Below are 60,948 nucleotides of genomic sequence, written 5' to 3' on the forward strand. Positions count from 1 at the left end.
ATACTGCACCAGAACCAAGCACAGTGCATAACTACTGCACCAGAACCAAGCACAGTACATGAATACTAAACTAGAACCAAGCACAGTACATAAATACTGCACCAGAACCAAGCACAGTACATAAATACTAAACTAGAACCAAGCACAGTACATAAATACTGCACCAGAACCAAGCACAGCACATAAATACTGCACCAGAACCAAGCATAGTACATAAATACTGCACCAGATCCATGCACAGTACATAAATACTGCACCAGAACCAAGCACAGCGCAAAAATACTGCACCAGAACCAAGCACAGCGCAAAAATACTGCACCAGAACCAAGCACAGTACATAAATACTGCATCAGAACCAAGCACAGTACATAAATACTGCACCAGAACCAAGCACAGTACATAAATATTGCACCAGAACCAAGCACAGAACATGAATACTAAACTAGAACCAAGCACAGTACATAAATACTGCACCAGAACCAAGCACAGTGCATAAATACTGCACCATACCAAGCACAGTACATAAATACTAAATTAGAACCAAGCATCGTACATAAATACTGCACCAGAACCAAGCACAGTACATAAATACTGCACCAGAACCAAGCACAGTACATAAATACTGCACCAGAACCAAGCATAGTACATAAATACTAAATTAGAACCAAGCATCGTACATAAATACTGCACCAGAACCAAGCACAGCGCATAAATACTGCACCAGAACCAAGCACAGTGCATAACTACTGCACCAGAACCAAGCACAGTACATGAATACTAAACTAGAACCAAGCACAGTACATAAATACTGCACCAGAACCAAGCACAGTACATAAATACTAAACTAGAACCAAGCACAGTACATAAATACTGCACCAGAACCAAGCACAGCACATAAATACTGCACCAGAACCAAGCATAGTACATAAATACTGCACCAGATCCATGCACAGTACATAAATACTGCACCAGAACCAAGCACAGCGCATAAATACTGCACCAGAACCAAGCACAGTACATAAATACTGCACCAGAACCAAGCACAGCGCATAAATACTGCACCAGAACCAAGCACAGTACATAAATATTGCACCAGAACCAAGCACAGAACATGAATACTGCACCAGAACCAAGCACAGTACATAAATACTGCACCAGAACCAAGCACAGTGCATAAATACTGCACCATACCAAGCACAGTACATAAATACTAAATTAGAACCAAGCATCGTACATAAATACTGCACCAGAACCAAGCACAGTACATAAATACTGCACCAGAACCAAGCACAGTACATAAATACTGCACCAGAACCAAGCATAGTACATAAATACTAAATTAGAACCAAGCATCGTACATAAATACTGCACCAGAACCAAGCACAGTACATAAATACTGCACCAGAACCAAGCATAGTACATAAATACTAAATTAGAACCAAGCACAGTACATAAATACTGCACCAGAACCAAGCACAGTACATAAACACTAAATTAGAACCAAGCATCGTACATAAATACTGCACCAGAACCAAGCACAGTGCATAAATACTGCACCAGAACCAAGCACAGTACATAAATACTGCACCAGAACCAAGCACAGAACATAAATACTGCACCAGTACCAAGCACAGTGCATAAATACTGCACCAGAACCAAGCACAGTACATAAATACTGTACCAGAACCAAGCACAGTACATAAATACTGCACCAGAACCAAGCACAGTGCATAAATACTAAATTAGAACTAAGCATTAGAGATGTTGCAAACATAAAATTTTCGCAAATGTTCGAGAACTGGCGATCCGCCATAGACTTCAATAGGCAGGCGAATTTTAAAACCCACAGGGACTCTTTCTGGCCACAATAGTGATGGAAAAGTTGTTTCAAGGGGACTAACACCTGGACTGTGGCATGCCGGAGGGAGATCCGTGGCAAAACTCACATGGAAAATTACGTAGTTGACGCAGAGTCGGGTTTTAATTCATAAAGGGCATAAATCACCTAACATTCCTAAATTGTTTGGAATAACGTGCTTTAAAACATCAGGTATGATGTTGTATCGATCAGGTAGTGTAAGGGTTACGCCCGCTTTACAGTGACAGACCAAACTCTGACAGACCAAACTCCCCGTTTAACGCACCACAAACAACCGCAAACAGTCCATTTTCACAACCGCAAACTCCCCATTTGCACAAGGTTGGATACCAAGCTAGCCATGTCCCGTTCCTTGTCCTCAGTGACGTCATCGAAGGTCTCTTCCTCCACCCAGCCACGTACAACACCAAGGGTCCCCGAAAGGTGACAACAAGCCCCCTGGGACGCCTGCTGTGGTTGGTCTGCCACCTCCTCAAAGCCACCTTCCTCCTCTGACTCCTCTTCTTCAGACTCCTCTCTCTGCGTTGCCGCAGGTCCAGCAATCGACGACGACAAGGCTGCTTCTGGTGGTGATGGTGACCACAACTCTTCCTCTTCATGCTCATCTACGGCCTGATCCAGCACTCTTCGCAGGGCACACTCCAGAAAAAACGCATATGGGATGAGGTCGATGATGTTGCCTTGGGTTTGACTGACCAGGTTTGTCACCTCCGCAAAAGAACGCATGAGCCTACAGCCATTGTGCATGAGCAGTAACGCGGCCAAAAAACGCGTGCATGAGCAGTAACGCGGCCAAAAAATACCCAGCTCCGCAAAGGCTGTCCTCTTTTTTTTAAATAAAAAAAAATCTGTTCTTAACAGTTCAATCTCTGTTTTGTCCCCTATCAGGGGCCGGTGTATGGAATAGATTTTAGGAACTGGGAGATGGAAAAAGATGCTTGGTTGGTCCTCTTACTTCCAATTTGGGGCACTGCGCGTGCGCCATGTAATGTACTGTGCAATCCCAATATGAGTGGTGTGTTTAAGTAGTACTATTCCTATCAGTTCAATCCCTGTTACGTCCCCTATCAGGGGACGTGTATGGAATCGATTTTAGGAATCGGGAGATGGAAAAAGATGCTTGGTTGGGGCTCCTAGTTCCAATTCGGGCCACGGCGCGTGCGCCGTGCAATGTACTGTGCCACCAGATATGAGTGGTGTGTTAAGTAGTACTATTCCTATCAGTTTAATCCCTGTTACGTCCCCTATCAGGGGACGTGTATGGAATAGAGTTTAGACAACCGCAAAGAGTTGTCAATAGTTGACACACTCATGACATAAATTTTATTCCTCTATGCGTCAATCTTGGTGTAGTTATGACTGTGCTCGTGCGCACGTTTGGGAGATTGCAGGCGATGGGGGTTTTTCAAAGCCTATGGTCGTGCTGAGGTAGTTCAGTGACAGTTAAGTGACCCAGAAAACAATGATTCTGCAGTGTGGGCCCATTGTTGGCCTAGTAGGCTTTAATGATCACAAAGAAAATTTATGTTTTTTCTATGCAAAATTATCCAGCCGATCGCTTTTGGTCTGTTCACAATGAAGCAACGACCTTATCATCTGGGGTGTGCCAACATTGCCATTGCCAACACACTCATAGAGGTGGTCGCTTCATTGTGATACGCAAGCCCCTTCACCACAACAAGGTAACGATCACGAAGGGGAATTGACACATGTATGTGCCTTTTTTTTGTTTTGTTTTTTTGCAGTCACAGTGCAGCACCAGAGGCGAGAAAAATTAGGCATCTACACATGCATGAAAATATAGGTATTGTTGCAGCCACTGCTGTAGCAGCGGCAAGAAGAATTGATATTTTCCACGCAGAAAGTACACTAAAATATTGCGGCTTGAACCCTAGTTGGTGGCGGATAAGTCACGCAAGTCATCTGGCATTCAGAGATAAAATACAGCAGCGTGTTAGCCCAAGGCAGCTCATCTCATCAGGCCTTTTGTTAGTCATATGTATCACCCATTGTCAGTCCCTTCGGGATCCATCCCTCATTCATCTTAATAAAGGTGAGGTAATCTAGACTTTTTTGACCTAGGCGACTTCTCTTCTCAGTGACAATACCTCCTGCTGCGCTGAAGGTCCTTTCTGACAGGACACTTGAAGCGGGGCAGGCCAGAAGTTCTATCGCAAATTGGGATAGCTCAGGCCACAGGTCAAGCCTGCACACCCAGTAGTCAAGGGGTTCATCGCTCCTCAGAGTGTTGATATCTGCAGTTAAGGCGAGGTAGTCTGCTACCTGTCGGTCGAGTAGTTCTCTGAGGGTGGACCCCGAAGGGCTGTGGCGATGCGTAGGACTTAAAAAGCTCTGCATGTCCTCCATCAACAACACGTCTGTAAAGCGTCCTGTCCTTGCCGGCGTGGTCGTGGTAGGAGGAGGATTACTTTCACCTCTTCCCCTGTTAGATTCCCGTTGTGCTGTGACATCACCCTTATACGCTGTGTGAAGCATACTTTTTAATTTTTTTTGGAACTGCTGCATCCTTTCCGACTTCTGGTAATTTGGTAACATTTCAGGCACTTTCTGCTTATACCGGGGGTCTAGTGGCGTGGCCACCCAGTACAGGTCGTTCTCCTTCAGCCTTTTTATACGAGAGTCCCTCAACAGGCACGACAGCATGAAAGACCCCATTTGCACAAGATTGGATGCCGAGTAGAGTTGAGCGAACACCTGGATGTTCGGGTTCGAGAAGTTCGGCCGAACTTCCCGGAAATGTTCGGGATCCGAACTCGACCCGAACCCGAACCCCATTGAAGTCAATGGGGACCCAAACTTTTCGGCACTAAAAAGGCTGTAAAACAGCCCAGGAAAGGGCTAGAGTGCTGCAAAAGGCAGCAAAATGTAGGTAAATCCCCTGCAAACAAATGTGGATAGGGAAATGAATTAAAATAAAATAAATAAAAATTAACCAATATCAATTGGAGAGAGGTCCCATAGTAGAGAATCAGGCTTCACGTCACCCACCACTGGAACAGGCCACTGTCAGATATTTAGGCCCCGGCACCCAGACAGAGGAGAGAGGTCCCATAGCAGAGAATCAGGCTTCATGTCACCCACCACTGGAACAGGCCACTGGCCACTAAATAACTTTACCAGCCACAGCAGTAACCTCGGATATAGCTGAATATAAATTGTAGGCCTATTATTTAGGTGCTGGATGACAGGTATCCCTTTACGGACAGAATTACACTTGGAGATGCATGGTAGCGTTTGAAGTTATTGAGGATGACCCTATCAGCACCTTCAATGTAATATACCCTTTTATGGATAGATTTAAACTTGGCCTGCTACAGCAGAAACCACTGATTTAGGAAATTGCTAATTTGGGAATTGTATTTCAACCCAGAAAAAAAAATATCCTTTGCCAGACAGCAGACAGTATTACAATTGGCTGGCCACAGCTGAAACACCAGATTTAGGGTACTGCTATTTTGGCAATTGTATTTCACCCCTCAATAAAATAGCAAGCACAGCCAAGCCCCTGATGTAGGATATAGCAAAAAAAAAAAAAAAAAACACACTATTGATGGTTAAATGCACTTGGTGGAAGCTTGTGCTGGCGCACCACAAGACACGAAATGGCCGCCGATCACCCCAGAAAAAAGTGACTGAAAAACGCTCTGGGCAGCCTTAAAACAGTGAGCAATTAACTAGCAGAGGTTGAATGATCCACAGCTGTAGATCGATCACTTCAGTAAGTGTTTTTTATGAGTAAATCCCTGCCTAATCTCGCCCTAACAGCAGCAGCTGCAGCCTCTCCCTACACTGATCAGAGCAGAGTGACGTGCGGCGCTACGTGACTCCAGCTTATATAGAGGCTGGGTCACATGCTGCACTGGCCAATCACAGCCATGCCAATAGTAGGCATGGCTGTGATGGCCTCTTGGGGCAAGTAGTATGACGCTTGTTGATTGGCTGCTTTGCAGCCTTTCAAAAAGCGCCAAGAAAGCGCCGAACACCGAACCCGAACCCGGACTTTTACGAAAATTTTGTTTTATACAGTTCGGGTTCGCTCATCCCTAATGCCGAGCTACTCATGTCCCATTCCTCGTCCTCAGTGATCTCACTGAAGGTATGTTCTTCCCCCCAGCCACGTACAACACCACGGGTACCAGATAGGTGACAACGAGCACCCTGGGATGCCTGCTGTGGTTGGTCTTCCTCCTCCTCCTCAAAGCCACATTCCTCCTCTGACTCCTCTTCCAGCGTTGCCACAGGTCCAGCAAGCGATGCTGATAAGGCTGTTTCTGGTGGTGATGGTGACCACAACTCTTCCTCTTCACGCTCATCTACAGCCTGATCCAGCACTCTTCGCAGGGCACGCTCCAGGAAGAAAACAAATGGGATGATGTCGCTGATGGTGCCTTCAGTGCGACTGACTAGGTTTGTCACCTCCTCAAAAGGACGCATGAGCCTACAGGCATTGCGCATGAGCGTCCAGTAACGTGGCAAAAAATTCCCAGCTCCGCAGAGGCTGTCCTAGCACCCCGGTCATACAAATACTCGTTGACGGCTTTTTCTTGTTGGAGCAGGCGGTCGAACATTAGGAGTGTTGAATTCCAACGTGTCGGGCTGTCGCAAATCAAGCGCCTCGCTGGCATGTTGTTTCGCCGCTGAATATCGGAAAAGTGCGCCATGGCCGTGTAGGAATGCCTGAAATGGCCACACACCTTCCTGGCCTGCTTGAGGACGTCCTGTAAGGCTGGGTACTTATGCACAAAGCGTTGTACGATCAGATTACACACATGTGTCAACTTGCCATAATTCAATGCCGCCAACAAATTACTTCCGTTGTCACAGACCACTTTGCCGATCTCCAGTTGGTGCGGAGTCAGCCACTGATCCACCTGTGCGTTCAGGGCGGACAGGAGTGCTGGTCCGGTGTGACTCTCTGCTTTCAGGCAAGTCAACCCCAAGACGGCGTGACACTGTCGTATCCGGGATGTGGAATAGCCCCTGGGGAGCTGGGGGGGGGGGGGTGCCGTTGATGTGGAGCAAGACGCAGCAGCAGAAGAGGACTCAGCCGAGGAGGTTATGGAAGAGGATGGAGTAGGAGGAGTAGAGGAGGTGGCAGCAGGCCTGCCTGCAAGTCGTGGCGGTGTCACCAACTTCTCTGCAGAGCCACGCATTCCATGCTTGGCAGCCGTCAGCAGGTTTACCCAATGCGCAGTGTAGGTGATATACCTGCCCTGACCGTGCTTTGCAGACCAGATATCAGTGGTCAGATGGACCCTTGTCCCAACACTGTGTGCCAGACATGCCATGACTTCCTTTTGCACAATCGAGTACAGGTTGGGGATTGCCTTTTGTGCAAAGAAATTTCGGCCGGGTACCTTCCACTGCGGTGTCCCAATAGCTACAAATTTTTTGAAGGCCTCAAAGCTGGCGGGCTAAGAGTTCCGACAAGCCAGCTGTCAGACGCCGGGCAAGGGGGTGACTTTATGACATTGGCTTCTTACGCTCAAACATGTCCTTGACAGACACCTGACCAGTGTTCCCTCTAAGCCTTCGCAGCTGCTGAGCGGGGTCGGCTCAGAGCTGGGCACAGCGCCATCAAAGGTGGGCGATAGGAAAACCTAAGATAATTGTCACTTCAAAGAGCATACAAACCTCTGCCCCATCCCGTACAATACAGTATAACCCCTGCACCATCCCGTACAATATACAGTATAGTCCTCTCTGTGGTCACTGGACATTGCTCTCCATATATAAACCATACAGGGAAAAAAAAAATCTTTGATCCAGAGAACTTACATAGAAAAACTAATAACCAAAAGGCTAAACAAAACCCAGTTTCTGACCCTTATGTTAAAACATAACTTTCATTTGATTGCTTTAATACCTAAAGGAAAAAAATAATTTAAAAAAGCCGCTGTTTCTCTAGATGACCTTATGTTGATAGTAGTGGTAATAGAGTCTCAAGGGTCTATAAAAGCAGCTACACTATTTTTACAAACCATTGAAACTCTATTAACACTACTATTAACATAAGGTCATCTAGAGAAACCGTAGGTTTTTATTTATTTTTTCTTTCTCTTTAGCTGTTAAAACATAACTTTAATTAGATTGCTCTAACACTTAAATGGGAAAAATAAGAATTTTAAAAACCTGCTTTTTCTCTAGATGACCTTATGTTAATAGTTAATAGTAATGTTAATAGAGTCTCAAAGGTCTGTAAAAATAGTGTAGCTGCTTTTATAGACCCTTGAGACTCTATTACCACTACCATAAACATAAGGTCATCTAGAGAAACAGCAGGTTTTTAAAATAATTTTTTTCCTTTGGGTATTGTTATGGGGATCTGTGGATGACACATTTTTATGGGGGATCTGTGGATGACACATTGTTATGGGGGATCTGTGGATGACACATTGTTATGGGGGATCTGTGGATGACACATTGTTATGGTGGATCTGTGGATGACACATTGTTATGGGGGATCTGTGGATAACACATTGTTATGGGGGATCTGTGGATGACACATTGTTATGGGAGATCTGTGGATGACACATTGTTATGGGAGATCTGTGGATGACACATTGTTATGGGGGATCTGTGGATGACACATTGTTATGGGGGATCTGTGGATGACACATTGTTATGGGGGATATGTGGAAGACACATTGTTATGGGGGATATGTGGAAGACACACTGTTATGGGGGACCTGTGGAGGACACACTGTTATGGGGGACCTGTGGAGGACACACTGTTATGGGGGACCTGTGGAGGACACACTGTTATGGGGGACCTGTGGAGGACACACTGTTATGGGGGACCTGTGGAGGACACACTGTTATGGGGGACCTGTGGAGGACACACTGTTATGGGGGATCTGTGGAAGACACACTGTTATGGGGGATCTGTGGAGGACACACTGTTATGGGGGACCTGTGGAGGACACACTGTTATGGGGGACCTGTGGAGGACACACTGTTATGGGGGACCTGTGGAGGACACACTGTTATGGGGGACCTGTGGAGGACACACTGTTATGGGGGACCTGTGGAGGACACACTGTTATGGGGGACCTGGGGAGGACACACTGTTATGGGGGACCTGGGGAGGACACACTGTTATGGGGGACATTATACAGGGGTAATATAACTGAGGGGTATCAGGTAAATTATACAGGGGGTAATATAACTAAGGGGTATCAGGGTACACTATACAGGGGTAATATAAGTTATATTACCTCTGTATAATGTCCCCTGATAGCCCTCCTAAGTTATATTACCCCTGTATAATAATGTACACTGATACCCCTTAGTTATATTACCCCGCCCTATATAATTTAACCTGATACCCCTCAGTTATATTATATAACTGAGGGGTATCAGGGTACATTATACAGGGGGTAATATAACTAAGGGGTATCTATCAGCGTACATTATACAGGGGTAATATAAGTGAGGAGGGCTATCATGGACATTATACAGGGGTGAGGGGTAAGATAAGTTATATTACCCCTGTATAATGTCTGATAGTAGCCTAGCCCTCCTCAGTTATATTACCCCTCATGTACCCTGATACCCCTAGTTATATTACCCCCTGTATAATTTACCCTGATACCCCTCAGATATATTATATAACTGAGGGGTATCAGGGTAATACAGGGGACAACAGAGGATTCGTAGCACTGTGGGACAGGGGGGGTACATACTTCTTTTTTTATATGCCCTCACCTCACCAGCTAGCAGACGGCCAGGCGCGCAGGGTACTCAGATGCAGCGTGACGTGACGTCAACTCAGCCTGCGCCGCACAGCACGCACTCCCTCTCTGCCTCCACCGGGTCCGGGACTCCGCCCCCCTATTTGAATACTAGCCACCGCCCACCGGCAGCCCACAGCCAGGTATTGTAAATTAACTGACCGTGCGGCGGGCGGCGTCAGCCTGCAAAACAGACAGGGGAATCAGCTGGGGGCCGGCACAGCTGAGTGAGCGGGCATTATAAAATTGTGAGCGGGGCCACAATAATTGCTGCGCGGCCGCCCACCCGCGCAGCTTAGAGGGAACACTGCACCTGACTGTGGGCAGATGAGCAGGAACTGCTCAAGGTGAGAGATGGAGTGGCGGATGGTTGAGAGGGGGCAAGGAGGACAGCAGTGGTTGACGTGGCTGAAGATGCTGGACCAGGAGGAGGATGGTGGCTTTGAGTTTGTGTGCTGCTTGTACTCATCATGTGTTGATCCCATAGGCGTTTGTGATGTGAGATCATGTGCCTTCGCAAAGCAGTTGTACCGAGGTGGGTGTTGGACTTCCCACGACTCAGTTTCTTTTGGCACAGGTTGCAAATGGCATCGCTGTTGTCAGAGGCAGACACACAAAAAAATGCCACACTGCTGAGCTTTGCAATGACGGCATTCTGGTGGTGGTAACAGCATGCGTTGATTGGCGTGCTGTCTGGCTGACCCCGGGTGCCGATACATGCTGTCTGACTGTGCCACTAGCTCCTTGCGACGACCTCCCCCTGCTTCCAACTCGTCTCCTCCTCCTCTCTGTCTCCCCATCTGAACTTTCCCCCTTTTCTTCTCTTCGAGCGGGCACCTATGTGACATTCACGGACACATCGTCATCATCAACCGCTTCACTTGTATCTGACAACTCAGCAAAGGAAGCAGCAGCGGGTACAACATCATCATCATCACACCGTACGTCCATGTGTGTAATGCTGCCTGACTGAGACATATCCCTGTTATCTACATCCTCTGGCAATAATGGTTTCGCATCACTCATTTCTTCCAACTGATGTGTAAATAACTCCTCTGAGGGATCAAGTGAAGCGGCTGTGGTGCTAGTGTTGGTGGTGGCGGCGGGCGGGCGAGTGGTAACTTGAGAGGTGCCCAAAGCTGAGCTGGAGGAGGATGGTGCGTCAAGGTTCCGAGCGGAAGCTGTAGAAGATTGGGTGTCCTGTGTAAGCCAGTCAACTATGTCCTCCAAACTTTTCGAGTTCAGGGTACGTGGCCTCTGAACACTGGGCATTATTCTAGGGCCAAAGGGAATCACAGCACCACGACCACGATGGACCCTGCGGGGTAGCCTGCCTCTGCCTGTCATTTTTTTTAGATTAGTTTAGTTGTACTATGTGTGCAAGGTACTGTGACACTAGATATGAGTAGCGCTAGTGACACTATGCACTTGCAGCAGGGCCTTAAACATACAAACACGTGCAGGTAACTGACTGCTATTTATTCACAGTCAAAATTGTTGTTTTTCTTTAAATGTAATCTAATGTGACACCAGATAGGAGTTGCGCTGGTGACACTATGCACTTGCAGGGCCTTAAACACACAAACACGTGCAGGCAGCTGACTGCTATATATTCACAGTCAAAATTTTTGTTTTTAAAAAAATGTAATCTACTGTGACACCAGATATGAGTTGCGCTGGTGACACTATGCGCTTGCAGGGCATGAAACACACACGCGTGTGCAGGCAACTGACTGCTATTTATTCACAGTCAAAATTTTTGTTTTTCTTTAACCGCCTCACGTCCGCCCATAGGATATAAACGTCCTATGGGTGGACGTCTATTTCTGACAGCACGTTTTAAAACGTCCTGTCAGAAATAGCAGCTGCACGCTAATCGTGCAGCTGCTGATCGGGTTGCCGGCTGTCAGTGACAGCAGGGCAACCCTAAGACAAGGCAGGGACAGTTCCCAGGTGAGACCTCGATCAGCCCTGCTGTGAGGCTGTACAGCGCTGGATTGCTGCTGTACAGCCTCTCTAGGGGTGCATTTGTCCTGTAACTGGGGCTACTATGTCAGCCCCAGTTACAGGAGAAATCAACAGTGTAAAAAAAAATAAAAAGTGAAGTAAATGTCCCCCAGAGGTCTTGTATGACCTTATGGGGGACGAAAAGTGTAAAATAAAATAAAAATAAAATAAAGGGTTAAAAAAATAAAATAAAAAAAAGTTTCACATGTAAAAAAAAAAAAAAATCCCAAGTAAGGAATAAAAAAAAAAATTAAAAATAGAAAAAATAAAATAAAATAGACATATTTTGTATTGCCGCGTCCGTAAAAACCAGCTCTATAAAAATATCACATGACCTAACCCCTCGGGTGAACACCGTAAAAAATAAATAAAAAAAAACTGTGTCAAAACAAGCAATTTTTGTCACCTTACATCACAAAAGGTGCAACACCAAGTGATCAAAAACGCGTATGTCCCACAAAATGGTACCAATAAAACCGTCACCTCATCCCGCAAAAAATGAGCCCCTACATAAGAAAATCTCTCAAAAAATAAAAAAACTATAGCTCTCAGAACATGGACACATTAAAACATAATTTTTTGGTTTCAAAAATGCTATTATTGTGTAAAACTTTAATAAATGAGAAAAAGTATACATATTAGGTATCGCCACGTCTGTAACAATCTGCTCTATAAAAATGTCACTTGACTGAACCCCTCAGGTGAACGCTGTAAAAATAAATAAATAGAAACTGTGCTAAAACAACCAATTTTTTGGTCACCTTGCCCCATAAAGTGTTATAATGAATGATCAAAAAATCATATGTACCCAAAAATAGTACTAATAAAACTGGCACCTTATCCCCTAGTTTCCAAAATGGGGTCACTTCTTGGGAGTTTCTACTGTAAGGGTGCATCAGGGGGCTTCAAATGGGACATGGCATCTAAAAACCATGTGGAGTTCCTTTCCTTCTGCGCCCTGCCGTGTGCCCATACAGCAGTTTACGACCACATGTGGGGTGTTTCTGTAAACCGCAGAATCTGGGTAATAAATATTGAGTTTTGTTTGGCTGTTAACCATCGATGTGTTAAAGAAAAAAATTGATTCAAATGGAAAATCTGCCAAAAAAGTGAAATTTTAAAATTTGATCTCCATTTTCCTTTAATTCTTGTGGAACGCCTAAAGGGTTAACAAAGTTTGTAAAATCGGGTTTGAATACCTTGAGGGGTGTAGTTTCTACAATGGGGTCATTTATGGGGGTATCCACTATGTAGGCCCCACAAAGTGACTTCAGACCTGAACTGGTCCTTATAAAGTGGGTTTTGGCAATTTTCTTAAAAATTTGAAGAATTGCTTCTAAACTTCTAAGCCTTATAACGTCCTAAAAAAATAAAATGACATTTCCAAAATGATGCCAACATAAAGTAGACATATGGGGAATGTTAAATAATAAATATTTTATGAGGTATCACTTTCTGTTTTAAAAGCAGAGAAATTGAAATTTAGAAAATTGCGAATTTTTCAAATTTTTGGGTAAATTTGGGATTTTTTCATAAATAAAGGTGAAATATTTTGACTCAAATTTATGACTATCATGAAGTACAATGTGTCACGAGAAAACAATCTCTGAATGACTTGGATAAATAAAGGCGTTCCAAAGCTATTACCACTTAAAGTGAGATATGTCAGTTTTGCAAAATTTGGCCTGGTCAGGAAGGGGGCAAAGGGCCCAGATGGGAAGTGGTTAAATGTAATCTACTGTGACACCAGATATGAGTTGCGCTGGTGACACTATGCGCTTGCAGGGCATGAAACACACGCGTGTGCAGGCAACTGACTGCTATTATATTACAGTCAAAAAATGTATTTTATTTTTTTAATGCAAGCTACTGTGACACCAGATATGAGTGGTGGCACTGGGCAAGTGGGCACAGTATACGCTGTGAGCCTGACACACACGCTGGCAGGAAACTGCAATTAGATTACACAGAAAAAAAAAAGCAGACTGATGTTCTAGCCCTAAAAAGGGCTTTTTGGGGTGCTGTCCTTACAGCAGAGATCAGATGAGTCTTTCAGGACTTGACTGGGTTATTGGTTATACGCCAGGGCCTACTGCCCCCTATAAGAAGATACCCTGTACCCCAACCCCTTCTTACCCAAAATGAACACTCACAGACTGGGTTGGATTAAATCGGCCACAGCAGCCGTTTATTAATAAAATAATTAAATACATAACATATATATAAATATATATATAACAATGACATTGCCATACCCCCTGACGAGGGAGGTCATAGAAGCCCCAAATTCCTAAACACATATGTATAAACACGCCAACCCGGCACTTCCATCTTGCCTCCAGCCGCAAAACTCCAGCTCAGAGACCCCAACTGATGGACGCCTCTCTGAACGAACCAAATGCCCCAACTATGAGAGTCCAGCCCCCATCCTGGAGGCCCTCACATTTTCCACACCATCCAAGACCACCAGCTTCTATGACCTTCCCCCGCCAACAACGCGCAGCTTGACTTCTACACCTCAAGCCTGCGCGTTCCTCCACATACCTAGCACCCTCTCAATACCACCCTGCAGGCCCAAGGACCACAAATCAATCCCCACCGCGTTCAAATGAACACCATCGGCCCTCCAAAATCCTCCGGTACCCGCTTCCAAATCCACATGCCGAACCACTACCACCCCATTCCTGGCCACAAACTTACCGACCGCTCTATTCACTTTTATCCGCGCCTTATTCAACCTCTCCACCGACCTGGCCTCCCGCCACGACTGCCGATACACCATGTCCGACCAAACAGTTATCATACCGGGGAACAACGACCATAACCGCAAAAGATCAAATTTTATGTCCTTGATTAATTCCCCACATGACCGCGCACCCAAATCATTGCCCCCTACATGCAGTACAAGGATATCCGGGGACCTATCCAGCCGCGCATGCCGATGTACCTCCCCCATCACGCTTCCCCACAACATCCCTCTACGCCCAATCCATCTCACCACCGCCTCCTCCCTACCAATCCCTAACTGTTGCCCATTCGGCCTTACGTCTGCCCGCAGAGCCCCCCAAAAAACAAATGAATGCCCCAGACTAACGCAGCCTCACCACCTGCAACATAAAGGAGAGACAAAATAAAACATGGTACAAAAAACGGCATCAATAACACAACCCTCACAAACCCCCCAAACGCACATACGACTTGAAACAAACCGATTCCCACCACCCAATCTTCTTAATCACTTCGTCCCCCAAACCCATCTTCGCAGCCTCAGTCGCCGCCCCAATCCGGAAGGAATGACCCGTGAAACCTTTTGAGCCCATTCCCAATGCTGCCAGACATTTCTTGAACACTGCCACAAACTGAAATCTGGACAAAAACGAACCATCCTCATGACGCAACAAAGGCCCCTCGCCCGCCCAGCAAGCCCCTGCCCTATACTCCCTCAAGCAATTGACCGGGCATACCAAACAACCCGCAACCGCATACAACGATATGCTGAAACCCTTGCCTTCCCTATCAGTCTTAGACACCCTAAGTCGCACCACTACCCTATCCCCATACAAATCCATATCCTCCCCCCCAAACCCCCTGGACTAACTACACTCCTGCTCACCAACTCACCCAAACGGAACGCCCCAAAAAAGGCCAACGAAAAGGCCAATCTAAACAGACGCACCTCACTAGCCGATCTACACACCGAATCGACACAAACCCCCATCCGCAACAGCAAATCAAAAGAGACCGGCCTCCTACTGTCGGCCGCTCGACCACCCCGTCTAAAACCTTTTAAAACCTGTTTCACCAAAAACGTCTTTGTAACGTCCGGAAGGCCCCATAATTTAAAGCCAAAACTAATCCAGCCAAGCATCGATTAACCCTTGCCACCGACCAACCCTCCTCAACAATATGCCCCAAAAACAATACCAACGGGGCCTCCCCACCATCCACCCACACTCCCAAACCAGCACACCATAGCTCCCAACAATGCCAAGCCAAGCCTTACCATAATCCAACCAGGTACCATCACTCAACAACTGTTTAAACAAACCCGCTACAGTACCTCCAAGAGATCCCAGAGCCACACCGGACACTCCAACCCCTCCTTCTCCGCCTCTGGTGCCAGCTGACGAAAACGCTCCAACTGTAAACGAGAAAGAGAATCAGCCACACCATTAGCAACTCCTGGCACATGCACCGCCACAACCCATGTATTCAAAGGCATTCAAAGGCAAACACATCAGCATCAAATGCTGCAACAGCCTAACAACAGGATGGGAAGACGCCGTAAGACTATTGACTATTGACCGCCTGCACCACACCCAAGTTATCACAATTCCACATCACCTTCTTGTCCCTGAACTTGTCACCCCACAGCACCGCCGCCAGCACTATAGGGAACAATTCTAGTAAGGCCACATTCCTCACCCATCCTTTTTTTCGAACCACGCCTCGGGCCACTTTCCCGCGCACCACTGTCCTTCACAGTACACACCAAAACCCACCCCACCAGCTGCATCCGAGAACAACTCAAAACTCTCAACCACGTCCCCCATAACCAACGCCCTACCATTAAACTGCCCCAAAAACCCATCCCAAACCTCCAAGTCCCCTCGCAACTCCTTCCCCAGCCGAATAAAATGATGCCCCGACACCACTCCTCCCGTCGCAGCTGCCAGTCTCCTACAAAATATCCGGCCCATCGGAATAATCCTACAGGCGAAATTCAACTTTCCCAACAAAGATTGCAACTCCCTCAAACGAATCTTTGGCCCACCCCTCGCCGGCCGCACCGCGGCCCTCAGGTCGACCAACTTGTCCTCAGGCAGCCTACACTCCACCCGCACCGTGTCAAGCACTATACCTAAGAAACACAGCCCCGTAGTAGGCCCAACCGTCTTCTCTGCCGACAAAGGAACACCAAACGACTCAAACACTGACTGCAACGATGCCAACAACAACCCGCACACCGTGGAATCAGCCGGACCCAAACACAGGAAATCGTCTAAGTAATGAATAATTGAATTACACCCCGCCACATCCTTCACCACCCATTCTAAAAACAAACTAAATTTCTCAAAATACGTGCAAGAGACAGAACACCCCATCGGCAAACACCTGTCAACAAAATAACCCCCATTCCAAAAACAACCCAACAAATGTAAAGTATCTGGATGAACCGGCAAAAGACGAAACGCCGCCTCTATGTCCGTCTTCGCCAACAGGGTACCCGGCCCCAACTTCCTCACCCAACCAACCGCCGTGTCAAAGGATGTGTACACCAACAAACATAACTCCGGATCAATCCCATTCCCTTTAGGGAACGATAAATGGTGAATCAAGCGGAAAGCATTCGGCTCCTTTTTTGGAACCACCCCCAGTGGAGAGACCTGCAAGTCCTCCAAAGGCAACTCCTCAAAAGGCCCATCCATCCTCCCCAAAGCCACCTCCTTAGCCAATTTCTGTGTCAACACCTCCGGGTGCATCAACGCTTAACGTAAATTCCTAAACTTCCCGCCCCCTGCTTCCGCAGGACAAGACGGAATCACAAACCCCTCCTCAAATCCCATCCTTAAAAACTCTGCCCCTTCCTTATCCGGGTATCTACTTAAATACCGTACCATCACGCCCACCCGCACTGGCGTCATCCCCTTTTCCAACCGCCTCACCGCCCCTTGATCTGGGCCCCCGGAAACAACAACTGGCCCCGTGACTTCCCCCGCACACCGAGCATTCATGCTTAAACTTACATTTTTGTCCAAACTTGCAACTCCCTTCATTGAATAAAAAACACAAGCCCTTGGCCGAAGCTGCATCAAAACCGGACTGCCCTGCCCCCCCCTGGTCCGCTCGAAAAAGCTGCCCCTGTCGCCCTGGAGCCATCACCCGCATCCACAACCCTATATCTTTATGGTCCCACCGCATGCTGGGGCGGACCGCCTTCCTCTGACGAAACTGCTCGTCATACCGGAACCACCCCGACCCCCTATAAACCCTATAAGCTTCCCCTATCGCATCCATGTAGCAAAAAAGAGGAGAACAACTATCCGGCGCCCTCTCGCCAATCACACTCGCCAAAATAGCGAAAGCCTGAAGCCAATTACCAAAGGTACGGTGAATCAGCCTATAACGCCTCTTCTCCTCCTCCTCCTTCTTCCCCACATCCTTCCTAGCAACATCCAAATTAAAACGTTCTAATGGAAGAAGCGAAAAAATATCTACATATTCCCCCTTCCAAATCCTGTCTCTCATCTCTTGCTTTAAATGCGCCCCCAAGGGGCCCTCAAAGCAAACGTATACCTCTCCCCTCACCGCATCATCCACCCTTGGCCTATCCTCCTCTCCCCCCGCCTGCGTTTGCACTGACACTCCCCCCACCGCTTCGCTGCCCGTCACTCCCCCAGGCCCCGGGCCCCCTGTTAACTGCACTGCTCCACCTACCGCCGTCCCACCCCCACTCCCCCTCCCCACCCCCCATGCCTGCAATGGCCCTGCCCCGCCGGATCCGGATCCCATACCAGCCAAACCGCACAACAACCGCCCCAACTCACCAATCACCTCAGACTGGCCACCCTGAGGGGAGGAGCCCGCAGTACCAGGTCCTTCATCCCCGCCGTCCGCTGCTGCGCGCGGGGGAGGGGTCCGCCCCCTGCCTCTCACTGAGTCCCGCCATCCGCCTAAATTCCTCCTGAGCCGGGAGGACTTAGGAAGGGGCTGAGAATGTCCCCCCCCGGCCCGGAGGGTCCCTAGAGGGGCACCTCACCCGGCGCTGGACTCTGGGGGTGTCCTCTGCTATCAGGCGTGCCGGCGGCTTAGCCCGCCGCGGCCGTTTTTCTCTCGGCGGTGGGCAAACTGCACCCACTGCCTCCCCCTGCAACAAGCTGGATACCTGATCCTGTAGCCAGCCCGAACCTCGGGCCTCTGCCGCCGCCCTCAGCCTCGCCAGGACTTCTTCCATTCTTCCACCTCAGACATGAAAAGCGGTCGGTGATAAGATGTCCACTCTTCTTTCTCCCTGCAAAATGGCGCCGCTTTGCATGCGCCCGCCACCTTTTATTAACTATACCCCGCCCTCTCAAACTCCCTCCCCACTAACCCGGCCGTAACCCCTTCTCTCCCGGCCCTGGCACCCAAAACCCCTCATGTCGGCTTACCTCAAGTGTCCAGCCTCCCTGGAGTGGACACTGAATACACTAGCCTAGCCAGTGGCGTAGGGATCGCCATAGCAGCCATAGCAATGGCTATGGGGCCCTACGCCACTGGGGGCCCGGGATGACGGCTGAGGATAAAAAAAAATAATTCAAGTGGCGGTGCGATCGGGGCCACCCCTCTCCTCATTGGTGGCAGCGGCAGCTCCGATCGGAGTCCCAGCAGTGTAATGCTGGGGCTCCGATCGGTTACCATGGCAGCCAGGACGCTACTGAATTCCTGGCTGCCATGGTCAGTTAGTCATACTTACATGCGCTGTGGCCGCCGGGCGCTCCTCCTTCTTGTAACTCGTCACAGGTCTGTGCGGCGCATTGCCATAAGCATAAGCAATGCGCCGCACAGACCTGTGACGCGTTACAAGAAGAAAGAGCGCCAGGCAGCCACAGCACATGTAATGATGTAAGTATGCTGCAGAGTAACTTACCAACTGCTGCTGACACCACTGATGGGGGGGCTGGAGGGCACACTGCCCACCAATGATTTTGATACCGGGGGGAGGGGGGGCACACTGCCCACCAATGAATGGTTTTAATACAGGGGAGGGGGGGGCACACTGCCCACCAATGAATGGTTTTAATACAGGGGAGGGGGGGGAAACTGCCCACCAATAAATGATTTTAATACAGGGGAGGGGGGGGGGGCGCACACTGCCCACCAATGAATGGTTTTAATACAGGGGAGGGGGGGGAACTGGCCACCAATAAATGATTTTAATACAGGGGAGGGGGGCGCACACTGCCCACCAATGGATGATTTTAATACAGGGGAGGGGGGGCACACTGCCCACCAATGAATGATTTAAATACCGGGGGGGGGGTGTTGGGGAGGGCACACTGCCCACCAATGATTTTAATACCGGGGAGGGCGCACTGGGGGCTGATGGAGATGGTACTGGGGGCTGGTGAGAGGCACTGGGAGCTGATGGAGAGGCTACTGGGGGCTGATGGAGAGGCTACCGAGGAGCTGATGGAGAGGCTACTGGGGGCTGATGGAGAGGCTACTGGGGGCTGCAATGAGGCTACTGAGGGCTCTTATCTGAGGTCTGATTGGGGGTCATTCATATTGGGGTCTGAGCTGAGGTGTGATCTGAGGTCTTATTGGGGTCTTATTACCATTGGGGATCTTATTGGGGCTGTTAGCTGAGGTCTGATTAACATTGGGGGTCTGATTGGTGGTCTGACCTGAGGTGTAATGAAAAATATATTTTTTCCGGAGCAGCTTGGAGAAAAAAGGCCTCACAGTCTACCACACTCCTTCTGCCCGGCCAAGCCTGCCAGCACCCCTGAGACTAAGCCTGCCAGCACCCCTGAGACCAAGCCTGCCAGCACCCCTGAGACCAAGCCTGCCAGCACCCCTGAGACCAAGCCTGCCAGCACCCCTGAGACCAAGCCTGCCAGCACCCCTGAGACCAAGCCTGCCAGCACCCCTGAGACCAAGTAATATATTATGAAATGGATAGACCAGGCACTCAATATATGTTACTATAATGAGATATTTATTTCACACAGTGATAAAAAGATAAAAGGATAAAATTAATAAAGTTAGTCCAACTGGACAGACAATGTGACAATATAATGTACTAAAGCAACAGCAATAACAATTATAGCAGCAATAGTATGCAACAGTGTAGCACAAGTAGCCAAGGATAAAGGGTGATAGGTCGCAATCAATAATTGAATCCAAAATAAACCGCGAATGTGACTATGGAATTAGGTTGATCGCAAAAATAGCAGCATAGATAGTTCCTTATAGTGAAATAGCAGCATAAATAGTTCCTTGTAGAGAACCGTAAGGTAGTTACCAAATCCAGGAAGTTTAGGTAAAGACAGTTCCGCTCCTACCTCGTAAAGCTGTAGAAAAGGTTAGTGGTTCACCGGTCCTTTCGGTCTTTGCAAACTGACCCCAGGTACGAAACAATAAGCGCTCGTGGTGGCGTCCCACTCACTTTCGCAATATTACCTTGGTCTCGTCGCTTTGTTTCTCTAGGATATTGACTCCCCGATCGGTGAACAAGTCCGTAACAGCTGACTCTGATTCAGTATCGTCAGCGTACTTGGCGGAGTCGGGTGCGGTGTTTGCAGAGCTTTACTTCAGAGGTCTGTTCAAATCCAGTGAAGATTTTTCCAGCATGCCGGTACAAGGATCGTACCATACGCGTTTCGGGGGTGTGCCCCTTCCTCAGTGGTTCCTCACTGAGGAAGGGGCACACCCCCGAAACGCGTATGGGACGAACCTTATACCGGCATGCTGGAAAAATCTTCCCTGGATTTGAACAGACCTCTGTGACCCCCCCCCCCTATCGGCGATCGCCGCAAACCGCAGGTCAATTCAGATTTGCTGCAGTCAGGGACCGCGGGGATCAGAAACTTTAGTGTCCCTCAAATATAGATTTTCCACCCCCCCTGCACCCCTGCATGATTTTTTGCCGGCGGGTGGTGCAGGGGGGGGGGAGTTGTGGGCGGTGGGGGCGGTGCGGGAGGCGGGCAGCAGGCGGGATCGCGATCCCCCGCCCGCCTCCTCTTGAAAATTCGTTGGTGGCCAGTGGGTATACCAGGGTGTCAGCACATTGCTGACACCCTGGTATAAACAGCTGACATCTGTGCAGATGTCAGCCGTTTAACCCTTTCCATACCGCGGTCCGTACGGACCGCTGTATGGAAAGAGTTAACAGTAAGAGGGAGCTCCCTCCCTCTCCCATCGGGGGGCTGCAGTGCCTTTGCAGCCCCCCAATGGAGAGGGAGAGAGCTCCCAGACAGCCCCCCGACAACCCCGTCCTTACCCTTCCCCGTCTGCGAAGTTCTGACCAGTACTGAGCAGACGGGGAAGGTTCCCATGGCAACAGGACGCCGTCTCAGGCATCCTGCTGTCCATGGTGCTGAACAGATCTGTGCTAAAGGCATAGATCTGTTCAGACAAAGTGTAAGTAAAATACAGTGCAGTACCCTATATAGTGTACTGTACTGTATTATGCAGACATCAGACCCACTGGATCTTCAAGAACCAAGTGGGTCTGGGTCAAAAAAAATGTAAAAAAAGTGAAAAAAAGTAAAAATCAAAAAACACATTTATCACTGATTAAAAATGAAAAAAATAAAATTCCCTACACATGTTTGGTATTGCCGCATCCATAACGACATGATCTATAAAACGGTCATGTTACTTTCCCCGCATGGTGAACGCCATAAAAATAAAAAAATAAAAACTATTAGGAAATTAAAATTTTGCCCACCTTACTTCCCAAAAAAGGTAATAAAAGTGATCAAAAAAGTTGCATGTATGCCAAAATAGTACCAATCAAACTGTCATCTCATCCTGCAAAAATCATACCCTACCCAAGATAATCGCCCAAAAACTGAAAAAGCTATGGCTCTCAGACTATGGAAACACTAAAACATGATTTTTTTTGTTTCAAAAATGAAATCATTGTGTAAAACTTAAATAAATAAAAAAAAGTATACATATTAGGTATCGCCGCGTCCGTATCGACCGGCTCTATAAAAATATCACTATATCAAAATATAATGACCTAACCCCTTAGGTGACCACCATAAGAAAAAAAAAAAAAAACGGTGTAAAAAAAGCAATTTTTTGTCATCTTACGTCGCAAAAAGTGGAATAGCAAGCGATCAAAAAGTCATATGCACCCCAAAATAGTGCCAATCAAACCATCATCTCATCCCACAAAAAATGAGACCCTACTTAAGATAATCGCCCAAAAACTGAAAAAACTATGGCTCTCAGACAATGGAGACACTAAAACATTTTTTTGGTTTTAAAAATGAAATCATTGTGTAAAACTTACATAAATAAAAAAAATTGTATACATATTAGGTATCGCCGCGTCCGTGACAACCTTCTCTATAAAATTACCACATGATCTAACCTGTCAGATGAATGTTGTAAATAACAAAAAAAAACGTGCCAAAAAATCTATTTTTTTGTTACCTTGCCGCACAAAAAAGTGTAATATAGAGCAACCAAAAATCATATGTACCCTAAACTAGTACCAACAAAACTGCCACCCTATCCCGTAGTTTCTAAACTGGGGTCACTTTTTTGGAGTTTCTACTCTAGGGGTGCATCAGGGGGGCTTCAAACGGGACATGATGTCAAAAAAACAGTCCAGCAAAACCTGCCTTCCAAAAACCGTATGGCATTCCTTTCCTTCTGCGCCCTGCCGCGTGCCCGTACAGCGGTTTACGACCACATATGGGGTGTTTCTGTAAACTACAGAATCAGGGCCATAAATAATGAGTTTTGTTTGGCTGTTAACCCTTGCTTTGTAACTGGAAAAAAAATATTAAAATGGAAAATCTGCCAAAAAAGTGACATTTTGAAATTGGATCTCTATTTTCCATTAAATCTTGTGCAACACCTAAAGGGTTAACAAAGTTTGTCAAATCAGTTTTGAATACCTTGAGGGGTGTAGTTTCTTAGATGGGGTGACTTTTATGGAGTTTCTACTCTAGGGGTGCATCAGGGGGGCTTCAAATGGGACATGGTGTCAAAAAACCAGTCCAGCAAAATCTGGCTTCCAAAAACTATACGACGCACCTTTCCCTCTACGCCCCGCTGTGTGCCCGTACAGTAGTTTACGGCCACATATGGGGTGCTTCTGTAAACGGCAGAGTCAGGGAAATAAAGATACAGTCTTGTTTGGCTGTTAACCCTTGCTTTGTTAGTGGAAAAAATGGGTTAAAATGGAAAATTAGGCAAAAAAATGAAATTCTCAAATTTCATCCCCATTTGCCAATAACTCTTGTGCAACACCTAAAGAGTTAACGAAGTTTGTAAAATCAGTTTTGAATACCTTGAGGGGTGTAGTTTATATAATGGGGTCATTTTTGGGCGGTTTCTATTATGTAAGCCTCACAAAGTGACTTCAGATCTGTAGTGGTCCCTAAAAATTGGGTTTTTGTAAATTTCAGAAAAATTTCAAGATTTGCTTCTAAACTTCTAAGCCTTGTAACATCCCCAAAAAATAAAATATCATTCCCAAAATGCTACAAACATGAAGTAGACATATGGGGAATGTAAAGTCATCACAATTTTTGGGGGTATTACTATGTATTACAGAAGTAGAGAAACTGAAACTTTGAAATTTGCTAATGTTTCCAAATTTTTGGTGAATCTGGTATTTTTTTATGCAAAAAAATTAACTTTTTTGACCCAATTTTAGCAGTGTCATGAAGTACAATATGTGACGAAAAAACAATCTCTGAACGGCCTGGGTAAGTCAAAGCGTTTTAAAGTTATCAGCACTTAAAGTGACACTGGTCAGATTTGCAAAAAATGGCCAAGTCCTTAAGGTGAAATAGGGCTGAGTCCTTAAGGGGTTAATCAGCAGCAGGTGGGCAGGGGAGTGGCTATAGCTCTGAATTAAATAAACGCTGGACTCAATGACATCACGCTGGACTCAAATCAGCTCATTAGCATGCAGCATGTGGCATCTTTGTGTGTATATTATGAGGTAACCATCTGTCACACCAGTAAGTGAATACATCTAAGGTACTTTTTAGTAGTTAATGATTGTATATAATTAGTTAGATTATAATCAAATATCCACATGACAGGCTCCCTTTAAATACTGCACCAGATGCAAGCACATGTTCTGTGCCCTCTGTATATGGTGCCACACACTTTGTGCCCTCTATATATAGTGACTTACACTTTGTGCCTTGTGGTTCTGTGGAGGTCACTGTTAAGGAGGGTGGGCCGCAGTGGAGGTCACTGTTAAGGAGGGTGGGCCGCTGTGGAGGTCACTGTTAAGGTCATACCTCCCAACTTTAGAAAAAAGGAAGAGCGACACTATGTGTGGAGCAGCAAATTTTTTTCCGCACTAGGCAATGCCTCTAACTCCATCCAAAACATAACTAAACACCTAATCCCACCCAGTCCCCTAAATGTCCCCCCCACATACTAATTATTCCCCCTTTATGCCACCACAGAGTAGTTGTGGCCAGCATTGTGCCTCTGGACCGTAGTTATGCCCGGATATGTTCCATCTCACAGTAGTTTTGCCCTGATATGTGCCCCTCACAGTAGTTATGTACAGATATGTGCCCCTTAAAGTAGATATGCCAGATATGTGCCCCCTCACAGTAGTTATGCTCAGATACATTATGTGCCCCCCTCACAGCAGTTATGCTCAGATATGGGCCCCTCACAGTAGTTATGTTCAGATATATGCCCCTCACAGTAGTTATGGCCAGATACAGTATGGGCCCCTCTCACAGTAGTTATGACCAGATATGTGCCCCTCACATTAGTTATGGCCAGATACAGTATGTGCCCCTCTCACAGTAGTTATGCCCAGATATGTGCTCCTCACAGTAATATGCCCAAGATTGTTCCCTCTCACAATAGTTATGCCCAGATATGTGCAACTGTGGATAAGGTACATTGATGATGTGCTGATATTGTGGAAAGGGACACGAGAACATTTTGTGGCAGCACTAAATGTGAATCAGATGGGGCTATTCTTTACATCTGAGGTACAAGAGCAACAGACTGCGTTCTTGTATTTAATGATCACAATTGGCACTGACAGAAAAATTACCACTAACCTATTTAGGAAGAAAACCTCGACCAATAATCTCCTACACTGGTCATCCACTGGCCCTAAAAAGAGGTATCCCGAAGGGACAGTACCTTAGGGCCAGGAGGAATTGCTCAGAACTAGGTGATTTCAGAGCAGCTGCATCTGACCTTAGAGGCCGATTCACTAATCGGGGGTACCCACAATACACTCTGAAACAAGCGTTCCATCACTCCATGAGTACAGTTCGCACCCAACTCTTGGTTCCAAAACCAAGGAGCATTGAAGACCCTACAGTCTTCATTGTATTAGGTTGCCCCTCCCCGCTGGTGATACATGACCCAGATGGAGATCGGTACCTACTGCTTCGGTTAATGAACATTCTGATGGATCCCGTCCAGCGGATACGTTCCGCATCAAGTGACAATATATGGGCCGCGATTTTCATTCCCCCTTCAACCGCGCTATGCGCTATATTTTCCAGGAAGGGTAAGAATCATGACGGCATCGGCTGGTCAGAGGGCGGAGCCATTGAGCCCGCCCCCGACTTCTGATTAGAGATGTTACCGACACACCCCTCCTGATAGGCGAGGCTTCGGCCATATGAACTCGGCGTTCTATCGGCCGCGTGCGGCCATTACAGCGCCAAAGCCATAGCACACTACAGTGCGGCTTGTTGTCTTGACATAAGCATAAAAAATAAGCTCCTGAAGATACGTGACAACCACAAGTCACGTGGAAACGCGTAGAGCTGCTGCTAATCACTAGGACACGGCTCTCTAGGCAGGGCTGCACTAGATGCAATATTCTACCCAATAGCCTTGGAGTGTGGATGTGATGAATGGATGGAGCCAAAATATACTGGCTATGAGTGACTGTATATAGCCAAAAGATACTGGCTGCGGATACATGGTTGTGACCTATATACTGGCCGCAGGCTATACAAATAGACTGGTCTGAACTCTGTACTATACAAGGGTACATTCTAGTCCACAGAGACTCCACTCTGGTATAGGCCGTGAGATCTACTGTATTTAGCATTATACCTATGAACTAGGTGGCACAACCACATCTGCATATATACCCACAGGGTCACTTGTAATATACACACGTGTGTCCATTCACACTGGTTACCGTGCCCTCAACTCTGACTCGCTTACTAGCAATCACTAGCCAGCAAGTCGGGTTTTCTAGCCCAGTCTCTTAACTGTACAGAGGAGCTATTTGCTACCCCTCTCTGTATAGGTTGGAGACTGGTTGCCTGATGGGCACAGACTGTGACATATAGGCCTTTTGCCCTCTTTTAAACAGACTTTTAATAAAGGTTTTGTTTTTTAATTTTAACGTTCATCAGGCTGTGATAGTATTAGTATTTAGGAACGTCTACCCACTTATCTCTTTACAGTGTGAACCAGATATGTGTCCCCCACAGTAGTTATCCCTGATATGTGCCCCTCACAGTAGTTATGCCCAAATATGTGCCCCTCACAGTAGTTATCCCTGATATGTGCCCCTCACAGAAGTTATCCCTGATATGTGCCCCTCACAGTAGTGATGCCCAGATAAGTGCCCCTTACAGTAATATACCTAATTATGTGCCCACTGACAGTAATATGCCCAGCTGTGTCCACTCTTAGTAATATGCCCATCTGTGCCCCCTGACAGTAATATGCCCAGTAAAGTGAAACCTCACAGTAATATGCCAAGTAATGTGCCCCCTTCACAGGCAGTTAAAAAAAAACTCCACATACTCACCTCATTCCCCAGCAACAGCAGGATGATACACGGAGCTCCTGACCGGCCCCGCTCCCAGTCCCACCCCAGCCCAGACCTGCAGTGTGGAGCGCAGACAGGGGAGGGATAATGGAGCAGAGAGCCGACCGCATTACAGGCAGCTGTCTCTGTTCCTATGGAAGCAGGGACAGCTGCCAGAGAGCGGGACATACCTCCCCCATACCAGGACTGCGGGACAGCCACTGAAATCTGGGACTGTCCCACCGGATCTGGGACTGTTGGGAGGTATGTTAGAGTGGCACTGTGGAGGTCACTGTTAAGGGTGCAGGGCACTGTGGAGGTCACTGTTAAGGGGGAGGGTCTCTGTGGAGGTCACTGTTAAGGGGGAGGGTCTCTGTGGAGGTCACTGTTAAGGGTGTGGTGCTGTGGAGGTCACTGTTAAGGGAGAAGGTCTCTGTGGAGGTCACTGTTAAGGGTGTGGTGCTGTGGAGGTCTTTGTTAAGGGGGAGGGTGCTGTGGAGGTCACTGTTAAAGGGGTTGTCCGGGATCAAATTTTTATATTTTTTTAAGTGTACTCCCTGTTAACAGGTGATTCTAGGTCCCCCCATATGTTTTAAGGTATTTTCGCCATTTCTACATGGCTCCGACGGTCCCCCACGCACTAACTTCCTGCCGCTCTGCACTGTGGGGCCCAGCACAGGGCGGCATCACGTGCTTTCAGATGACTCTCATCTCCGCTGTGACTCCGCCCCCTCATTGTTATTCCACCTCCTGCCGCACATCGCCACGTCCTCCATGCATCCGCCCCCCTTGAATCACATTCCGCCTCCTGCCGCACATTTTCCTCCCCCTTAGTAACGCCCCTAAACTCCTCCTGGCTCAGTCCTATGAAACGTGATTAGGTCCGAGTATTGCTTTTACCTTCAGCCTGCGCCCTATTTGCCAGCATTGGAGGCGTTTACTATGCTAATTTGCATAGTTCCCTTGCCTCCTTCATTGTGAACAATGCGCCCGGCCCGGTGACGTCACCGGACTCGAGGGGTGTGGCTTAGCGTGATCTGTTGCCGCCGAGGTACCGCCTTTTCCGAGCAGTCTGCATAATGCCTGCGGCTGATGATGACGTCACCGGGCTCCCTGCAAAGTGGAAGAAGCGGCTTCGCTCTGCAGAAGTGACCCGGTACGTCACTGAATGTGAGAAAAGACTCGCTTCCGGCGGAGACTTTGTGTAATGAATACGGGGCATCAGAAAAGTATGGGAAAGATAGGACCGTCATGTAGGAGATATTTATGTCCTTGTTAAACAATTAAACCAATGTCCCCAATCCCGGACAACCCCTTTAAGGGTGTGGTGCTGTGGAGGTCACTATTAAGGGGGAGGATGCTGTGGAGTCCCACCTGCACTGCCAGCTGCTCAATTGTATCTGCGTCTTGTTGACACAATGGAGTGCAGGGCCCCAGAAACCAGGTCAATTGACTTGGTGACTGGGGGCTCCACAGTAATGGTGCACTGCGGGGCCTGGAGTACTGGTTCCAAGAGCACAATTGTTAATCCAGCCCTGTGTAGAGGTGTCCGGACTGATTCCTGATGGCTGATGTCAGGGGAAAGAAGGATCAGCCGGCTGGATTTCAGCAGGCATAATCCATTGTACTTATGGGAGGAATGTCTGGCAGCAGCTTATTCCCCTCTCCTTGTTAAGAAAACATGCATGCTCAGCTGAGCATGCATGTGTGTAGGGATGTTTGGGAAGAACACTATAGGTTTTGGCCGAACAAGTCTTTGACCGACAGCTAAGTAAGGTGGAACCAAGCATAAGGTTGTCCAGACTCCTGGACTACATCATTTAAAGGTAGCTGTACGGTGGTTCTCATCATGGGTACAGGCACTTCTGCCATTCACAGTATATGGCTTCCTTGAGACAGAGCAGCAGAAATGCCTGATCATTTGGGATCGGTCTCTACTAAAACCCAACTCAGCTTCTCCACAACCAACCAGCATTCTCCACAGCCATAACCCCATGGATATTTGTGATGTCTAAATGGTGAAAGGGTTGATGATATGGTCCCTGGTGGTCTAGGAAAATGAATGGCCCCACAACAGTGAAAATTCACATGCTTCATGCTCAACTCCTAACACTGGCCCTAGCTGCAACAGAGTGGACCAAGGGTGGTCACACATCCCACCAGATCTGGTTCTTAGGTTTGGTTCTGGAGGACTACTCTAACCATGAGCCATGGATAAGTCTTCCAAAGGTTTGCAGTGGTCCATGGACATGACGTCTAGTGAACTGAACTAACAACACCTTGCTGACCGTTGATCCACATTGCAGGCACCTTTTGTCCCTAACCTTTTTTTTATGGACTCATCAATCACGGTGATGTCCTCTCCGGTGACTCCATTGACGTTGGCTTCGGCTTGTATTTTTCCAAGCATTGAGCTGAACCCGTTCACAGTAGCTGAGAACTTGTTGTTCCTGATATAGGATGACCTGGTAGCTGTGGATTGTGTAATTATAATGTATATTTTACTGTAGGTATATAAGCTGCCCCAGGCGTGGGATCTCCAGGAGCTGATAAGATAATCAGGATGAAACTGTGCTTAGGACTTGTAGTCGCTGCCGCCGTGTGCGTGCAGATGGGTAAGAAGGACATATATACAGCAATTATCTCATTAGCTGACATGTAGCGAGATTTATGAAGAAATATCGGTCTTATGTATGTACAATGCCTGCTGTTTTTCCTATTTTGTTGCATGACAGCCTGGAATCCCTTCTATCCCTGGCAAATTTCTGTTGTTTTTATTTTTATTTTTTTTTATTTTTATTCCAGGCATTCCGTACTGTTTTTATTTTTCCTTTCACATAATTGTATGAGGGCTCGTTTTTTGTTATTTCTAATGGCAGTATCTTATATTGCATACGATGTAGTTGGAAGCTGGAAAAAGATTCCAATTGGAAAGGAATTGTTAAAAAACAAAACAAAGCAATTCCATCATAGTTTTATAGACTTTGTTTTATGGAGTTCTCTATGTGGAAAAACTGCCCTGTTTTCTTCTGTTTTAATATTGGAAAAAAAACTTTTGAAAAGAAGTATTATTTTTCCTGTATTGCCACATTCTGACCCCCATAACTTTTTTCATATTTATGTCTGAGTGTTTATTTTTTGCAAGGCGATTTTTTTTTTTTTATTATTGATACAATTTTGGGGTGTGTATCACTTTTTATTAAATTTTTTTGGGGCAAATGGGCCATTTAGATTTTTTTTCCCATTACAGCATTCACCCTAAATACAGATGTAGCAGAGTTAGCACTCAAGCTCTCAACTCAAATTCTTAACTCATCGCATAATCTTGAGACAAAAGCCATTGAAAAGCAATTGAAGGTGTTTGCTTAACGTTTGCTTAGTTTCTTTCGTTAACACGTCTCATAAATCGTTAACTCTACTAAATCCGTACATTTATGTTTTAATAGCTGAGGTGTTTTGGGATGATGAGATGCCTATGATGTTTTTTTGAATAGCTTATTTGTATTTTAATTATGGAGAAAGCGTGGTTATAGCAATGAAAAAATTATTTTTTGCACATTTGGATTTGTTATTCCATGTATTGTGGTTTGCCCACACCTGATTATCGTGTGATGTTGTTTCTATGCATGTGATTTATGGAAGTGTATTTATATGGGAGAGTCACAGATAGCATTTTATATCATGAGTAAGGATCGTTAACTTAAGACCCGAAACACGTCGATTTTGCATCTGTCTTGTTTTGTATGGATTTTAATAAGGGATCAAATAAAGGATATCGTTTTATCAGAAGCTGGATCCTTCTACTCTTTACACAGGGGTGGTTATAACAAGCAATTATAGATTGTTTTTCCATTACATTGCAATGAATTGCAGATTCGCTATGTTGTCATGGAGCCCTGACATCTGCATGGTTCCATAGGAACTACAACTGCAATAACATGGGTTTCTCCATAGAGACCCAGGCTATCTCATTGAGTGGCTCCCCCGATCATCGTTCGGGGGAGATGTTCATTCCCCAGGAGCACTTCTGGGGAAAGCTGCCTCAGATGCCATGGTCACAACTAACCATGGCATCTGAGGGATTAAATGTCTACGATCAGCATTATCGCCAATTTCAGACATTAGTCCCCGGTATCTGCTGTTTAATAGAGCAGAAACCCAGTGGCCATGGCACCTGATGCGCTTGTGAGCAGGCAGCATTTCTAAAGACCAGATTTCCACCATAAATGTATGGCTGAGGTCCATAATGGATGTTGGTTGGTTTAGACCATCCTGAATCCAGAGGAAAAAAAGCAGTCTGGTTTGAGACCTGCACTTATACAAGCAGATAAACAACACGAGTTTGTGAGCGTTCGCGTGTTTGAGTTCAAGTGTGTGTTTGTATTAAGTGTGTGACTTTAGATTACGTGAGGGAGTATCCGTGAGAGCTAAATTATTTGTATGCATTGCTGAGTGGCTGTGCCTCACTTTATTGTACTGTACACCAAGTAAGAGCAATGTAGTCTAGTTTATACACTGTGACTTGCTTTTGCTGCCAGATTTATTGCATAGCAGCTGAGAGTATACTCTTTTTTCTCTTCCTTCTCCAGGGTGTTGCACTGGTGAGTAATTAGGGTGTGGCTATCTAATTAGGAGAAGTTAAATAGCCAGTCTAGAGGGCAGCTCAGTCCTTTGAATCCAGAGGAAAAAAAAGCAGTTTGGTTTGAGACCTGCACTTATACAAGCAGGGAAACAACGCGAGTTTGTGAGCGTTCGCGTGTTTTATTTCCAGTGTGTGTTTGTATTAAGTGTGTGACTTTAGATTACATGACTTGAGATTCAGGGACTTTGAGAGGGGACTACAGTAAGTTACGGTAGATTCTTATCACTGCACTATATTGTATTTTTTTCTCTTTTCTTCCCCATTTAGTATGTGTTCCATTTAGGGATGAGCAAATTGACTTTGGATGAAACATCCGAAGTCGATTCGCATAAAACCTCAGTCCAATACTGTATGAAGCGAGTGCTCCATACAGTATTAGAATGTATTGGCTCAGATAAGCCAAAGTGATACCTTGGAACGAAACCCGAGTTTGGAAAATGTTTTTTTACAGTAAAAATTAATCTATGAAGTTATTATGCGGTCACTCGAGACTTCGCGAAGTAATAACTTCGGCTCATCTGTGCAATAGATTCTAATACTGTACGGAGCGATTCTCTCATCCCTAGTTCCATTATTGACAGCGCAGTCCAGTGCACATCCTGTCTAATGTCTGCAGTCCTGGAACAGCCGTTTGCATATCTTTGTTCAAAATGTGAGCAAATTGTCCGTTTGGAATCGCACATCGAGTATCTAACCGGGCGAGTTTCAACACTGAGAGGCATTGACAATTTGGAACAGAGTTTGCTGCTCACTGAGCAAGTGCTCTATGGGGTAGATGTGGGGGAGGGTGGTAGCGAGGAGGCTCAGGTAAGTGAGGTAGGTAGCTGGATAACAGTTAGAAAGCGGGGTAGAGGGAAGAGTGCCAGGGAGGCTAGCCCTGATCTGACACAAGGTTGGCAGATGAGGGGGATGTCAGTCCGGGGACGGCACTGCTGTAGCCAGACCCTTCTTCTGTCAGTCAGGGGAATGTCAGCTCCAGTAAGCAGGGGACCAGGAGAGCAGGGCAGGGCAGACAAGTGCTGGTAGTGGGAGACTCAATTATTAGGGGTACAGATAAGACGATCTGTCATAAAGACCGTGATCGTCGAACGGTGTGTTGTCTTCCTGGCGCTTGAGTTCGAAATATTGCGCAGCCGGTTGACAGATTACTGGGAGGGGCTGGAGAAGATCCAGTGGTCATGGTCCATATCAGAACCAATGACAAAGTTAGAGGTAGGTGGAGCGTCCTTCAAAATGATTCTAGGGATTTAGGTCACAAGCTTAGGGCAAGGACCTCAAAGGTAGTGTTTTCCGAAATACTGCCTGTACCACGAGCCACAAAAGAAAGGCAGCGGGAGATTTGGGAGATTAACAAGGGGCTCAAGAACTGGTGTAGGAAGGAGGGGTTTGGGTTCCTGGAGAATTGGGCCTCTGTTGGCTACAGGCTCTATCATAGGGACGGGCTGCACCTCAATGGGGAAGGGGCAGCTGTGCTGGGGGAGAAGATGGCTAGAAGGTTGGAGGAGTGTTTAAACTAGGGACTGGGGGAGGGTAATTACGTTATAAGAGGGGACGATAGTGCAGATAGAGACCGGGGGCAAGGTAGTGGGACTGGGGGAGGAATGGCAGGAGGGACTAGAACAGTTTAGAAGGAAAGGCGTAGGGTAAAAAATATACATAAATCTCTTAATTGTATGTATACTAATGCCAGAAGCCTGACTAATAAAACTGGGAAACTGGAATTAGTGATGTGTGAGGAGGACTATGACATAGTGGGAATAACTGAGACATGGCTGGATGATAGCTATGATGGTGGGAATAACTGAGACATGGCTGGATGATAGCTATAACAGTGGGAATAACTGAGACATGGCTGGATGATAGCTATGACTGGGCGGTTAATGTACAGGGTTACAAAACCGGAGAGGGGGGGGGGGGGGTCTGCCTTTATGTAAAGTCCTATCTAAAGCCCACAGTCTGAGAAGATATAAGTGATGGACATGAACATGTGGAGTCACTGTGGGTAGAGATACATGGAGCCAAAAACAATAATAAATTACTAATAGGTGTTTATTATAAACCACCTAATATACCAGAGTCCACAGAAAATCTGCTACTAAACGAGATAGACGAGGCGGAAAATCATAATGAGGTGGTTATTATGGGGGACTTCAACTGCCCAGATATAGACTGGGAAACTGAGACCTGTACATCTCATAAAGGAAACAGGTTCTTGGCAATAACCAAAGACAATTACCTTTCCCAACTGGTTCAGAACCCGACTAGAGGGACGGCCATACTGAACTAAGTATTAACCAATAGACCTGACAGAACAACAGATGTGCAGGTCGGGGGACACCTGGGAAATAATAACCATAAAGTAGTAACCTTCCAGTTGTCATTCAAAAGAGTGTTTCTTCAGGGAGGAACAAAAATACTAAACTTCAAAAAAGCTAAATTTAGCCAAGAGAGGCCACAGGCCTAACTAACTGGGACAAAGTCCTCAAAAATAAAAATACTGCCACAAAATGGGATATTTTTAAAAACATCCTAAAATCTAATTGCCAGAGGTACATACCTTATAGGAATAAAGGGTTAAGGAACAAGAAAAAAACAATGTGGATAAATAGAACTGTAAAGAAAGCAATAAATGACAAAAAGAAAGCATTTAAATCACTAAAACAGGAGGGTAGTGAGGAAGCACTGAAAAACTATAAGGTAAAAAAATAGAATATGTAAAAAACAAATAAAAGCCGCCAAACTAGAGAACGAGAGATTAATTGCCAAAGAGAGCAAAACTAACCCTAAAATGTTCTTCAATTATATAAATGGTAAAAAGTATAAATCTGAAGATGTCGGCTCTATACAGAGTGATGAAGGGGGAGTTGCAGAGAGCAGTGAGGAGAAAGCAAAGCTATTAAATATATTTTTTCTCCACTGTATTCAGGAAAATAAACTGTCAAATTAAATGCAGAATGTAAAAGTAAATTCCCTATTAAAAGTGCCCTGTCTGACCCAGAAAGAAGTACAGCGGTATCTTAAAAAGATTAAAATAGACAAATCGCCAGGACCAGATGGCATACACCCCTGTATCCTAAGAGAATTAAGTAATTTCATAGCCATACCCTTATTTCTGATATTTACAGACTCTATACTAACAGGGAGTGTTCCACAGGATTGGCGCAGAGCAATTGTGCCAATATTCAAAATGGGTCCAAAAACACAGCCCGGAAACTATAGGCCGGTAAGTTTAACGTCTGTCGTGGGTAAACAGTTTGAAGGTTTTCTAAGAGGTGCGATCTTGGAGTGCCTCAATGAAAATAAGCAAATATCCTTCAGGGTCTCTGTGCTGACGTTTCGTGTATGAGCCAATCCCAGCCTGAGGGAGTGTCCCGGCTCTGTACCTAAAACGTCAGAGCCTGTGTACTCGCCCCCCTCTCTCTCTCTGTATCTGGCTGCCAGCCGGCTCCTGTGAGGGATCGCGCATACACGATCCCTACCAGTGCAGGCAGCCGTGTGAAATCCACAGAGTCCTGTCAGATGCAGCTGATCGGACCCCAAAGCCACCCCCCACAACCAGATACCTTAAAGTAAAGCTATGTCCATATTATAACATATATATATACAGATATCTTTCTATATACACTCACCTAAAGAGTTATTAGGAACACCATACTAATACAGTGTTGGACCCCCTTTTGCCTTCAGAACTGCCTTAATTCTACGTGGCATTGATTCCACAAGGTGCTGATAGCATTCTTTAGAAATGTTGGCCCATATTGATAGGATAGCATCTTGCAGTTGATGGAGATTTGAGGGATGCACATCCAGGGCACAAAGCTCCCGTTCCACCACATCCCAAAGATGCTCTGTTGGGTTGAGATCTGGTGACTGTGGGGGCCATTTTAGTACAGTGAACTCATTGTCATGTTCAAGAAACCAATTTGAAATGATTGGAGCTTTGTGATATGGTGCATTATCCTGCTGGAAGTAGCCATCAGAGGATGGGTACATGGTGGTCATGAAGGGTTGGACATGGTCAGAAACAATGCTCAGGAAGCCCATGGCATTTAAACGATGCCCAATTGGCACTAAGGGGCCTAAAGTGTGGCCAGAAAACATCCCCCACACCATTACACCACCACAACCAGCCTGCACAGTGGTAACAAGGCATGATGGATACATGTTCTCATTCTGTTTACGCCAAATTCGGACTCTACCATTTGAATGTCTCAACAGAAATCGAGACTCATCAGACCAGGCAACATTTTTCCAGTATTTTGGTGAACTCGTGCAAATTGTAGCCTCTTTTTCCTATTTGTAGTGGAGATGAGTGGTACCCGGTGGGGTCTTCTGCTGTTGTAGCCCATCCGCCTCAAGGTTGTGCGTGTTTTGGCTTCACAAATGCTTTGCTGCATACCTCGGTTGTAACGAGTGGTTATTTCAGTCAACGTTGCTCTTCTATCAGCTTGAATCAGTCGGCCCATTCTCCTCTGACCTCTTGCATCCACAAGGCATTTGTGCCCACAGGACTGCCGCATACTGGATGTTTTTCCCTTTTGACACCATTCTTTGTAAACCCTAGAAATGGTTGTGCGTGAAAATCCCAGTAACTGAGCAGATTGTGAAAATACTCAGACCGGCGCGTCTGGCACCAACAACCATGCCATGCTCAAAATTGCTTAAATCACCTTTCTTTGCCATTCTGACATTCAGTTTGGAGTTCAGGAGATTGTCTTGACCAGGAGCCCACCCCTAAATGCATTGAAGCAACTGCCATGTGATCGGTTGACTAGATAATTGCATCAATGAGAAATAGAACAGGTGTTCCTAATAATTCTTTAGGTGAGTGTATATACCGTATGTATACAGAGATATATATTTACTGTTCTCTCTCTCTCTCTCTATATATATATATATATATATATATATATAAGTTGCAAGAATCCACGGCACTCCTTAAAAGTGAAAAATGTGCTATTTATTCACACATGTCATACAGCAACTTTTCAGTTCTCTCTCAGAACCTTTCTCAAACCACTTGGCTTGAGAAAGGTTCTGAGAGAGAACCGAAACGTTGCTGTATGACATGTGTGAATAAATAGCACATTTTTCACTTTTAAGGAGTGCCGTGGATTTTTTGCAACTTGTCTACCACCCAGAATCGAGGGGTTACCGCTGGCACCCACTTTACAGTTGGCAAAGGAGTGCTGACCTACTTTGGATGTGTGTATGTGTATATATATATATATATATATATAGGAACGAAGAAAGGACAGCACTCCAAGTAAAAATATATACTGGTCTTTATTCACCCATGCAGATGGCAACGTTTCAGCTCCAAACAAGAGCCTTTTTCAAGCAATGAACACAGTGTATGCTGGGGTATATATAGTCCAACCCCCATTACATCATGATACAATCAATCAACAATAAAATATACAATTTAAAGTGCAAAAGTGCATATACAATCTCCATATGTAAATACAATTGTGTAATACCCATAAGTAAAAGATGATATAATAATACATCAGAAATATAATATATGGTGTACATATTATGACCTACAACGAGGTAATTAGTGATAAGAGACAGGTGAACACAATAGTGCAAGTAATAAAAATGATGATGCCGCAAAGAAAGAAAGAAAGTGTTGACATACCCAGCGCCGTCCACCGCATCAAACATGTCACATATCAATCGAACCGGCGTTCGGAAACAGATAGTGCGCAGACGCCAACCGCGTCCAGTCACGGCATGACGTCACCAACAATAGTTGCGGAGACACGCGCACGAACATGCCCACTACTGCCAAGAAGCTCGGTCGGCCATATTGTAAAAGGTCATTGTGTCCCACCACTGTGTATGCGCATGTCCATGCACATAAGGACAGGACAGCGCAACACGGGAATACAAGCCGTGCTATACAACAAGTATATAAAGAGGGGGCAAGGAAGGGCACTGTATCACAAAGGACACAGGTCCCACCATCCATGGGCGAACAGTGGAGACCGCAACACGAGTGTCACGATCCTCACCCAGATCACCCACAGATCCCCCCAAAACAAACATGTTTCAATATACCGCAGTGTGGACTGACACAAAATGTGAATCAAGGCGATGAAAAACTAGCCGAACCAAAATAACAAGTCACAATGAGGGCACTCATATAGACAAGTGAGGACATGTGGATACAGTGTATGTGCACCGGGTACGTCACACAACTTGATTCCGCAGCATCATTCAAATCTGTGAATGTAAAAAATCTGTGAATATAAAAAAGAAAGAAAAGAATTAGAAACATGGCTTAGTAGTGTTCAAATTACACTATGTAGCATAAGAGAAAAGGCGCATATCACATACAGTATATAACAAAAGAGGGCAAGCAACTCATTTAAACATAAATCCCCGGATTGTAATCCACATTAAGCCCATTTGGTCTCAAACTGTTGAGAGTGTAGATCCAGAGAAGCTCTCTCTTTTTAAGAATCCGTACCCTGTTCCCCCCACGTCTGGGCATGGGTACATGATCGATTGCCCAACATTTCAGATCTTTTTCAGAATGTTTAAATTCTGTGAAATGTTTGGCAACAGGGAGGTCCCTTCTCTTTTTACGTATGGACAAACGGTGATTGTTGAGCCGCGTCTTAAGATCGGTTGAAGTTTCACCCACATATAATAACTTACATGGACAGATCAAAACATAAACCACGTAACAGGAATTACATGTAAGGTGAAAACGAATAGGGTGTAGAACTCCATATATGGACTATATATACCCCAGCATACACTGTGTTCATTGCTTGAAAAAGGCTCTTGTTTGGAGCTGAAACGTTGCCATCTGCATGGGTGATTAAAGACCAGTATATATTTTTACTTGGAGTGCTGTCCTTTCTTCGTTCCTGTACATCTGGGGTAAGCAGCAATATCCCTGGACATAGCACCCACATTGTTTGTTTCCAGTGCCGCCGCTACTTTCCCTTTTTTTTATATATATATATATATATATATATATATATATATATATCCTGTGTGTGTATATATATATATATATATATATATATAAATATACACACACACACTATATACTCCTGTCCTATATACTGCTGGATATATCTATATACACTATATACTGCCGTCCTGTATACTGCTGGATATCCAGCAGTATACAGGACAGGAGTATATAATGTGTATATATATCCAGCAGTATACAGGACAGGAGTGTATAGTGTGTATATATATCCAGCAGTATACAGGACGGGAGTATATAGTGTATATTTATCCAGCAGTATACAGGACAGGAGTATATAGTGTGTATATATATATATATATATATATATATCCAGCAGTATACAGGACAGGAGTATATAGTATGTATATATATTCAGCAGTATACAGGACAGGAGTGTATAGTGTGTATATATATATCCAGCAGTATACAGGACGGGAGTATATAGTGTATATTTATCCAGCAGTATAAAGGACAGGAGTATATAGTGTGTATATATATCCAGCAGTATACAGGACGGGAGTATATAGTGTATATTTATCCAGCAGTATACAGGACAGGAGTATATAGTGTATATATATATATATATATATATATATCCAGCAGTATACAGGACAGGAGTGTATAGTGTGTATATATATCCAGCAGTATACAGGACGGGAGTATATAGTGTATATTTATCCAGCAGTATACAGGACAGGAGTATATAGTATGTGTGTGTATATATATATATATATACAGTACAGACCAAAAGTTTGGACACACCTTCTCATTCAAAGAGTTTTCTTTATTTTCATGACTATGAAGGCATCAAAACTATGAATTAACACATGTGGAATTATATACATAACAAACAAGTGTGAAACTGAAAATATGTCATATTGTTGGTTCTTCAAAGTAGCCACCTTTTGCTTTGATTACTGCTTTGCACACTCTTGGCATTCTCTTGATGAGCTTCAAGAGGTAGTCCCCTGAAATGGTCTTCCAACAGTCTTGAAGGAGTTCCCAGAGATGCTTAGCACTTGTTGGCCCTTTTGCCTTCACTCTGCGGTCCAGCTCACCCCAAACCATCTCGATTGGGTTCAGGTCCGGTGACTGTGGAGGCCAGGTCATCTGGCGCAGCACCCCATCACTCTCCTTCATGGTCAAATAGCCCTTACTTTCAAAGTTTTCCCAATTTTTCGGCTGACTGACTGACCTTCATTTCTTAAAGTAATAATGACCACTTGTTTTTCTTTACTTAGCTGCTTTTTTCTTGCCATAATACAAATTCTAACAGTCTATTCAGTAGGACTATCAGCTGTGTATCCACCTGACTTCTCCTCAACGCAACTGATGGTCCCAACCCCATTTATAAGGCAAGAAATCCCACTTATTAAACCTGACAGGGCACACCTGTGAAGTGAAAACCATTTCAGGGGACTACCTCTTGAAGCTCATCAAGAGAATACCAAGAGTGTGCAAAGCAGTAATCAAAGCAAAAGGTGGCTACTTTGAAGAACCTAGAATATGACATATTTTCAGTTGTTTCACACTTGTTTGTTATGTACAGTACAGACCAAAAGTTTGGACACACCTTCTCATTCAAAGAGTTTTCTTTATTTTCATGACTATGAAGGCATCAAAACTATGAATGAACACATGTGGAATTATATACATAACAAACAAGTGTGAAACAACTGAAAATAGGTCATATTCTAGGTTCTTCAAAGTAGCCACCTTTTGCTTTGATTACTGCTTTGCACACTCTTGGCATTCTCTTGATGAGCTTCAAGAGGTAGTCCACTGAAATGGTCTTCCAACCGTCTTGAAGGAGTTCCCAGAGATGCTTAGCACTTGTTGGCCCTTTTGCCTTCACTCTGCGGTCCAGCTCACCCCAAACCATCTCGATTGGGTTCAGGTCCGGTGACTGTGGAGGCCAGGTCATCTGGCGCAGCACCCCATCACTCTCCTTCATGGTCAAATAGCCCTTACTTTCAAAGTTTTCCCAATTTTTCAGCTAAAAGACTGACCTTCATTTCTTAAAGTAATGATGGGCACTCGTTTTTCTTTACTTAGCTGCTTTTTTCTTGCCATAATACAAATTCTAACAGTCTATTCAGTACTCTTGACGCTCATCAAGAGAATGCCAAGAGTGTGCAAAGCAGTAATCAAAGCAAAAGATGGCTACTTTGAAGAACCTAGAATATGACATATTTTCAGTTGTTTGACACTTGTTTGTTATGTATATAATTCCACATGTGTTAATTCATAGTTTTGATGCCTTCAGTGTGAATCTACAATTTTCATAGTCATGAAAATAAAGAAAACTCTTTGAATGAGAAGGTGTGTCCAAACTTTTGGTCTGTACTGTATATCCAGCAGTATACAGGACAGGAGTATATAGTATGTATATATATATTCAGCAGTATACAGGACAGGAGTATATAATGTGTATATATATCCAGCAGTATACAGGACAGGAGTATATAGTGTATATTTATATCCAGCATATACAGGATGGGAGTATATAGTGTTTATATATATATCCAGCAGTATACAGGACAGGAGTATATAGTGTGTATATATATATCCAGCAGTATACAGGACAGGCGTATATAGTGTGTGTATATATATATATATATATATATATATATATATATATATCCAGCAGTATGCAGGAAGGGAGTATATAGTGTATATATATATATCCAGCAGTATACAGGATGGGAGTATATAGTGTGTATATATATCCAGCAGTATACAGGATGGGAGTATATAGTGTGTATATATATATCCAGCAGTATACAGGATGGGAGTATATAGTGTGTATATATATCCAGCAGTATACAGGACAGGAGTATAGAGTGTGTGTGTGTATATATATATCCAGCAGTTTACTGGACAGGAGTATATAGTGTTTATATATATCCAGCAGTATACAGGATGGTAGTATATAGTGTGTGTATATATATATATCCAGCAGTATACAGGACAGGAGTATATAGTGTATATATATATCCAGCAGTATACAGGACAGGAGTATATAGTGTGTATATATATATCCAGCAGTATACAGGACAGGCGTATATAGTGTATATATATATCCAGCAGTATACCAGACGGGAGTATATAGTGTGTGTATATATATATATCTAGCAATATACAGGACAGGAGTATATAATGTGTGTGTGTATATATATATATCCAGCAGTATACAGGAGGGGAGTATATAGTCTGTATATATATACAGCAGTATGCAGTATGGGAGTATATAGTGTGTATATATATCCAGCAGTATACAGGATGGGAGTATATAGTGTGTATACACTGAACAAAAATATAAACACAACACTTTCGGTTTTGTTCCCATTTTGCAGGAGCTGAACTCAAAGATCTGAAACATTTTCTACAGACACAAAAGACCCATTACTCTCCAATATTGTTCACAAATCTGTCTAAATCTGTGTCAGTGAGCACTTCTCCTTTGCTGAGATAATCCATCCCACCTCACAGGTGTGGCATATCAAGGTGCTGATTAGACAGCATGAATATTGCACAGTTGTGCCTTAGACTGCCCACAATAAAAGGACACTCTGAAATGTGCACATATTTGCCTTACGGGGGAAGGGGGGCGTCAGTATCTGGTGTGGCCACCATTTGCCTCACATCTCCGTCGCATAGAGTTGATCAGGTTGTTGATTGTGGCCTGTAGAATGTTGGTCCACTCCTCTTCAATAGCTGCGAAGTTACAGAATATTGGCAGGAACTGGAACACGCTGTCGTATACGCCGATCCAGAGCATCCCGAACATGCTCAATGGGTGACATGTCCGGTGAGTATGCTGGCCATGCAAGAACTGGGATGTTTTCAGCTTCCAGGAATTGTGTACAGATCCTTGCAATATGGGGACGTGCATTATCATGCTGCAACGTGAGGTGATGGTCGTGGATGAACGGCACAACAATGGGCCTCAGGATCTCGTCACGGTATCTCTGTGCATTCAACATGCCATCAATAAAATGCACCTGTGTTCGTTGTCCATAACATACGCCTGCCCATACCATAACCCCACCGCCACAATGGGCCACTCGATCCACAACGTTGACGTCAGCTGGCCGGGTGGCTGGTCTCAGACGATCATGGAGGTAAACATGCTGGATGTGGAGGTCCTGGGCTGGTGTGGTTACACGTGGTCTGCGGTTGGAAGTACTGCCAAATTCTCTGAAACGCCTTTGGAGATGGCTTATAGTAGAGAAATGAACATTCATTGGATGTTCAACAGCTCTGGTAGACATTCCTGCAGTCAGCATGCCAATTGCACGCTCCCTCAAACGTTGCGACATCTGTGGCATTGTGCTGTGTGATCAAACTGCACATTTCAGAGTGGACTTTTATTGTGGGCAGTCTAAGGCACAACTGTGCAATATTCATGCTGTCTAATCAGCACCTTGATATGCCACACCTGTGAGGTGGGATGGATTATCTCGGCAAAGGAGAAGTGCTCACTAACACAGATTTAGACAGATTTGTGAACAATATTTGAGAGTAATGAGTCTTTTGTGTATGTAGAAAATGTTTCAGATCTTTGAGTTCAGATCATGCAAAATGGGAGCAAAACCGAAAGTGTTGTGTTTATATTTTTATTCAGTGTATATATCCAGCAGTATACAGGACGGGAGTATATAGTGTATGTATATATATATATATATATATATATATATATATACACTGCTCAAAAAAATTAAGGGAACACAAAAATAACACATCCTAGATCTGAGTTAATTAAATATTCTTCTGAAATACTTTGTTCTTTACATAGTTGAATGTGCTGACAACAAAATCACACAAAAATAAAAAAATGTAAATCAAAATTTTCAACCCATGGAGGTCTGGATTTGGAGTCACACTCAAAATTAAAGTGGAAAAACCCACTACAGGCTGATCCAACTTTGATGTAATGTCCTTAAAACAAGTCAAAATGAGGCTCAGTAGTGTGTGTGGCCTCCACGTGCCTGTATGACCTCCCTACAACGCCTGTGCATGCTCCTGATGAGGTGGCGGACGGTCTCCTGAGGGATCTCCTCCCAGACCTGGACTAAAGCATCTGCCAACTCCTGGACAGTCTGTGGTGCAACGTGACGTTGGTGGATAGCGCGAGACATGATGTCCCAGATGTGCTCAATTGGATTCAGGTCTGGGGAACGGGCGGGCCAGTCCATAGCATCAATGCCTTCGTCTTGCAGGAACTGCTGACACACTCCAGCCACATGAGGTCTAGCATTGTCTTGCATTAGGAGGAACCCAGGGCCAACCGCACCAGCATATGGTCTCACAAGGGGTCTGAGGATATCATCTTAGTACCTAATGGCAGTCAGGCTACCTCTGGCGAGCACATGGAGGGCTGTGCGGCCCTCCAAAGAAATGCCACCCCACACCATTACTGACCCAATGCCAAACCGGTCATGCTGGAGGATGTTGCAGGCAGCAGAACGTTCTCCACGGCGTCTCCAGACTCTGTCACGTCTGTCACATGTGCTCAGTGTGAACCTGCTTTCATCTGTGAAGAGCACAGGGCGCAAGTGGCGAATTTGCCAATCTTGGTGTTCTCTGGCAAATGCCAAACGTCCTGCACGGTGTTGGGCTGTAAGCACATGTATAAATATATCAGGGGTCAGTACAGAGATCTCTCCCATCATCTATTTATCCCCAGGACTGTGACTGTGACGAGGGGACATCATCTGCGTCTGGAGGAAAGAAGGTTTGTACACAAACATAGAAGAGGATTCTTTACGGTAAGAGCAGTGAGACTATGGAACTCTCTGCCTGAGGAGGTGGTGATGGTGAGTACAATAAAGGAATTCAGGAGGGGCCTGGATGTATTTCTAGAGCGTAATAATATTACAGGCTATAGCTACTAGAGAGGGGTCGTTGATCCAGGGAGTTATTCTGATTGGAGTCGGGCAGGAATTTTTTGCCCCTTAAGTGCTGAGAATTGGCTTCTACCTCACAGGGTTGTTTTTTGCCTTCCTCTGGATAAACTTGCAGGATAAGGCTGAGTTCACACGGGCGTTGCGGGAAAATGTGCGGGTGCGTTGCGGGAACACGCGCGATTTTTCCGCGTGAGTGCAAAACATTGTAATGCGTTTTGCACTCGCGTGAGAAAAATCGCGCATGTTTGGTACCCAAACCCGAACTTCTTCACAGAAGTTCGGGCTTGGGATCGGTGTTCTGTAGATTGTATTATTTTCCCTTATAACATGGTTATAAGGGAAAATAATAGCATTCTGAATACAGAATGCATAGTAAAACAGCGCTGGAGGGGTTAAAAAAATAAATAAACATTTTACTCACCTTAATCCACTTGATCGCGCAGCCCGGCATCTCTTCTGTCTTCACCTTAGCTGTGTGGAGCAACAGGACCTGTGGTGACGTCACTCCTGTCATCACATGGTCCGTCACATGATCTTTTACCATGGTGATGGGTCATGTGCTGACCGGAGTGACGTCACCACAGGTCCTGTTGCTCCACACAGCTAAGATGAAGACAGAAGAGATGCCGGCTGCGCGATCAAGTGGATTAAGGTGAGTAAAATGTTTATTTATTTTTTTAACCCCTCCAGCGCTGTTTTACTATGCATTCTGTATTCAGAATGCTATTATTTTCCCTTATAACCATGTTATAAGGGAAAATAATAATGATCGGGTCTCCATCCCGATCGTCTCCTAGCAACCGTGCGTGAAAATCGCACCGCATCCGCACTTGCTTGCGGATGCTTGCGATTTTCACGCAACCCCATTCATTTCTATGGGGCCTGCGTTGCGTGAAAAACGCACAATATAGAGCATGCTGCGATTTTCACGCAATGCACAAGTGATGCATGAAAATCACCGCTCATGTGAAGAGCCCCATAGAAATGAATGGGTCGGTATTCAGTGCGGGTGCAATGCGTTCAACTCACCGCGCGGTGTGAACTCAGCCTAACAGGTCGAACTGGATGGACAGATGTCTTTTTTTCGGCCTTATAAACTATGTTACTATGTTACCCCTTAGGTCAGTTAGAAGCTTGTCATCTGACTGCTGGACTGCACATTATATAACTTATTATGGTGACACTGCAGACTCCTGACAAAACACAGTGTAATCTACAGAGCACCCCTTGTGGTACCAGTTATGGTCTTACATGTGACTGTGCAGGTGGCGGGTATAGAACTGGTATCCTATAAATACTGCCCAAACCGCACGCCCGCCACAGAGAAGAACTGGCTTTGGGCGTGCTCTCTATTACGCAGTGTCTGGCCCGGGTCCATCTCCCCACAGGGCTGTACTGGGGTAACAGCAGGTCTGTAATAACAGGTTAGCTGCTCTCATGACTCTATGGGAGGGGGCCGAGAGTCAGACAGACATACGTCTTCATAGGACACGACCGAGAGCAAACATGGGAAAAATGCCAACGAGACCGAGAGCCCAAGAGTCATGATCCAGAGCAGATGTCTCCACAATAACAGAAGCTATGGTTACATAGAAGCAATAATTCCTGTTATAATTATGTATGACTATAATTATATATTACAGTTACTAGTGTGTCCTTAAATAGATACCGTAACCTTAACCAGTTCATACCTCATCTGCATAGACAATATGTCACTAAATGTATCTATCTACAGTCAGGTCCATAAATATTGGGACACGGACACAATTGTAACATTTTTGGCTCTATACACCACCACAATGGATTTGAAATGAAACAAACAAGATGTGCTTTACCTGCAGACTGTCAGCTTTAATCTGAGGGGATTTACATCCAAATCAGGTGAACGGTGCAGGAATTACAACAGTTTCCATCTGTGCCTCCCACTTGTTAAGGGACCAAAAGTAATGGGACAGAATAATAATCATAAATCAAACTTTCACTTTTTAATATAAGTGAGGGACATGAACATGTGGAGTCACTGTGGGTAGAGATACATGGAGCTAAAAACAACAATAAATTACTAATAGGAGTTTACTATAAACCACCGAATATACCAGAGTCCACAGAAAATCTACTACTAAACGAGATAGACGAGGCGGCAAATCATAATGAGGTGGTTATTATGGGGGACTTCAACTACCCAGATATAGACTAGGAAACTGAATCTTGTATATCTCATAAGGGAAACAGGTTCTTGACAATAACCAAAAACAATTACCTCTCCCAACTGGTTCAGGACCCGACTAGAGGGACGGCCATACTGGACTTAGTATTAACCAATAGGCCTGACAGAACAACAGACGTGCAGGTCGGGGGACACCGGGGAAATAGTGACCATAAAGTAATAACCTTCCAATTATCATTCAAAAGAGCGTTTCTACAGGGAGGAACAAAAATACCAAACTTCAAAAAAGCTAAATTTAGCCAACTAAGAGAGGCCATAGGCCTAACTAACTGGGACAAAGTCCTCAAAAATAAAAATACAGCCAAAAAATGGGATATCTTTAAAAACATCCTAAAATCTCATTGTGAGAAGTACAGACCGTATGGGAATAAAAGGTTAAGGAACAAAAATAAACCAATGTGGATAAACAGAACTGTAAAGAAAGCAATAAATGACAAAAAGAAAGCATATAAAACACTAAAACAGGAGGGTAGCACGGAAGCACTGAAAAACTATAAGGAAAAAAACAGAACATGTAAAAAACAAATAAAAGCGGCCAAACTAGAGACCGAGAGATTAATTGCCAAAGAGAGTAAAACTAACCCTAAAATGTTCTTCAATTATATAAATGTTAAAAAGTATAAATCTGAAGGTGTCGGCCCTTTAAGGAGTAATGAGGGGGGAGTCGCAGAGAGCGACGAGGAGAAAGCAAAGCTGTTAAATATTTTTTTCTCCAATGTATTCACTGAGGAAAATAAACTGTCAGAAGAAATGCTGAATGCTGAAATAAATTCGCCATTAAAAGTGTCCTGTCTGACCCAGGAAGAAGTACAACAGTGACTTAAAAATATCAAAATAGACAAATCGCCAGGACCAGATGGCATACACCCCCGTATCCTAAAGGAATTAAGTAATGTCATAGCCAGACCCTTATTTCTGATATTTGCGGACTCTGTACTGACAGGGAATGTCCCACAGGATTGGCGCATGGCAAATGTGGTGCCAATATTCAAAAAGGGTCCAAAAACAGAGCCTGGAAACTATAGGCCGGTAAGTTTAACATCTGTTGTGGGTAAACTGTTTGAAGGTTTTCTGAGAGATGCTATGTTAGAGCATCTTAACGGAAATAAGCAAATAACGCCATATCAGCATGGCTTCGTGAGGGATCGGTCATGTCAAACTAATTTAATCAGTTTCTATGAGGAGGTAAGTTCTAGACTTGACAGCGGCGAATCAATGGATGTCGTGTATCTGGACTTCTCCAAAGCATTTGACACTGTACCTCATAAAAAGTTAGTATATAAAATGAGAATGCTCGGACTGGGAGAAAACGTCTGTAAGTGGGTAAGTAACTGACTCAATGATAGAAAACAGAGGGTGGTTATTAACGGTACACACTCAGATTGGGTCACTGTCACTAGTGGGGTACCTCAGGGGTCAGTATTGGAGGGGTCACTGTCACTAGTGGGGTACCTCAGGGGTCAGTATTGGGCCCTATTCTCTTCAATATATTTATTAATGATCTTGTAGAAGGCTTGCATAGTAAAATATCAATTTTCGCAGATGACACTAAACTGTGTAAAGTAATTAACACTGAAGAGGACAGTATACTGTATATATACTACAGAGGACAGTATACTGTATATATACTACAGAGGACAGTATACTGTATATATATACTACAGAGGACAGTATACTGTATATATATACTACAGAGGACAGTATACTGTATATATACTACAGAGGACAGTATACTGTATATATACTACAGAGGACAGTATACTGTATATATACTACAGAGGACAGTATACTATATATATACTACAGAGGACAGTATACTGTATATATACTACAGAGGACAGTGTACTGTATACTACAGAGGACAGTATACTGTATATATACTACAGAGGACAGTATACTGTATATATACTACAGAGGACAGTATACTGTATATATACTACAGAGGACAGTACACTGTATATATACTACAGAGGACAGTATACTGTATATATACTACAGAGGACAGTATACTGTATATATACTACAGAGGACAGTATACTGTATATATATACTACAGAGGACAGTATACTGTATATATACTACAGAGGACAGTATACGGCTACAGAGGGATCTGGATAGATTGGAGGCTTGGGCAGATAAGTGGCAGATGAGGTTTAACACTGACAAATGTAAAGTTATGCACATGGGAAGGAATAATGCAAGTCACCCGTACATACTAGATGGTAAAACACTCGGTAACACTGACATGGAAAAGGATCTAGGAATTTTAATAAACAGCAAACTAAGCTGCAAAAACCAGTGTCAGGCAGCTGCTGCCAAGGCCAATAAGATAATGGGTTGCATCAAAAGGGGGATAGATGCCCGTGATGAGAACATAGTCCTACCACTTTACACATCACTGGTCAGACCACACATGGAGGACTGTGTACAGTTCTGGGCTCCTGTAAACAAGGCAGACATAGCAGAGCTGGAGAGGGTCCAGAGGAGGGCAACTAAAGTAATAACTGGAATGGGGCAACTACAGTACCCTGAAAGATTATCAAAATTAGGGTTATTCACGTTAGAAAAAAGACGACTGAGGGGAGATCTAATTACTATGTAGAAATATATCAGGGGTCAGTACAGAGATCTCTCCCATCATCTATTATCCCCAGGACTGTGACTGTGACGAGGGGACATCCTCTGCGTCTGGAGGAAAGAAGGTTTGTACACAAACATAGAAGAGGATTCTTTACGGTAAGAGCAGTGAGACTATGGAGCTCTCTGCCTGAGGAGGTGGTGATGGTGAGTGCAATAAAGGAATTCAAGAGGGGCCTGGATGTATTTCTGTAGTGTAATAATATTACAGGCTATAGCTACTAGAGATGGGTCGTTGATCCAGGGAGTTATTCTGATTGCCTGATTGGAGTCGGGAAGGAATTTTTATTCCCCTAAAGTGAGGAAAATTGGCTTCTACCTCACAGGTTTTTTTTTTGCCTTCCTCTGGATCAACTTGTAGGATGACAGGCCGAACTGGATGGACAAATGTCTTTTTTCGGCCTTATGTACTATGTTACTATGTTACTAAACTTTCACTTTTTAATACTTGGTTGCAAATACTTTGCAGTCAATTACAGCCTAAAGTCTGGAACGCATAGACATCTCCAGACGCTGGGTCTCATCCCTGGTGATGCTCTTCCAGGCTTCTACTGCAACTGTCTTCAGTTCCTGCTTGTTCTTGGGGCAATTTCTCTTCAGTTTTGTCTTCAGCAAGTGAAATGCTCAATCTGATTCAGGTCCGGTGATTGTCTTGGCCATTGCATAACATTCCACTTCTTTCCCTTAAAAAACTCTTTGCTTGCTTTTGCAGTATGCTTTGGGTCACTGTCCATCTGCACTGTGAAGCGCCGTCCAATGAGTTCTGAAGCATTTGGCTGAATATGAGCAGATAATATTGCCCGAAACACTTCAGAATTCATCCAGCTGCTTTTGTCAGAAGTGACATCATCAATAAATACAAGAAAACCAGTTCCATTGGCAGCCATACATGCCCACGCCATGACACTACCACCAGCATGCTTCACTGATGAGGTGGTATGCTTAGGATCATGAGCAGTTCCTTTCCTTCTCCATACTCTTCTCTTCCCATCACTCTGGTACAAGTTGATCTTGGTCTCATCTGTCCATAGGATGTTGTTCCAGAACTGTGAAGGCTGTTTTAGATGTCGTTTGGCAAACTCTAATCTGGCCTTCCTGTTTTTGAGGCTCACCAATGGTTTACATCTTGTGGTGAACCCTCTGTATTCACTCTGGTGAAGTCTTCTCCTGATTGTTGACTTTTACACACATACACCTACCTCCTGGAGAGTGTTCTTGATCTGCCCAACTGTTGTGAAGGGTGTTTTCTTCACCAGGGAAAGAATTCTTCGGTCATCCACCACAGTTGTGTTCCGTGGTCTTCCGGGTCTTTTGGTGTTGCTGAGCTCGCCGGTGCGTTCCTTCTTTTCGAGAATGTTCCAAACAGTTGTTTTGGCCGCGCCTAATGTTTTTGCTATCTCTCTGATGGGTTTGTTGTGTTTTTTTCAGCCTAATGGTGGCTTGCTTCACTGATAGTGACAGCTCTTTGGATCTCATCTTGAGAGTTGACAGCAACAGATTCCAAATGCAAATAGCAGACTGGAAATGACCTCTGGACCTTTTATCTGCTCATTGTAATTGGGATAATGAGGGAATAACACACACCTGGCCATGGAACAGCTGAGAAGCCAATTGTACCATTACTTTTGGTCCCTTAACAAATGGGAGGCACATATGCAAACTGTTGTAATTCCTGCACCGTTCACCTGATTTGGATGTAAATCCCCTCAAATGAAAGCTGACAGTCTGCAGGTAAAGCACATCTTGTTCGTTTCATTTCAATTCCATTGTGGTGGTGTATAGAGCCAAAAATGTTAGAATTGTGTCGATGTCCCAATATTTATGGACCTGATTGTACTGATCCTGAGTTACATCCTGTATTATACTCCAGAGCTGCACTCACTATTCTGCTGGTGCAGTCACTGTGTATATACATTACTTATCCTGTACTGATCCCGAGTTACATCCTGTATTATACTCCAGAGCTGCACTCACTATTCTACTGGTGCAGTCACTGTGTACATACATTACTTATCCTGTACTGATCCTGAGTTACATCCTGTATAATACTCCGGAGTTGCACTCACTATTCTGATACATGCTGTAACTCAGGATCAGCACACGATAAGTAATGTAATGTATGTACACAGTGACTGCACCAGCAGAATAGTGAGTGCTGCTCTTGAGTATAATACAAGATGTAACTCAGGATCAGTACAGGATAAGTAATGTAATGTACACTCACCTAAAGAATTATTAGGAACACCTGTTCTATTTCTCATTAATGCAATTATCTAGTCAACCAATCACATGGCAGTTGCTTCAATGCATTTTGGGTTGTGGTCCTGGTCAAGACAATCTCCTGAACTCCAAACTGAATGTCAGAATGGGAAAGAAAGGTGATTTAAGCAATTTTGAGCGTGGCATGGTTGTTGGTGCCAGACGGGCCGGTCTGAGTATTTCACAATCTGCTCAGTTACTGGGATTTTCACGCACAACCATTTCTAGGGTTACAAAGAATGGTGTGAAAAGGGAAAAACATCAGTATGCGGCCGTCCTGTGGGCGAAAATGCCTTGTGGATGCTAGAGGTCAGAGGAGAATGGGCCGACTGATTCAAGCTGATAGAAGAGCAACGTTGACTGAAATAACCACTCGTTACAACCGAGGTATGCAGCATAGCATTTGTGAAGCCACAACACGCACAACCTTGAGGCGGATGGGCTACAACAGCAGAAGACCCCACCGGGTACCACTCATCTCCACTACAAAGTCCGAATTTGGCGTAAACAGAACGAGAACATGTATCCATCCTCTGATGGCTACTTCCAGCAGGATAATGCACCATGTCACAAAGCTCCAATCATTTCACATTGGTTTCCTGAACATGACAATGAGTTCACTGTACTAAAATGGCCCCACAGTCACCAGATCTCAACCCAATAGAGCATCTTTGGGATGTGGTGGAACGGGAGCTTCGTGCCCTGGATGTGCATCCCTCAAATCTCCATCAACTGCAAGATGCAATCCTATCAATATGGGCCAACATTTCTAAAGAATGCTATCAGCACCTTGTTGAATCAATGCCACGTAGAATTAAGGCAGTTCTGAAGGCAAAAGGGGGTCCAACACCGTATTAGTATGGGGGCACTAATAATTCTTTAGGTGAGTGTATGTACACAGTGACTGCACCAGCAGAATAGTGAGTGCAGCTCTGGAGTATAATACAGGATGTAACTCAGGATCAGTACAGGATAAGTAATGTATGTACACAGTGACTGCACCAGCAGAATAGTGAGTGCAGCTCTGGAGTATAATACAGGATGTAACTCAGGATCAGTACAGGATAAGTAATGGATGTACACAGTTGACTGCACCAGCAGAATAGTGAGTGCAGCTCTGGAGTATAATACAGGATGTAACTCGGGATCAGTACAGGATAAGTAATGGATGTACACAGTGACTGCACCAGCAGAATAGTGAGTGCAGCTCTGGAGTATAATACAGGATGTAACTCGGGATCAGTACAGGATAAGTAATGTATGTACACAGTGACTGCACCAGTAGAATAGTTGAATGCAGCTCTGGAGTATAATACAGGATGTAACACAGGACCAGTACAGGATAAGTAATGTAGGTACACAGTGACTGCACAGCAGAATAGTGAGTGCAGCTCTGGAGTATAATACAGGATGTAACTCAGGATCAGCACAGGGTAAGTAATGTATGTACACAGTGACTGCACCAGCAGAATCGTGAGTGGCAGCTCTGGAGTATAATACAGGATGTAACTCAGGATCAGTACAGGATAAGTAATGTATGTACACAGTGACTGGCACCAGGCAGAATAGTGAGCGCAGCTCTGGAGTATAATACAGGAGTGTAACTCAGGATCAGCACAGGGTAAGTAATGGTATGTAGCACAGTGACTGCACCAGCAGAATCGTGAGTGCTGCTCTTGAGTATAATACAAGATGTAACTCAGGACTCAGTGACTCCAAAGCAAACATCCAATCAACAAAGGAAAGGCTCCACCAAAGAAGATTACAGTTTTGGAATGGCCCAGCCAGAGCGCCAGACCTGAATATCCGATTGACAATCGGTGGGGGTGATCTGAAGAGGGCTGTGCCCAGGAGATTGCCCTCGCAATCTGACAGATTTGGAGTGTTTTTTGCAAAAAGAGTGGCAAATCTTGACAGTCAAAATGTGCCATGCGGATAGACTTTTTGGGTATGAGTCCGAGTGCTGTAATAAAATCAAAAGGGCTTCAACAAAGTATTAGTGTAAGGGTGTGCACACTTCTGCAACCATATTATTTTATTTTTATATTTTTTCTTCCCTCCACTTTTAAAGACTTCAGTTTGTTTTTCCATGGAGTTGTACAGTTTATAGGTCACATTAAAGGTGGAAAAAGTTCTGAAATGATTTATCTTTGTCTCATTTTTTTACATCACAGAAACCGGAATTATAACCGGGGTGTGTAGACTTTTTATACCCACTGTATATAAATGCATTGTGTATCCTGAAATTGGGATCCAGGTCCTAATCTACTAGCTTGATTCCTACTGACCATCTCTCTCTTGGGGCCCCCGGCCCCCACTACCTCACAGGGTCATGCTATGACACATTCTAATACTTTCGCTTTTTATTTTTTTGTCTTTTTGCAGCACGGGGGCTGTCAGTTTCACGTGTAATACTCCAATTGAGAGCAGCGAGGTGCAAAGAACAGACGAACAGCTCGGCCTTGTCGTCCAAATTTGCAGTTTGCAAGACCACAGTGATGTCACCAGATGTGGGTAGACTCTGCGGCCAATCTAGTTCTGGACCTCTGTAGAAGGAAGGGGTGACCTGGACTATGACAAGTCTTTAAAGTCCAAGCTTGGAGTAAGGGGCATTTTACCAACTGGAGTTTCCTGCATACCGGCTCCATGGGTTCCACCTGTAGGGTAGGGAGAAGATGGTGCTGCTAAGACTAATGGGGGCACAGATGTGCAGACAACTGAGGCTACTTTCACACTGGCGTTTTGGCTTTCCGTTTGTGAGATCCGTTTAGGGCTCGGGCGGTCCAAAACGGATCAGTTTTGCCCTAAGGCATTCTGAATGTGAGAAGGATCCGCTCAGAATGCAGCAGTTTGCCTCCGATCAGTCTCCATTTCCGCTCTGGAGGCCGCCTGCAGCGTTTTTCTGTCCGCCAGACGAAGTGGAGCCAAACGGATCCGTCCCCATTGACTTGAATTGTGTGCCAGGACGGATCCGTTTGGCTCCACTTCGTCAGGGCGAACAGCAAAACGCTGCAGGCAGTGTTTTTGGTGTCCGCCTCCAGAGCTGACACAATCCGACACAATAGAAAACGGATCCGCCCCCCATTGACTTTCAATGGAGTTCAAGACGGATCCGTCATGGCTATAGAAGACATAATACAACCGGATCCGTTCATGACGGATGCATGCAGTTGTATTATTGTAATGGAAGCGTTTTTGCAGATCCATGATGGATCCGCGAAAAACGCGAGTGTAAAAGTGGCCTAAGGCCATTCACAAGGAGGGGCTTCCATTTTAGTGTTTCCACATATAATGCATTTCTTCACACCCTGTCACTATCCTCACTTTTTTTTTTTTATCTTGCTCTTTGTGCTATACGTTTTCCCCAATGTTCCCCTTAGTCCCCCATAATGAGAAAGTGAGAACAGAAGGTGAGAAATCTTTACTAATTAACTGAAAGGAAAAATTACAATCATGCATTGACATAAGTATTCAGCTCCTTTACTCAGGACATAAGTATTCAGCTCCTTTACTCAGGACATAAGTATTCAGCTCCTTTACTCAGGACATAAGTATTCGGCACCTTTATCCAGGACATAAGTATTCAGCTCCTTTATCCAGGACATAAGTATTCGGCTCCTTTATCCAGGACATAAGTATTCGGCTCCTTTATCCAGGACATAAGTATTCAGCTCCTTTATCCAGGACATAAGTATTCAGACCCTTTACTAAGGACATAAGTATTCAGCTCCTTTACTCAGGACATAAGTATTCAGCTCCTTTACTCAGGACATAAGTATTCAGCTCCTTTACTCAGGACATAAGTATTCAGCTCCTTTATCCAGGACATAAGTATTCAGCTCCTTTATCCAGGACATAAGTATTCAGACCCTTTATCCAGGACATAAGTATTCAGCTCTCCTTGATCCAGGACATAAGTATTCAGCTCCTTTACTCAGGACATAAGTATTCAGCTCCTTTATCCAGGACATAAGTATTCAGCTCCTTTATCCAGGACATAAGTATTCAGCTCATTTACTCAGGACACAAGTATTCAGCCCCTTTATCCAGGACACAAGTATTCAGCCCCTTTATCCAGGACACAAGTATTCAGCCCTTTATCCAGGACACAAGTCTTCAGCCCCTTTATCCAGGACACAAGTCTTCAGCCCCTTTATCCAGGACATAAGTATTCAGCTCCTTTACTCAGGACATAAGTATTCAGCTCCTTTATCCAGGACATAAGTATTCAGCTCCTTTATCCAGGACATAAGTATTCAGGCCCCTTTATCCAGGACACAAGTCTTCAGCCCCTTTATCCAGGACACAAGTCTTCAGCTCCTTTATCCAGGACATAAGTATTCAGCTCCTTTACTCAGGACATAAGTATTCGCTCCTTTATCCAGGACATAAGTATTCAGCTCCTTTATCCAGGACATAAGTATTCAGCTCCTTTATCCAGGACATAAGTATTCAGCTCCTTTATCCAGGACATAAGTATTCAGCCCCTTTATCCAGGACACAAGTCCTTCAGCCCCTTTATCCAGGACATAAGTATTCAGCTCCTTTATCCAGGACATAAGTATTCAGCTCATTTACTCAGGACACAAGTCTTCAGCCCCTTATCCAGGACACAAGTCTTCAGCCCCTTTATCCAGGGACACAAGTCTTCAGCCCCTTTATCCAGGACATATGTATTCAGCTCCTTTACTCAGGACATAAGTATTCAGACCCTTTATCCAGGACATAAGTATTAGCTCCTTTATCCAGGACACAAGTATTCAGCTCCTTTATCCAGGTCATAAGTATTCAACCCCTTTATCCAGGGACATAAGTATCAGCCCCCTTTACTCAGGACATAAGTATTCAGCTTCTTTATCCAGGACATAAGTATTCACACCCTTTACTCAGGACATAGTCTCAGCCCCTTTATCCAGGACATAAGTATTCAGCTCCTTTACTCAGGACAAAGGTATTCAGACCCTTTAGCTCAGGACTTAGTTAAAGCCCCGTTGGGAGTGATGCCACAAGGTTTACACCTGGATTTGAGTTTTTCTGCCATTCTTCTCAGCAGATCCTCTCCAGCTTGTGTCAGCTTGGATAGGGGTCGGTGGACAGCCCATTTTCATATTTTACTGGGTTCAGGGCTCTAGCTGGGGCCACCCAAAGTTATTCCCAGAGTTGTCCGTAAGCCGCTCCTGTGTTGTCCTGGCTGTGTGGCTTAGGGCCATTGTCTTGTTGGAAGGAGAACCATCAGCCCAGTCTTAGGTCCAGAGCTCTGGATCAGGTTTTTCATTAAGATTATCTCTGTACTTTGCTCCATTCAGCTTTCCCTCCACCCCGACCAGTCTACCTGTCCCTCACAGCATGATGCTGCCACCTCCATGCATCATAGTAAGGATGGGATTGGACAGGTGATAAGCAGGGCCTGGCTTTCCTCCAGACATGACTTAGAAACGAGACCAAAAAGTTCACCTTGGTTCAATCTTGTTTCTCGCAGTCTGGAGAGTCCTTTAGGTACTTTCTTTGTAAACTCCAATGGCTTTTATGGAGGGTATTTTACTGGAGGAGAGGCTTCTTTCTGGCCACTCTGCCATAAAGCACAGATTGGTGGAGGCTGCAGTGATGGTTTGACCTTCTAGAAAGTTCTCCCATCTGCACACAGGATCTTAGGAGCTCAGCCAAAGTGACCATTGGGTCACCTCTCTTACCAAGGCCCTTCTCCCCTGTTTAGTTTGGTCTGGCGGCAAGCTCTAGGAGAGTCTGGGTTGTTTCAAACATATTCTACTGTATTTGAGAATTAGGGAGGCCACTGTGCTCTTGGCAACTTTTAGTGAAGCAGACATTTTTTTGTCCCCTTCTCCAGATCTGTGTCCCCACACAATCCTGTCTCTGAGCTCTACAGCAGTTCTTCCTGTTCATGGCTTGGGTTTTTGCTCTGACATGTATTGCTAGCTGTTAGATCATATATAGACAGGACTGTGTCTTTAGAATCATGTCCTGAATTTACCACAGGTGACTCCAATCAAGGTATAAAACATCTCAAAGATGATCCACAGAAATGCGAGGCCCCAGAGCTAAATTCCACTGTCATAGCAAAGGGTCTGAATACTTATGGCCAGGTGAAATTTAGCTTTTCCTTTTTAATAAATTAGCAAAATTTCTAAATTCTGATTTTACTTTCTCCGTTATGGGGATTAAGTGCAGATTTGAATGGAAAAATAATTATTTATTTTAGCACAAGGAGCAACATAAAATTGAAAAAAGATAAAGGGTCTGAAGGACTTTCTGAATGTACTGTATGGTCCGCTCCCATGAACACAGTCACCATCATTCAGTACTGACCCGTGTGACGTAATGCTGTCTGCTAATACCTCACAGGTTTCCCGTTCACTGGAAATGAAATAGTGTTAGACAATGCGCGGAAGCAGTGCGTCCCCACTGGTCTGAACTGGCTCGGAGTGACCCGAAAAATTTTATGCTGCAATGCAGACCTCTGCAAACATCAATGGAATTAAAACCGTGTCAACCAACACCGACAACTGCGAGAATAACACCGGAACCGCAACAAATATTCAACCTTGTAACCATGATTGTACTTGTATTTTCTGCCATAACTTATTCAATACAATAAATGCCAAAACTGGACTCCGTGCAATGTATTAAATTGATGTTATCTTACTGCGTAGACGTAAAGGGAACCCCGGCTTTATCATCATTAAAAGCCACAGTTAATCAGAGTCTAACCTTTAATATCTCCATTCTCTTGCCTAGATGGTGTATGTAGTATAACAGCAATTGTAGTCTTACACCTGCAAGGAAGTATTATGATAGGTTATATTCCTGTACATAGAAGGCAGTATTATAGTAGTTATATTCTTGTACATAGGAGCAGTATTAAGTAGTTATATTCCTATACATAGGAGCGGTATTTTAGTAGTTATATTCTTGTACATAGGAGGCAGTATTATAGTAGTTATATTCTTGTACATAGGAACAGTAATATAGTAGTTTATTTCTTGTACATAGGAGCAGTATTATAGTAGTTATATTTGTGTACATAGGAGCAGTATTATAGTAGTTATATTCTTGTACATAGGAGGCAGTATTATAGTAAGTTTATATTCTTGTACATAGGAGCAGTATTATAGTAGTTTTATTCTTGTACATAGGAGCGGTATTAAGGGAGTGCAGAATTAGTAGGCAAGTTGTATTTTTGAGGATTAATTTTATTATTGAACAACAACCATGTTCTCAATGAACCCAAAAAACTCATTAATATCAAAGCTGAATATTTTTGGAAGTAGTTTTTAGTTTGTTTTTAGTTTAGCTATTTTAGGGGGATATCTGTGTGTGCAGGTGACTATTTACTGTGCATAATTATTAGAGGCAACTTAACAAAAAACAAATATATACCCATTTCAAATTATTTATTTTTACCAGTGAAAACCAATATAACATCTCAACATTCACAAATATACATTTCTGACATTCTAAAACAAAACAAAAACAAATCAGTGACCAATATTAGCCACCTTTCTTTGCAAGGACACTCAAAAGCCTGCCATCCATGGATTCTGTCAGTGTTTTGATCTGTTCACCATCAACATTGCGTGCAGCAGCAACCACAGCCTCCCAGACACTGTTCAGAGAGGTGTACTGTTTTCCCTCCTTGTAAATCTCACATTTGATGATGGACCACAGGTTCTCAATGGGGTTCAGATCAGGTGAACAAGGAGGCCATGTCATTAGATTTTCTTCTTTTATACCCTTTCTTGCCAGCCACGCTGTGGAGTACTTGGACGCGTGTGATGGAGCATTGTCCTGCATGAAAATCATGTTTTTCTTGAAGGATGCAGACTTCTTCCTGTACCACTGCTTGAAGAAGGTGTCTTCCAGAAACTGGCAGTAGGACTGGGAGTTGAGCTTGACTCTATCCTCAACCCGAAAAGGCCCCACAAGCTCATCTTTGATGATACCAGCCCAAACCAGTACTTCACCTCCACCTTGCTGGCGTCTGAGTCGGACTGGAGCTCTCTGCCCTTTACCAATCCAGCCACGGGCCCATCCATCTGGCCCATCAAGACTCACTCTCATTTCATCAGTCCATAAAACCTTAGAAAAATCAGTCTTGAGATATTTCTTGGCCCAGTCTTGACGTTTCAGCTTGTGTGTCTTGTTCAGTGGTGGTCGTCTTTCAGCCTTTCTTACCTTGGCCATGTCTCTGAGTATTGCACACCTTGTGCTTTTGGGCACTCCAGTGATGTTGCAGCTCTGAAATATGGCCAAACTGGTGGCAAGTGGCATCTTGGCAGCTGCACGCTTGACTTTTCTCAGTTCATGGGCAGTTATTTTGCGCCTTGGTTTTTCCACACGCTTCTTGCGACCCTGTTGACTATTTTGAATGAAACGCTTGATTGTTCGATGATCACGCTTCAGAAGCTTTGCAATTTTAAGAGTGCTGCATCCCTCTGCAAGATATCTCACTATTTTTTACTTTTCTGAGCCTGTCAAGTCCTTCTTTTGACCCATTTTGCCAAAGGAAAGGAAGTTGCCTAATAATTATGCACACCTAATATAGGGTGTTGATGTCATTAGACCACACCCCTTCTCATTACAGAGATGCACATCACCTAATATGCTTAATTGGTAGTAGGCTTTCGAGCCTATACAGCTTGGAGTAAGACAACATGCATAAAGAGGATGATGTGGTCAAAATACTCATTTGCCTAATAATTCTGCACTCCCTGTATTCTTGTACATAGGAGCAGTATTATAGTAGTTATATTCTTGTACATAGGAGCAGTATTATAGTAGTTATATTCTTGTACATAGGAGCAGTATTATAGTAGTTATATTCTTGTACATAGGAGGCAGTATTATAGTAGTTATATTCTTGTTTCATAGGAGCAGTATTATAGTAGTTATATTCTTGTACATAGGAGCAGTATTATAGTAGTTATATTCTTGTACATAGGAGCAGTACTATAGTAGTTATATTCTTGTACATAGGAGCAGTATTATAGTAGTTATATTCTTGTACATAGGAGCAGTATTATAGTAGTTATATTCTTGTACATAGGAGCAGTATTATAGTAGTTATATTCTTGTACATAGGAGCAGTATTATAGTAGTTATATTCTTGTAAATAGGAGCAGTATTATA

The 60,948-nt window shown here is 44.5% G+C and overlaps 1 protein-coding gene across 1 annotated transcript; it reads left to right on the forward strand.

Annotated features, from left to right (window-relative positions):
• The first annotated feature begins 29,697 nt into the window (after positions 1-29,697).
• LOC121001553 (ly6/PLAUR domain-containing protein 2-like) lies at positions 29,698-58,416 on the forward strand. The gene is made up of 3 exons (XM_040432684.1): positions 29,698-29,754; positions 54,190-54,318; positions 58,165-58,416. The coding sequence occupies exons 1-3, from the start codon at positions 29,703-29,705 to the stop codon at positions 58,299-58,301; spliced, it is 318 nt and encodes a 105-aa protein (XP_040288618.1). The 5' UTR covers positions 29,698-29,702; the 3' UTR covers positions 58,302-58,416.
• The last annotated feature ends 2,532 nt before the right edge of the window (positions 58,417-60,948 follow it).

The sequence above is a fragment of the Bufo bufo genome, chromosome 5 (assembly GCF_905171765.1).
Source record: "Bufo bufo chromosome 5, aBufBuf1.1, whole genome shotgun sequence".
In the NCBI taxonomy this organism is placed as follows: Eukaryota; Metazoa; Chordata; class Amphibia; order Anura; family Bufonidae; genus Bufo; species Bufo bufo.

Excerpts from the sequence above, each read along its gene's own strand:
- LOC121001553 (XM_040432684.1), top strand. The coding sequence starts at position 29,703 with ATGAAACTGTGCTTAGGACTTGTAGTCGCTGCCGCCGTGTGCGTGCAG. Across the intron at positions 29,755-54,189 it reads CGCCGTGTGCGTGCAGATGG|CACGGGGGCTGTCAGTTTCA; the intron begins GTAAGAAGGACA and ends GTCTTTTTGCAG. Across the intron at positions 54,319-58,164 it reads AGTGATGTCACCAGATGTGG|GTTTCCCGTTCACTGGAAAT; the intron begins GTAGACTCTGCG and ends AATACCTCACAG.